The sequence below is a fragment of the Arvicola amphibius genome, chromosome 1 (genome assembly GCF_903992535.2).
Source record: "Arvicola amphibius chromosome 1, mArvAmp1.2, whole genome shotgun sequence".
Classification (NCBI taxonomy): Eukaryota; Metazoa; Chordata; class Mammalia; order Rodentia; family Cricetidae; genus Arvicola; species Arvicola amphibius.
This window is the reverse complement of record NC_052047.1, coordinates 94135815-94203073: the sequence shown is the minus strand read 5'-3', so window position 1 is coordinate 94203073 and position 67259 is coordinate 94135815. Positions and strand designations below refer to the sequence as shown.

Sequence of the window (67259 nt, the reverse complement as noted above, 5' to 3'; positions counted from 1 at the left end):
CACTACGGCATGGAGGACGTGAAGAAGCGCGTCCTGGTAAGTCCCACAGCATTCGCACCACCACTGCTGAGGACAAGCTGCCTCTTTTTGTCTTTAAGTCCTTCCATCGGAAACCAACCAGCTACCCACTAGGGCTCAGGATGTCCCTAGTGGATGGACAGAAGAAGCCTGGTGTACTAGGTGTGCAGTACCTAGGGGGCTCTTGTGACAGACTGTGGAGAAGGGATCCTCATGTGTGTGCAGTCACAGCTCCCCTTAGCCCAGCCTGATACCTCATAGGCATTGGGCCCTGACTCTGGAGGCCTGCACCCTGTGCACTGAGTCTCCTTGACCTCCGCAGGAGTTCATCGCTGTGAGCCAACTCCGAGGCTCCACTCAGGGCAAGATCCTATGCTTCCACGGGCCGCCAGGTGTGGGCAAGACCAGCATCGCACGTTCCATCGCCCGTGCCCTAGGCCGTGAATACTTCCGTTTCAGTGTTGGTGGTATGACAGATGTGGCTGAAATCAAGGGGCACAGGTAGGTAGGCTGGGCCTGGCACCTACCTGACTGGACAAGCAGTGTGACCCAGGCCGCAGCCTGCTCCTGCTCACTGTGGGAAGATGGAGGTTTGCACTGGGTAGGGCAGAGTATTCCAGGCTAGGGTGAACAGAGGTACGCAGAGGCAGGAGGTAGCTAGTTGTTGGCCGGTCTCAACTTTGTTTTTTGAGGTGGTGTTATTATGTAGCCTTTTCTGTGTCGGAGTTGGAACTCCCTATGTAGACCAGATTGCCCTTGAATTCACAGATCCTCCTACCTCCTTCTCCTGAGTCTAGGATTAAAGATGTATGCCACCACACCTGAAACTTTTTTTTAAAGGGCACCTAACTCTGCATTGAGTGTGGAAGCCCTGAGGTGGGGAGCAGTCAGCTGCAGGAGCACAGGCGGCACAGGAGCCTGGCAGCCTTTGAGTTAAGTGCTGAGACCAAGCTGACACAAGTGGCTGGTGGCAGAGCCAGGTGGCCTTTCATAGGCCTATGGTTGCTCCAGGTCCCTAGCATAGGGCAGATCAGTGTGGCTGGAAGAAGCCGAGAGGAAGCGGGCTTGGCGGGCAGAGGCGGGCAGGCAGTGCAGAAGCTAGCTTGGATAGAACATGGCACGCACCCCCTCTGCCAGCCTGGATGTGTGCAGCCTTTCCTTGGGAAACTAAAGGATCTTGTCACAATAGTAAAGCACCCCTTTCTGCCCAAAACTCCCGGCCCTTCAGGTCCTGCACAGTCCCAGTCATGGGTCCCCTCGCTGCTCCAACTTACCAGGCTCTGTCCCTCACAGCCTGCTCTAGCTTGTTTGCTCAGTGCCACTGTCATCTTTCATGCCCTGCAGTGGCACTCTGCCATCCCTGCTCCCGAGCTCGCTCAGGCCCTTGTTTATCCTGTCCTGCCTGCCTTGCTGAGCCTTGGGCCTGAGTGTGGCTTTCACGCTGCACCAGCTGTCCCCGTCAAGATTCAGCCTGGACGGCCATCCCCCACCTAATTCAGCTACTAAGGAAATGAATGGACTGAGCATGTTGCCAGATACTGGCTGGAGGAAGAGAATTGGGGTGAACTGTGTGAGACCAAGAGCTGCCTCCAAGTGGGCCATGTGGTGGTGGCTTGCTGACCCACACCGAGTGTGGCCTCCCCACAGGCGCACCTACGTTGGGGCCATGCCTGGGAAAATCATCCAGTGTTTGAAGAAGACCAAGACAGAGAACCCGCTGGTGCTGATTGATGAGGTGGGGCAGACTCTGGGGACAGAAGGATCAGGCCATGCGAAGCCCAGCACGTGATGGGGGAGCTGGGCATGGTCCCATGGTCCTGCCTTCCTCATGCAGGTGGACAAGATTGGCCGAGGCTACCAAGGGGACCCATCATCAGCACTGCTGGAGTTGCTGGACCCTGAGCAGAATGCCAACTTCCTGGACCACTACCTGGATGTGCCGGTGGACCTGTCCAAGGTGAGTGCTGACTAATGTGCTCTGTGTAGGGGCTGCGGGAGCTGTGTGCACCAGCTTCCAGCACTCCGTGCCCCTTGTCACTAGGTGCTGTTCATCTGCACGGCCAATGTCACTGACACCATCCCAGAGCCACTGAGGGACCGCATGGAGATGATCAATGTGTCAGGCTATGTAGCACAGGAGAAGCTGGCCATCGCCGAGGTAGGCAGAGCCCGTGGGCTGGAGGGGCACAAGATCAGATCAGGTTCTCAGTTCCCAGTGCTTGTCAGGCACCAGGCAGAGGTCTCGGGCCACACTTCCCCTCCATGCCGGGCTGGGACCCCCCCTATGGAGCTGTTCAGCCTGTGGCACCTCACTGCTTCTGAGGTGCAGGGCTGAGTATCTGAAGGCTTGGGTGTGTGGGAGCAGCATGGGACCCTGGAGTGCCTCACCCATATAGTGAATGGGGGCAGTAGGCATTGCTGACAGCTGCTCCCCACAGCGGTACCTGGTGCCACAGGCCCGTGCCTTGTGCGGCCTGGACGAGAACAAGGCCCAGCTGTCTGCTGCGGTGCTCACTCTGCTCATCAAGCAGTACTGCAGGGAGAGTGGTGTTCGCAATCTGCAGAAGCAGGTGGAGAAGGTGAGTCCCTCTAGCCGCATGCCTGCCACAGGCCCCTCAGCACAAGCCTCACCACACCTCCACTCTGTAGGTGCTGCGCAAAGCAGCCTACAAGATAGTCAGTGGGGAGGCAGAGACGGTACAGGTGACGCCAGAGAACCTGCAGGACTTCGTGGGGAAACCCGTGTTCACCGTGGAGCGCATGTACGACGTCACACCTGCTGGTGTGGTCATGGGCTTGGCCTGGACTGCCATGGGTGAGCACCCCACGCCGCGCCATTGCTGCTGCTCGGACTGACCGCACAAGCGTATGCTGCTAGTGCAGAGAAGCAAGTGTTAGCACATAGTCCCCTCTCCTCTCCTAGGAGGCTCCACTTTGTTTGTGGAAACGTCTTTGAGGAGGCCCCTGCTCAGGGGCAGCAGGGAGGACAAGGATGGCAGCCTAGAGGTGACAGGCCAGCTGGGGGATGTGATGAAGGAGAGTGCCCGCATCGCCTACACGTTTGCCCGTGCCTTCCTGATGGAGCAGGACCCGGACAATGAATTCCTGGTCACCTCCCACATCCACCTGCATGTGCCTGAGGTAGGAAGGACCCTGTCTGGTTAGCACCTTACCCCGAAACCCACCAGCTCCTCTCACTGCCTGCCTCTCTGCAGGGTGCTACCCCTAAGGATGGCCCCAGCGCGGGCTGCACCATCGTGACAGCGCTCCTGTCTCTAGCCCTGGGACAGCCTGTGTTGCAGAACCTGGCCATGACGGGGGAGGTCTCCCTCACCGGCAAAGTGCTGCCCGTGGGCGGCATCAAAGAGAAAACAATAGCGGTGAGTGCCCGTGCTGCACCCTCAGTCACCTGGGGAGCTCAGTCAAAGACCCTGCTGACTGACTGTCCCCCGCAGGCCAAGCGCGCAGGTGTGACCTGCATCGTCCTGCCGGCCGAGAACAGAAAGGACTTTTCGGACTTGGCCCCGTTCATCACTGAGGGCCTGGAGGTGCACTTCGTGGAGCACTACCGCGACATCTTCCGCATCGCCTTCCCGCTGTGCGAGCAGCGCCAAGCGCGGGTCGTGGAGCGGTGACCCGGGACTGACTTTGTAATCATGGGGTGGCGGAGCCACGAGTACAGCTGTAGAATCATGAATAAAGAGCCTATTTCCAGAGCCGAGCCAAGTCACTGCGCAGCCGCAAACACACGCATGCACACACATGATCTGCGCCACAGCAATGTTTATTGAGAACGGGGAGGGGATCAGTCCTTCTTGGCCGCCGCCTTCCTCATGGCCGCCAGCACGTTGCTCAGCTCCTCCCGCTTCCTCTTGGCGCGTATGTGCGTGCCCACCTGTGGGGAGTCGCGCGTCAGCTGGGCGGGCACCCGCAGCCAGGGCCGCCCCCGCCCGCCCGCCGGTGCCCCGCGCCGCCTACCCGCTTCTTGATGAACTTGAGCGCGCGCTTGTCCTTGGACACCTTGAGCAGCTCCATGGCGCGCCGCTCGTAGGGCGCGAAGCCGCACACCTCCCGGATCATGTCCCGCACGAACTTGGTGTGCTTTGTGAGGCGCTGCGGGGACCCCGGAACGAGCTCAGCGACGCGGCAGCCACCCCGCGGCCCCGACCCCTCCTCCCCAGCCGCACTCATCCCGAGCCCCGCACTCTCCCCAGCCGCGGCCCCGGAGCCCGCACTCACCCCGCGCCGCCGGCTGTGCCTCGGCTGGCTTACGTTCTTCGTCACCTTGTGGCCCTTGTTGAGGCCCACGGCCATGGGGTAGCGCAGGGCCATGGCTGCGGGACGACACGGCGGCTGAGACCGGCCCCTCGGCCCGCCCACCCCCCGACGCGCCCCGCGCGGCCCGGTAGCCCCGATGGCGGCGGATGCCCACCGACGAGCTCCACATACCTGCTGCTCTCCGATGGCGGCCACGACAGGAAGGACGGCGTCGCGCGGAACCCTGGGATATCTGCCCCTCGATCGCCGCTGCGGCCAGAGAGGCAGATGCGCCGCGGGCGCCCTCTAGTGGCCGGAGGCTCCGCGGCCACTGTGAGCATGTGCAGCCCGCTGGGCGAGCCAGGCTTTAGGCGGTCCTTCCTTTAGGCGGGGAGTTCGAACTCGAAACTTGCCTATTGCTAGCTGTTGAAGCGAGTTACTCTGTGACAGTAAAAAAACAAAACAAAACAAAAAACAAACAAAAACAGCTTAAAGTTCTTATTATTGACTAGAGACATGGCGCAGAGGTTTAAGAGTACTTGATATCCTTCCAAAGGACATGGGTCCAATCCTTTTTTTGTTTATTTTTGTTTTGTTTTTTGAGACAGGGTTTCTCTGTAGCTTTGGATCCTGTCCTGGAACTAGCTCTAGTAGACCAGGCTGGCCTCGAACTCACAGAGATCCGCCTGCCGAGTGCTGGGATTAAAGGCGTGCGACACCACGGCCTGGTCTGGGTCCAATTCTAAGTATCCACAAGGCAAAACCAAACAAACAAAAACTGGGCGGTGTGAGGCAGAGATAAGCGGATCCCTGAGTTTGAGGTCAACCTGGCCTACAGAGTGAGTTCCAGGACAGGCAGGACTGTTTCACAGAGAAACCCTGTCTCGAAAAACAACTTTTTTTTTTTTTTTTTTTTAAATATCCGGCGGTGCAGAAGACAGGGAATCTCTAAATTCAAGGCCAATCTGGTCTAAAAAGCGAGTTCCAGAATAGCCAGGCCTACACAGAAACCCTACCTCGAAGAAACAAACTAAATAAAAATTAAAATATATAATTTTCATATATAGGTGTTTTGCCTGCATGTGTGTCTGTGAACCACGTGGGTGCACATTCATTAGCCATTGGAGAGTCAGCTCCCAGAGCTGCTGTCACTATTAAAAAACATCTATTTAGGGATTGGGAGAAGCCTAATCCACCGGACACTTGCGGAGGTCGGAGGTCAGTTTACGAGGGTCTGCTTGCTCTGGTCTACAAGGGCTCCGGAATCGAACCCAGGTCGTTTTACTAACCCCATAAGCACCCTTCGTGGAAGTTTTGCGCCCCCTGGTGGCCCGGGATTGTAACCGCGGGTAACCAAAGGTCTAGACTCAAAGGCTGTGTTGTGTCCCTCCTCTTTCGCCTTCCTCGCTCCCTTTTCACTTTGATGTAGGGTCTCGCGGAGCCCAGGCTATCCCAAATACCAGGCTTCTGGCTTCCCTGCTAGTGACAGGTATGCACCGCATCCATTTTATGTGGATCAAGTGCTCTGGCAGCTGAAGGGTACCCCCAGCCTCCTCTTTGGGCTCACCCTCCCACACTCCACGCTCTGCCAGCCTGAGGAATTTGAACGACAGAATCCGGGCTGTGTCCAACCCTGCTGGTCCACAGTGGACGGATGAGTGGCTCCTGGCAGGTGTCATAGGTACCAGTGGCCACACTGGGAGTCGAGATAGTGGGCAAACTCTTGAATACAACGACTTGAAGGAATTAACGGCCACCACCTGAACCCTGCTGTGCACAAGGCTGCTCTAACTCTGGAACGTGCAGAGAGCAAAGCTAGTCAGCAGAGCAGACCTCAAGCTGGAGAGGGAGTGGGAGGAGCCGACACGGAGGGGCGGGACCAGGGTGTAGTACAACCTCAAGGTGGAGCCAAGGTAGGAGGGCGTGGTCGTCAGCTGAGGCCTGCCTGGGTACCAGGAGGCCCGGACCCTAGGGTGGGTTTGACCCTAGGGCGGCTCAGGCAGGTCCAACGTGGAGAGGGGCGGGGCCTAGAACACAGGTGCTGGAGCGCGGGGAGAAGCCGACCGGGGTCGTGCCCAAGGTGGGCAGGGGCGGGGCCTAGGGACCAAAATGCAAGCAAGCTTCAAGTTCTGAGAAGGTTGTAGAAGACCTACAAGGTGGTCAGGGCTCCACCCTCCGGGGTCGCCTTCATTCGCAGGTTCACTCCTGTTTCTGACTTCTGTGGATTTCTGAGCAAGTACCACACCATAACACACTGCAAGGTACATTCCTGTGGTCACTTTGCCAGGGAAGAAACAGATCTTCCCAAGATCACAAGGAAGTTGGAGGCCTCTGGGAGAGGCACTTCCCTTCCTTCCTGCATTTAGGATAGAGGGTCCCTGATCAATCTGACCTGGCTCCCTTCTCTGCTTGGAATGCTTTTCTTAATATAATTTAATTCTTTTAATCCTCAGGTCCAAAGGTCAACTTCTAGGCACTACTGTCAACTCACACGCTACCTTGAGATGTTGTTCTAGACTCTTACTACCCACATCCTTTTACCTCTTAGTCAGAAAGGCTGGTTTGCTTTAGTTCTGGGTGAAAGTGTCAGGATAGATTCTCCAAGTCGTGGGGGAACATTGGGCTTTAATCCCAACACTGAGGAGGCCCAGGCAGGTGAATCTCTATGTAATGAATTCCAGGACAGCCAGATACACAGAAAAAAACCAACCAATCAAACAAACAAACAAAAAAAAAAAACCTGTGTTAAAAAAAACTATGAAAATAAATATGAAGAATCTGGGGGTCATGGATGTGTTTAAATGAGAATGGTCCCCATAGTCTCCTATGTTTGAATACCTGGTCCCCAGTTGGTAGAACTGTTTAGGAAGGTGAGGAGGTGTAGCTCTACTGGGGGTGACACTGGGGTGTGCTTTGAGGTTGCAAGAGCTCACACCATTCCCAGCATTCTCTTTCTCTTTGTCTCCTGCTTGTGAACAAGAAAGTAAGCTCTCAGCTGCTGCTCCAGCACCAGTCTGCCTGTTGCTGCTCCACTCCCTGCCATGATGGTTAGGGACTCCCATGCTGAAACTGTGGAAAATAAATGCTTTATAGTTTATAGTGCCTTGCCCGTAGTGTGTTGTCATGGCAACTGAAAAGTAACTATGACAGTGGATCTCCACAGAAAATGACACAGGTCTTTATTTCTTTTTTAAAAATATCTTACTTATTTAACGTACACTGGTGTTTTGGCTGTGTTTATATCTGTGTGAGGGTGGCAGATCCCCTAGAACTGGAGTTACAGACAATTGTGAGTTCCAGGTCCTCTGGAAGAGCAGTCAGTGCTCTTAACCTCTGAGCCATCTCTCCAGCCACAACACAGGTCTTTCTTGGAATTTCTACCGAAGTCCAGAAGCCAAGGAGAAGAAGGTTCCCAAATCCAAAAGACTGAGATTGCACCAGGAGAATCTGTACTGTGTTGCAAAGTCCACACATCTTCCTCATATACCCACCTTCCCGCTTTCAGTGTGAACCTGTGAAAATTCTAGGCTAGAACCATAGCAAGCCAACAAGGTAGGGGCGGGGGAGGGGAGAGATGGACGGTTGGCTGTGCGGATGGCTGGAGAGATGGACGTGATGAGCCTGTGCCTGCAGCAGCACAGTGAATGCAGGATTGTAGCATTCAAACCCTCGAAGAACTTTCTGCTCCATGATTTCGGGTTTCTCAAGTTCCACGCTGGACAAAGGGGCATGAATCCCCTGCTACAGCCTCCAGCAACCACTTATCCACTCAGACCTGTTTCCCCCAAATCGTAGCCGTAAGGGGATCTACAAGATCATCCCCCTGGTTACCCGCTGCTTCTTTGCTCCCCCCCACCTGACCCCGGACCACCCACGGCCAACCCCGTATCACGTGACCACGAACCTCACGGCTTGCGGGTTCAAACAACCCCAGTCAGAGTCCTAACAGCTAGCCGCAGCCTCTGCCACGCCCTCTAGGTGAAAGCCACACCCCGAGACGTGAATGGAACTCGCTTTTCTGGCGCAATCCCGCCCTCCCGTTGCCGTGGCAACCGCCGCCTACGCTGGCTTCCCCTCAGGACGCTCAATCCTTCGCGCAGGCGCGGGGATCTCATCAACGCCTCTGAAGACTCCGTCCATCGTCCCTCCAAACTACATTTCCCGGGAGTCTTCGCTGCCTAGCGCGTGTCTTTTTTTTCCTCCCGACTACATTTCCTTGAAGAAATTGCCACAGCCACGGTCCTCGAGAGACTGAGATTGCCGCTCCCAGAGTCCTTTGCGGCTGACGGCGAGGACTACATTTCCCAGGAGACTCAGCAGCGCCGCTTACCGGAAGCGGCGGGTGAATTGCGTGCCCTTGCACGGAGAGTGAAACGAGACGGACCATGGTAGCTCGAGTGTGGTCGCTAATGAGGTGCGTGGAGAGTCGGGTGGGTCCTGAGCCTTCGGGAAAGTTCTGTGCTGCAAGCATCTGTACCTTGCGGCTTGGTGTCCTGCGACTGCTCACTTCCGGTTGCATCTGGACCCCTTCTCAGCGCCGGTGTAGGGAAACAGGCTCACTGGCAAAGCTAACTGGATCGCCTCTCCTACCTCCCAGCCAGCCCTTGTCACTTACAGCTTCAGTTTTCCCTTATGTACAATGAGGACTCGTGGGAAACCTTGCCCTTCCCCCCTCTCCGGAGCATGAGTGACATGAAGTTTCCTTGGTCTCCCTGGAAGGTTTTATGTCCAGTGTCTCCTGATCTCGGCAGGATTTTGAACGATTCACTGTCTCTTACTTTAATCCTTATTCCCTGGCCTCCCAGGTCGCCGGATGGCGACCCTGCCGCCACAGCTTCTGTCCCTTCCTGTCTCCCCTAGGTTCCTCATCAAGGGAAGCGTGGCGGGGGGAGCAGTCTACCTTGTTTATGACCAGGAGCTGCTGGGGCCCAGCGACAAGAGCGAGGCTGCCCTACGGAAGGCCGAGGAGGTGGTGCCACCAGCAATGTACCAGTTCAGCCAGTATGTGTGCCAGCAGACGGGTCTGGAGATGCCACAGGTACCCTGGCTGGGACTCAGGCCGGTTATGGTTGGCCTTGGTACCTCACCGCTCCTACATGGTTGAGTTTATATTGCTGGGTTTGGGTGACAAGGCTGTGACCCACGCACAAGCCCTGTGCTCCTCTTTCTTCCCAGCTTCCAGCCCCTCCAAAGATTAACTTTCCGAACTTCCGTGACTCCTGGAACTCAGGTAGGCCCGCTGTGCCCTTGTTTGGGGGATCCCTGGACATGCCAGCCTTGCTCCCAACCCTGTTTGCCTTGCTGTTCCTTTCGATTCCTCCCAGTTTATGTTTGTGTACCTGTATGTCGCCTATGGAGTTAAGTAGAAATGACTGAGCGTGGTGGCACATGCCGGTGTCTCTAGCGTTTGGGAGGTGGAGGAAGGAAGATTTTAATTCCAGGCTAACTTGGTCTATCAAGTGAATTCTAGGACAACCACTACTACTACAAAAAAAAAAAAAAAAAAAAAAAAAATCCTGTCTAAAAACAAAAACCATCTGAGAAGCGTGTAGGGAAGGGGTGACCCCACTCCTGCTCCAACTAACACTCTTGGGCTTCCTTGGGGGTTGGCTGTGAAAGTGGTTCTGGCAAGCCGGGGTCTCATTGGCACCCATGCACTGCCCCTGCAGGCATCATTTCCGTCATGGCAGCTTTGTCAGTGGCCCCCACCAAGGCCCGAGAATACTCCAAGGAGGGCTGGGAGTACGTGAAAGAGCACACCAAGTAACAGATGCCACCTGTCCCAGCATTATCGGGGGCAAGACCAGGATGCCACAGACTCAACCATAGTGGGGACCCCACTCTGAGGGCAGCTTCCAGCATTGCTGGTTCAATAAAGGAGTTGGAATAGTCCCCGACCTGTGTTCTGGTAGAATGGAGTGGACTGGAGGAAACTGGATCACCTAGCAGCCTTTGCTTGTGTGAGGAGTCCGGACCAATGGGGATCCTTGTGTTCCAGATGTAATGCTTGGAGCCCAGAAAGGTTTTTTGTTTTCAATTTTAAAAAACTGTGTCTTAGGGTTTCTATTGCTGTGATAAAGTATCACGCCTGAAAGCTGCTCAGGCAGGACAGGGTTTGTTCCAGCAGCTGGTTCCTCAGGCCACACTCCGCTGCTGAGGGAAGTCAGGACAGACCTGGAGACAGGACCGAAGCAGAGGTCATGGAGGTTCACTGTGTGTGTGTGTGTGTGTGTGTGTGTGTGTTTGGGGGAGGGGGAGAGTTGCTCCTTCCTTGTGGTTACTTAGACCACCAGCCCCGGGTGGTGGTGCTGTTTACTGCCCCTCACACATCAGCCATTATTCACGAAGATGCCTCACAGGCCCATCTGATGGAGGCTTTCCTTAGTGTTCCTCTTCCCAGGTGACAATTGACAAAAAGTACTGACTAGCAGTGCTTCCCTGTGTGTGTGCACTGCCCACACTACCCAGGAGGGTCCTATCTGGAGCTGGGTGTATAGGCAGTCAGTCCTGAGTTGCCTGTCACGGGGACTGGATCACTGAACCATCCCGCCAGCCCTCAGAGAGGATGTGAAGTAGGTACTAAGGTTGGGGGAGCCTGGACATGGGGAGGCCCTCAACGGGTTTCATTTACAACAGACCAGTTCTTCTTGACTTTACTATTACCTAGACCGATCATAACCACTCAGGCCTCCCAACCTTGTCCCCCTTTCCCAGGAACCATGTAACAGGCTGCATCAGCTGTCTGAGGCCTTAGTCAGAGAAGGCTGTGATTGGCAGTCAGGCCCAGAATGGGTGGTGCTAAGGTGGGAAGACTAGGCCACCATTGGGTTCTGGGTCACCTCCAAACACAGCTTTTGTTGCAAAGAGCTCTTTATGTGCCCAAGCCCAATAGGACATCCAGCTATTGTCTATTCACAGAACACCCTGGAACCCAGTGGACAGATGGAGGGGATTTTGGCTGGCTGAACACAACAGACTTTTCTAGGTTCTCTGGGCTGCACAGAGCACCTGGCATCGGGCTTACTGCTGTCACCCTGCTGAAGTCCAGAGCTGGTGACACGTCTTACACTCTAAAACAAGGGGCTGCCTGTCTGTAACCCAGGCCTGTGCCCCTCACACCGCCGCTGCCCCCTCCAGCAGCCAGCTTTGTTCTTGTAGAGGTCTGTGCACAGGAAGGATAGCCCTGCGTGTCCTTCATGCTCATCAAGCCTGAGCTCGCAACATGGGACCAAAAAGGCCACATCACAGGCACCACACAGAATGGGACTGACTAGGCACCGTGGACACAGCATTCTCTTGTATAGTACCACTTCTCTCTCTTGATGAAAATGAAAGGCCAGGCTTGAAGTAAAGGACACATGAACAGAAACACCTTTATTACAAAAAACAGCAACAAAAACCAAATGAAAACAAATTCACATTGTTAACAAGCTACAATATGGCAGCAGATTAAAAAAAAAAAATCCTTTATACAATGGTGGAAAAGTCCTGACAGGACACGGAGGTCACAGTTGGGCAGCACAGATGTTCAGTAGCGGCGGGTGAAGCGGGCATCACTGGGTCTGCTGCCCCGGCTCTGTCCTCCAAAGCCTCCCTGCATCCCTCCACGTGGGATCACATGGCCACGTGAGGCTCCACCGGGGGCAAAACTGCCACGCCTAAGGAGAGGCCAGGGACCATTGACTGTCCTGAAGTCCTGACTTAGAAAGCCTTCCCCAACTCACTGCAGTGCAACCCTGTTCCCGCCTGGCAGTAGAGTACTTACCCTGACATGCCTCCACGGTTCATCATGTGACCGGGCCCTGAGTGGCCAGACATGCTCCTCTCACCTCCTATAGGATGAGGCAAAAGTCCATGAGGGCAGCTTGGCAGGTGTGGAGCCAACAGCTGCTTCATCTCAGCTGGCCCTACCCCACCCCAGTCCCTTCTCAGGCAGTGGCCCTGGCTTCCACCTAGTCCTCACCTTGCCACCTCTTGTGCTCACGCTCCATCATGCCTCCGTCAGCTGCGCCCTGCCACGCCCGGTCATCTTCAAGTCTCCGACTGTGCTCTCCCCAGTCACGCCTGCCCCTTGGAAAGAGACCCCTCTGACCTGCACTGCCACACACACCAGGCCCTCAGCAGATGGTGTGGTTGGGAGGTTCAGGCTCCACCAGGTCAGGCTGGCAGTCACTCCCCAGTCCAGGCCTTGGGGGGGTGGGACACAAACCTGGGAGGTGGGGGCAGCCCTCGTCCTTCACTCATTCTCTTGTTGGAGCCGTAGCCCCAGCCATCTCGAGAGTCCCGGCCATGCCGTTCAGGTCCTCCATGGCGCTCAGGGTAATGCTGGACCAGAGAAAAGGGTGAGGTCAGCATTGTCTCTGATCCCTAGATGCGAGGATACAAAGCTCAGGGAGCAGAGTGTGTCTACTATCACAGTGTCCTCCTTCACGAAGGGTTAGGTTCACAAGGCTCTTTACAAAGAGCCCAGCCTATGCATAGCACCCTTGCTTTACAAACGTGCGACACCAAACAGAAGAGTGGCCGCACAAGATACCCACATGAACTCTTGCACAAGGCCTCACTCTGTGGCTGAGACTGTATGTCAGTGTCAGTAGCCCCTATCTTAACTACCTGAGTAGTGAGATTCTGAGTGTGACCAGTATACCCAGCTCAAATACTGGCTTATCAAAACTGTTTTAAGGGCCAAGGCAGAAAAACCTGACAACACCAAGTGAAGCCAAGCACAGTGAGCACCTCCCAAAGCCCCCAGTCTCCTGCCAGAGCACAAACAGTCCTGGTCACTGGCGTTCTTGGCCAGCTCTTGCTCTGTCTTCCTATCTCTAAGTCAGAAGACACTGTCACCTGCCCTTCTTTGTAGAGTGACAACTGCATGTACAAATGAACACTCACACAGGCCACTTCTAGTCACCCGTTCCCACAGAGACAACTAGCTATGTGGAAATAGCGACATCAGGATGGCAGCCTGTGGCAAAGCCAAGCCACAGGGCTGAGGAGTGAGTGTATCCAAGGGCCGCAGACAACCCGACTTGGTGATGGGAAAGCAAGGATGGTAAGCAAGACAGTAGTGAAGGTGGCACTGTGCAGCTAAAGCCTGACACAGTGGAGAGCAGCAAGGGGACAGAAGGATGCAAGGTGCGCTGGGTCAGCCCCCCCCCAGGGAGCAGTGGCTCAGGTATGTAGGAGGGAAGGGCGTGGCTAGCACTGTGGCTCAAGAGTAGCAATGTGTAGCACTAGCAGCGAGTGGGACCGCCCTTTCAAGCTGAAGCAGTGCCCCATGCTCACCTGTCCATCTCGGTCTCCCATCATCGACCTTGAACCTTCTCTCCTAAAAAACATGATTTCAATGAGACCAGATGAGGAGGGGGGTCTGTGCACAGAGCCCACCTAACATGGCCGTGGGCCCACGCTGAGGCTCACCTGTCCACGGAGTGGTTGGGATAGCGGCCCCGGTCTCTGTGGTCGAAGTCATGGAAGCGGTCCTGGCGTCCAAAATCTGAGTGGTAGCGGTCATCCAGTGCGGCCCGTTTGGCTTCTGGCCAGTATGCATCATCACGCCTGTGATGGGGTATGAGGCAGGGACATAAGGCACCTAGAGCCTGCATAGCTCCAAGTCCCAACCATGTCCCTGGCAAGAGCTTTTTCTGTGGAGGCTGTAATAAACCCTTGGACCAAACACCCCCCACCTCTGCCTTAGTGCCACCGTGGGTGCTGGATGTCCTGGCCTTTGGAAGGCCTTAGCACCGGCAGCTTCACAACTTCTACCATAGCTGCCTGCCTTCTACCATAGCTTCACACACCAGTAGGCAACAGGATTGGCCTTAGGTCCGACAGCAAGACCCTGCCCCGCCCCGCGCACCTGGACCTCTGGCTGCTCACCGGCCATCCACATCATAGGGCCTGCGCACGGCTGGCCGGCGCTCCTGCTCATAGCGCAGCTCCTGTTGCCGTCGCAGCTCTTCTCGCTCGCGGTGAATGCGCTCCTGCTCACGCCTCCGCTCCTGTTCCACATGCATGCGCTCCCGCTCCAGCCGCTCCCGCTCCATGCGCTCCCGCTCTAGCCGATGGCGGTGGAAAGCCAGGCGCTCACGGGCGATCTCTAGCCTCTCCCGCTCCTCCCGCTCCCACTGTGCCTGCAGCCGCTGCTCCCGCTCGCTGCGCTCCCGCTCCCTGTAAGAGGAGGGCAGGTCAAGGCAGAGGGCTCAGTATGAGAAGCTAGGGGCATGCTAGGACAGCCAGGTCAAAGACAGCACTGCCACCTCCTGTCTTCCTCTCCTTTTCCCCTTCTCCCAGCAGAGCAGCCAGAGGCTCTGCCCCATTGTGCCCAGAGCTGGCCTGCCCTGGAGCCCACTTTAAACACACACACACACTACCTCAAGCAAGGGCCACTTTAGAAACTGCAACAGTGCTGTGATCAGCTGTCAAATGCCTGTTGTATCTTTTCCAATCCTTTCTGGGCAAGTGAATATTCCCACCGTCCCTGCCCTGCTGGCCACTCTCTGAGGTCTCTGAAGATGGTGAAATACTGCAGCAGTCATCTCAGTGCAGGGCCCTCAAGGGCCCAGCCAGTCAGCCACTCAACACCCACCCAAGGCTGTCCCTTCCAGTCCTGCTCACCTCCGTGACTCGGAGTCTCTGGACTTTCGGGACTCTTTAACCTTGTCAAAGGACACGACAGACCGCTTTTCCCGGCTGGCCGACTTTCGGTCCTGGCTTTTGGAGGCCTGGTTGAGTAACAAAAAGAGAATTAGTGCAGGAGGGACGGAGGCACCTGGCACAGGGACAGTCGCTGACTGAAGGTGCTCACAGGAGAGCTCAACAAAAACACAAGAGGCTCAAATGGAGCTGCCTATATCCCCAAATGGCATAAAGTCACCATCCATCATCCCCCCCGACCCCACGGGTCTCGCCCCGAGAAGGACCAGTGGTCCTTCTTCCTAAGCCTCCAGCATGCTGTGCTGAGTTGTGAGCCCCAGGCTGGCTAAGTCAGAACTGTTGCTCTACATTTTCCAACCACGATGAAAACTCTAACTTTCTGAAGAGAAGTGTCTCACTGTTTAGCTCTGGTTGGTCTGCAGCATGTGGCAGCCTTCCTGATAAATCCCATCTGCCCTTTCCTTCACGGTCAGGGCCATATGTACCATCTCCTCAGGTGTGATAGCGCCCACTGAGACCCACCCACTTCCCCCTGGAGCCCACCCTTCACCTTCCCACTTTCTAGCTGCTACATGTAAGGCTGAAGTAAAAAGCCACCTCAAGACACCAGTGCATGTGGGAATGGCCAGAAATCTCAGGCAACAGGCCTTCTCACTCAGCAGTGAGCCATGCTGGGCTTCGACACCCTCAGAATCCCAGGTTAATACAAACATGCCAAGTCTAGACCCCGCCTTCAGAAGCCTCCCCCCCCCCCCCCCCCCCCCCGGTGACCCAGGCCTGGCGCCACATGATGTGGTCCTCTAGAGGCTTGACATGGATGGAAGGTCTCGGGGATGCCAGACCAATACTAAGGTGGTCAGGCTCTGAGACTTCAGAACCCACCAAGGTCTGCAGTTGTCCCAACAGTGGGCTTCCAGGAGGCAGGGACACGAGGCAGCACATTGCGGCCATCAGAGAGAGCAGCAGCAGGCAGGCTACTCTAGATGCCTCGCCATCTCTCTACGTTCTGAAAGGCGACAAGCTTCCCTCGAATCACTGGAGCATCAAGCCTGCTGTCGGTCTGACACTCACTCTCTCTTTGGACCCGGATGTCTTCACACTGATGACAGGCACACCTTTGGACTTGTCCATCACCACAGTGCGCTCGGTACCACGGCTTCCTGTAAGCAGAGGGAGGGAAGAGCTGAATGCAGACGGTAGCTTTAGGCTAGTGCGTGAAGGGACACGGGCATCATTGCCTACCTGACTTGGTGGTCCGTGAGCGCTCTGAAGGCCCAGGTTTCTGATCGTCCGGGTCCTTGGTCTTCTCTGTGCTCCCATCATCCCCCTTTTTGGCATCGTCTTTTCTGTCGGCTTTCTCCTCCCTCTTCAGGTTTGCTGACCTAGAAGTAAGTAGCCCACAAGCCTCAGAGAAAGCATTCAAGAGGCAATGGCTACCTAGTTCACAGGTGAAGGAGGCCCATGAGTGCATGAGGTTCGAGGCCATCTTTAGCATATGTGAGTGTCTAGTGGGCAGGGAGGGTGAGAGCACAGCTCTGGTGGTCTGCAGGAATACCTGTCACTGGTGCTGGCCTTCTCCTTCTTGCTGTCTCCATCTCTCCTGTCAGGCACTCTCTTGCCAGCTGGCTCACTTTTGGCCTATAGAAGAGACAAAAGCTAGTGCCACTATGCCCTGGCACCAGTGCCAGCCCCAACTGTAGCACATGGCCAGTTACCTTTTCCACTGAGATCATTTTGCCATGCAGCTCAGTCTTATGCAAATGGTTAATGCATTTTGTTGCTTCTTCAGCTGTGGACATAGTGACAAAGCCGTAACAGCGAGCTCCAGGACTGCGGGCATTCGTCACAACCTTGGCACCCACCACCTGAAGAAAGCAAGCCACCTCAGTACTACTGCAGCCATGGACCTGGCAATCACAGAGCAAGGAAGGGGCTCTGACTCCCCTCAGCCCAAGGCCCTACTAGAGGCACTGAGGAGAAATAGTGCAGCCACCCATCAGAGGTTCTCAAGGGGATTGGGAGGATTTAAACTGCACATGGGAGTGACAGTTATACCATGGACTGAGTCTTGGTGGAGTCACAGAGCCATAGACAAACAGTAACCAACACAGATGATGGTAACACTTCTCAGTGAGTTGAGAGGTGGCTCAAGTGAGTCCTCTGAAACCACCTGGTGGTCACAGCACCACACCACTCTCATGGCGTATGTGGAACCCAGCCCTGACAGGGAGCTCCAGTTTGTCCCTGGATTAAGCCAGGACACAGACCTGTGCAGCCAGGTCCTGTTGCAGGATATCTGATAACACTGTAAACCTTAAACTTGTATTATGTACTGGAAAAATCTGTTTCTAATTTTGGTGTGTTTCAGCTCTAGCACACACCTTTAATCCAAGAGCTTTCTGCTTGAATATTGTAAACAAATAAAGTCAACCACAGGTCAAGAGGTGGAGTAAACAACCAGCTGACAAAAAGTGAATATAGGATAATTAAGAAAGGAGGATGGGCAGAGAGACACACAAGTAGAGGGGAGGGACATGAAGAGAGAACCTGATTGAAATGGTAGAAGACAGGAGGCTTCTGGGACAAAGGCAGAGAAGGAAGTCAGCTGGGTGCTATCTCTGTCTCTCTGGGTTAGCAGGCTTTCACCCCAGCATCTGACTCGAAGTTTTTTTTTTTTTTTTTTTTTTTTTTTTTTTTTTTTTTTTTTTTTTTTCGAGACAGGGTTTCACTGTAGTTTTAGAGCCTGTCCTGGAACTAGCACTTGTAGACCAGGCTGGCCTTGAACTCGCAGAGATCCGCCTGCCTCTGCCTCCCAAGTGCTGGGATTAAAGGCGTGCGCCACTACCGCCCGGCCTGACTCCAAGTCTTTGTGGGTAAAATTGAACAACTGAGATTTTACTAAAAACACTTGGCTCCCAACATGGGGCACAAACACAGAGAAATCATGCCACTTGTAGACAAATGATGAGAAGTCATCAGGTTTGGCAAGACACCTGGGAAGAGTTAAATAATATTAAAAGAAAAAAAACTTTCCTAAGTTAAGGATGGGAACTATGGCGTACTCTAAATGGCAGAAAACGGAACAATAAATGATCTAGCTGAGATTGAAATAATACCAATTACAATTATTATTGGTTTGGTAATTCATATTTTATCCTCAATAGCCAGTGGGTTTTTTTTTTTTTGTGCCAAATATGAAAAGTGGATTTAAGGGGCTGGAGAGATGGCTCAGTGGTTAAGAGCATTGCCTGCTCTTCCAAAGGTCCTGAGTTCAGTTCCCGGAAACCACATGGTAGCTCACAGCCATCTGTAATGAGGTCTGGTGCCCTCTTCTGGCCTGCAGACATACACACAGACAGAATATTGTATACATAATAAATAAATTTTAAAAAAAGAAAGAAAAGTGGATTTAAGATACAAGCATTAGAATGAAAATGAGAAAAATTCTAAGACACAGACAGAGGAATTTAGACAAGCATCTACCACACCACTGCATAATGACACTGAAAAGGAGAGACCCAAGGTTATCAGAAACCCAACCATAGTTTAACCAGTCACTACAAAACACTACCAGCAGATGATAGAGATCCCCAAGGCAATGCAGAAGTTGACTCGGGATCCTGTAGAATGTTAGATTTCAAGAGACTTAAGGAAATAGTCATTTCATATGGTAAGCATTCACCCTATGTGAAGCAGGTGTTAAATTCATGGGCAACTCAGAATAGAATTATCCACCAAGACTGGAAAGATTTGACAACAGTAATATTAGAAAGCTGGTCCTCAGATACAATGACTAACACGGTAGAAAGAAGATCATAGGGTCACAGAATAGTGAAATAAGCTTAGAGGTATTAATATTTCTCAAGATCAGCTGCTGGTGAAGATCAACATTCTGAGTTACAAAGACAGCTTGAATTTAATGATCACACCTTGGTACTATGTTCTTTATCAGCTTTGACTGCTTCAAACAGGGCTGGAGAATCAGGAAAGACGTCTAAGTCATTTACCAAAATTATACAAGTCCAAAAAGAAGCCTTCACTGATTTATTTGCAAACACTGACTTCAGTTGTAAACAGAATAGTATTAGATCCAGAAGTCAGACAAATATTAATTGAATCTTTGGCTTTTGAAAATGCTAATTCAAAATACAAAAAGATGATTTTCAAAAAGGTTTTCAAAGGCAACATCAATAGACGTTTATGATGCTACCCTGATGGGGAAGTAACTTTTAAAAGTTTTAAGAAAAATAAAAATGACATGTTTTAATTGTGGTAAGCAAGGTCATTTGAAAAGGATTGTATGCAAGGCATTCCTAGAGACCTGAACAGAAGTCACCAGTCTTCTGGAGTATGCAGATTTGGCAAAGGCCAGCACTGGACTAATGAATGCAAATCAGCTAGGGACAGGACAAGTACAGGTTCCATCATTCCCGTCGGCATTGGAGAAATTCATTCACAAAGCAATTGAGAGACTTATGGAATGCCTGTTGAATTGTTTCTGAAAGCAAAACTGAGATTTTTCTCAATTAGTAGGAATAGACATGGTGGAAACTGTGGTACCTTTTACTAATACTGAACTTGCCTCATTATGGGTAGAAAATGAACAATGGTAAAGAGCTTACAGTAATTTTTGGGAGAGATTTGGCAAGAAATATCCCAAAACCAAGAGTTTTCAGTTTATAAAAAGAGCCAATTGGATTCTCCCTGATACAGTAAAAGGGATACCAATTTCTGGAGCCCCTACTTCCCCCTAGTGATGCAAATAAGCCACGAAAGGTGGGTTTTAAGTCAGGAGAAATAAGTGGCTCAAAGTCTTTATGATTCAGTTCATAAATTAGAGATGTATGCACTCTTATTAGATTTTTCTCAATCTCTTAATATAGTTACTGACTCTCAATACACAGAAGAATGGTTTCACATATTGAAACTGCTGAATTTATTCCAAATAATTCAGAATTAACTTCACTATTTATTCAACTACAACAAGTAATCAGAAATAGAAGCTGTCCTTTATATATAACATACCTATCAGATCCCATATGGCTTAAGGCCCTGTAGTACAAGGTAATGATGAAACTAATCAGCTATTAATAGGAAATGTGGTAGAAGTCTAAGAATTTCATTAAAAACACCATGTTAACAGCAAAGACTTGAAGAAAGATTGCTTTTCTATCACTTGGCAACAAGCCAAGAAAATTATAAGGAAATATCTTACTTGTTCTTTGCATAACCAAACTCGTAGGAAGTAACCCAAACGGTACTCAAAGAAATGAAATTTGATACATGGATGTGTTTCACTGTGCTGAGTTTGGGAAATTAAAATATGTGCACCATAGCTCAGATAAATTTTTAGGATTTCAATGTGCAACTGCTTTAAGTTCTGAAAAGGTTGATTCCATGATTATTTATTTAGTAGAAATTATGATTATTATGGTGATATCTGTACAAATTAAGACTGACCACGTTCCAGAATGTCTCCAATAAAAGGTTTTTTTTTCATATTACAACATAAAGTACATTACAGGCACACTACACAATCTGGAGACCACAGGACAAGTGAAACATCTGAAGAAAAAGGATGGATTATCTTGAGAAAATGACCCCCCAAAAAAGGAATACACTGGTGAAGTAGTTATCACCCACCTCCAGCTGACTGGCCTGAAAACCCTCTTGCCTGACAACCACTCAATGTGTGCCAGGGGTGGGACTCCCAGCCAGGCACTACTCCTTTCTTTCTGCCATAAGGCTGGCCTACCAAGGTGAATTCCCAAATTCTATCTCTGCTGCCCTCTGCAGACCTAAGTGGCAAATAGTCTTTAAGTGGCCCCTCTTCAATCAAAAATTAAAAGTGGCTTTGGATGGAGCTGGAGTATGGCACTCTCCTGTAAAGCAAAGCCATGAACTCTTCTTAAAGAAAATATCCACAATCTCTGTCTCTTATCAGAAAAACCAACTGGTATGGAAAGAAGAAAAACCAAATTTAAGGGATGATTCTGTTGCCACTAATCTCATAATCTTTTGGTTTTTACTCTCTAAAACTTTTCTTAAACCTTTCGGACATCTGCTATAGATGTTTTAAGTTTTGAACCGTGACTGGTGTAGGAGTTCCTTCTGTCTGTGTGTTGCTTTCATTGGTTAATGAATAAAGAAACTGCTTTGGCGTAGCTGATAGGGCAGAACTGAATGCTGGGGGGAAAAAAGGCGGAGTAGAGAGGAACACCATGGGCCCGCCAGAGACAGACATACTGAATCTTCCTCAGTAAGCCACTGTCATGTGGCGATACACAGAATAGAAATGGGTTAAATCAAGATGTGAAAGTTAGCCAATAAGAGGCTAGAACTAATGGGCCAAGCAGTGATTTAAGTTATACAATTTTTGTGTTGTTATTTCGGGGCTAAGCTAGCCAGGCAGCCAGGACAAACAAGCAGGCCCTCCTCCTCCAACATGACCAGTCCTTTGAAGATGATGGTGGCAATGACAAATCCACCTGAATTGTGGTAACATTAATCACTGGGCGAAACTGTCCCACACCCCTTCTGCCACCAGGTCCTGAACAAACAGGTGTCCACCTTTGGGCTGACTGCTGCATTCTAGCTAGGGTTTGCCGCTAAGCGGACATACACCACTCAACTTTGTATTATAAACTGCTAAGGACATTCAGATTGCTGAGCTCATACGAGACCGACATGAACATTTACAGAAATTTCAATTAAAAAATACTTAATTCTAAAACTGCTAAATACAACCAATCTGGACACTGGAAAGTTTGGCAAAAGTAGTTTCATTACTGTAAAATTTTGCTGTTACAGTTTAAAACCTTTCCTTTCGTTTAGATAGAAGGGGAAAAGTCGCAGGATGTTTGGTCACACTGTGAACCCTGAAATCGTGTTAGTTACTGGAAAAACCCGTTTCTAGCTGAGCAGTTCAGTCCTAGCACACATCTTTAATACAAGAGCTCTTTCTACGTGAATATTGTAAACAGGATTAAAGTCAACAACAGAGTAAGCAACCAGTTAACAGGAAGTGAACATAAAATTATTAAGAAAAACCATAAGGAGTAAGAAATAAGGAGTCAAAAGGGTGGAGAAACAGACACACACAGGTGGAAGGGAGGGACATGAAGAGAGGACCTGATTAAGATGGTAGAAGACAAGGGACAAGGGCAGAAGAGGAAGGTCAGCTGGGTGCTTTCTCAGCCTCTCTGAGCTGGCAGGCTCTCACCCCAGCATCTGGCTCCCAAGTCTTTGTGAGTAAAACAGAACGACTGACATTTAGTAAAAGCAAGGTCTTCTCTGCTTGCTCTTGGGCAGCGGTGGCTCACCTTCCCATATCTGCTGAATAGGTTCTTCAGATCAGTGGCTCTAGTTGTAGACGAAAGGCCACTGACCCAGAAATTCCTACCACAGCTGCTGCGACCTGTGCAAAGGGAAGTTCTGGTCAGAACCTCAACATCCAGAGAACTCCAGAGCTGGGCCATCCCCAGAACTTCAGGGATGGGCCCATGGCCCAATGGCATGGCCAGGCCCAGGACACCAGTGTCGGCCTAGTCACAGGCAGCAGTGGCATCTACGTGCTGACACTAAAAAAGGATGCCAGGACATCAAGGACCAGTCAGATGTGAACAGCTGAACTGATCTCAGCCCAAGATGGCTTCTGCTCATAAAGCAGTCACTGCAGCATGGCACTGTCCTTGCTTGCCACCTTTTCTAAGCCCATGTCGTGCCTCCCCTCCCTAGCTAGACCCCGCATGGTCAGAACTGTAGGCTGGTTTATGGCATTTCTCAGCCTGCAAACTTTTATTTGAGACAGGTACCTTAGCTGGCCTGGAACTTGTCAGTCCCCCTCCCCATGCTTCTGCCTACCAAGTGATTGGAGGAAGGGCCTGAGCCACTGAGCCCACTCAGCAAGTGACTTTAAAAAGGGGCTGCAGCACCTGCCAGCTGTAGTGGGAAACAGGCCGCGGTGAAATTGAGGCCTACTGCACTCCAGGAGACTGGTGTACTAGAGGACCTACCCTTCTCCTCACGGGAAAGCCTCTTTGTGTCCGAGTCTTCTTCAACAGAACTAGAGACAAGAGACAGTGTCATTCAAGGGGCTGTAGCAGCAAGAGACAAACCCGCAGCCATAAGAACCCGCCAAAGCTGCATACCTACCCGGCATTTAGCTCTCAAAAAGGACACCCCGACAAACATGTTTTGGAAATCTGACCTAACATAAGATTTCATACCCACAGGAGTTAATTAAGTTTCTGCCGGGCTAAAAATAATTAAGAAGAATTAAAAGCAAACAACCATGGCAGGTTGGGGGGGGGGGGGGGAAGATTATAGAACCAGTGTAAAATAAACAAGAAATGAAACTGCCTGAAGGAGCTAGCGCTGGGCAGCGTGGCTGCCGACTGCAGGCTCTAAACAGCTCATGTGTGTCACTAGTGACAATGAAAGGAGATAGCGTCTGGTCTAGGACTGAGAATCAACAAACCTCATTCTCTGATCAGCGCCCTCACTGGCTGAGGACTCTTTAGGAGCTGCAGGGACGTCATTACAAGCGTCAAAAGCAAACTTCTTCACGTCGTCTTTGCTATCTCGGGGCTCAGGGCTCAAAGCTGCTGTGGGCGCTCTCACCAGCTCCTGGCTGGTGGCATCCGGGAGCAGGGCAGCTGTGCTACTCTGCTCAACTGGCTCCTCTAGCCCTACAGGCTCGTGGTCCATCCCGGGGCCTCCGCCTGTGCTCGCGACTTCACCCGGCGCCTCCGCCGGCTCCCTTTTCACTACTGCTAACGGGGCGTCTGCCTCGCTCCACTGACACCGAGTACTTGGAGACTCAGACTCGCTGTTGCGGACCAAAGCTAAATCTCCCTCCTCCTCTTGTTCTTCTTCCTGCTCTTCTTCCTGCTCTTCCTCTTCCGGGTGTCCGCAGCTCTCAAATAGGTCCTCTTCCTCCGCCAGCTTCCTGTCTGGCCCCACACTACTCGTGGCCTGGGCAAAGGGCTGCTCCAGCTCCGAACCTTCTTCTTTTACTGGCTCAGATTTACAAGTTTCCCCCAAAATGTCGAGTATTTTCTCATTTTCTACGGATTTAACAGGAATAGAATGGCACAAGGTTTAATCACCAGGGAAATAAAGCAATCACAACTGCGGCTCGGGCGCGGCGGCCCCGCTCACACCGACAGAACTGCTGGCTACACAGAGATTGGAAAACCCGCTACACAGCGCCTGCACCCTACCTGCGCCCTCAGCCAAGGCGCCCCCAGCCTGCGCTAAGGGCAGAGGCAAGCATCCCGGAGACTTCACCCCACAACCTTCTGAGTCTTGAGTCTTCGTTCTGTGCACTGTGACAATGTATGAACCAACTCTTCTCAATTCAGCTTGCGTCCAAGTGCGTAACTGAGTGCCTGGCCTTCATGCATCACTAATTGCCTGATGCTTTGCCTTCCTTACAGCAGTTAACGTGCGGAGCGCCGGGTCTTCTGGCGTGTGGAGGTTGGCAGCCCAGAGGGACAGTGTTTGTTTGCGATTCTCTCTCGGAAGTGCACTCCTCTTCGGGGGATCCAGTCATGTCCTATTCATGTGGCATTCCCTATGCTACCTGCACTGCCTGAACGAACACCACATGGTGACATGCTGCCGGTATCACAAGATCTGCTGGCGACAGACACAGAGCTCTGATCACGGGAGCTGTGGGCATTTTCACGCCACTGCTTCTGTTTAAAGGCAGGACCGAAGCCTTCGCCATGTGGACAGGATGTCACACAGGTTGCTGCCACATGCACAGATCTTGTGATACGGCTGGGTTTCCAATCTCTATGGTCCTGGTGTGCTCTGGACTGTAAAGCACTAGAGCAATGCACATTAGAGTGCGGCACTGGTTAGCATGAGCCTCCCCGCTGTGGGCAGAACCCGCTGCTGAGCCCTACATTAGACAGTACCTGGCTCCAGGGATGCTTCTTCCATTTCCTGCAACAGAAAGCACAAGTAAGATGCTGCCTAAAGGCCTAGTCCCACTTCACCACCAACTTTCATGGGGACTAAGGGAGGCTGACCACCAACTGGGACTTCAGGGGACAATATGGACCCAGAGTGGCCCTGCTTGCACAAGACAAGCTCTACCCTAGTCACCTCAGCTTCTGGCTGTCCCAGACACGCTGCTAATCCTGTTGAAGGGCACCCAGCAGCCCTCCTGTCTCTCTACTGTGGTCAGGAACGGTTCTCTTGGAACTGAACTTGAGACCAGGAGCGTGGCTCTCGCCCATCTCCATGTATGTCTAACTGCCTGGCACAAACCTCCTGGCACTCTCATCATCTGCAGGATCCTCAAAAGCTGACTTTCTGAAAATTTAGGGCCAAGGGGAAATAGGCAATGCAGTGGCCCCCGCCCCCAGCACTTTCCATCTCCCTCAGTGATGACCCAACTTGTCCCGGGAATCCTATCCTCCCAGCTGTGCTCTGCCTTGTCCAGTGGTGACTTTTCCAGTCCTCCCAAGTATTGGCCACACAGTGGGTTGGTTCCCTGGCTCCACAGCCACCTTCCCATGCTCTCAGGCCTGCAAGCAAAGCTTCTCTGGGTGATCACTCTGACTTAGGCTTTGCCTGCTGCCCTCTAAGGACCACCCACGGTACAAAGAAAGACTCCTTCTGAACACAAGTCACGGATGTGAGCCCCTGGGCTCTAGGCATGAGCACAGGTGTCACTGCTAGTGTCCTTTAGACAGGCCAGCAGACCTTGGCCTTGAAGGGCATGGCTGAGACAGGCTGCTTGTGTGAGGCAAGGACTGTGAGTGGGTTTGTACCCCAAGCTGGTGCTCTATGTGCTCTTAAAAGGGAGGCTTCCTGAGAGGGCTGGGACAGTTGTCACTCCTTCAGCTCTGTTCCCCAGTGTCCCAGCCCTCAATGGAGACTGCGGGTCCAAGCTGAACACTTCAGGAGGCTGAGGGTTTGGCTGTTTCCCCCACATGACTAGCCTACACTTCAAACTGAGCTCTAGAATTGGACACAGAAGCAGTGTGGCAGAGCGATACCTGAAGGGATGTCCTGTAGTGTCTCATGTTAATAAGATGCCAAGGTAGACAGACATGGGTGTTCCTTTTCATTGCACAGGCTCTAAGTGGTGACTTCTATGAAACAAATGGAACGACTTGCCCAGAAGTCACCTCTGCTCAAGTGGTGCAGGTGGTAGCCAGAAAACCATAGGCCAATGCTCTCTTTCTCACAGCATTTCCTAGGAGGCACAGGACCCACCTCACCCCTTAGCGCTCACCTTGTTCTTCGTTTTTTCTCCTGTTTGAAGTCAGGGTCTTACTATGTAGCCCTGGCTGGCCTGGAACACGTTATATAGACCAGGCTGGTCTCGAACTCACAGAGATCTGCCGCCTCTGCCTCGTGGGTGCTGGGATTAAAGGTGTGCACCACCACACCCAGCTGATTCTAAAGTTTAGTATTTGCATGGACATCACCAAACATCAACCATCACAGTTACCTGGGAAACCTGGGCAGTGTCTGTGAGGAGCTGCCCCACAAGCAGCAGAAGATGGCAGTGTTTCAACCCTCACCCTTGTATCCCCGTCCCTTCCGGGAGACCGTATCCCAATATCCTCTTCTAACAGTGAACTTACAGACCGGGTGGCCCCAGACATAAAGGCACAAAGCTTAGCCCCACAACTATACATCTCCAGTCAAGTAAGGTGCTGGATGGTAGCCACAGCTTCTGAAAACTAAGCAGGCCTTCAAGCTGCCATGTGGCTACAGTTTAGGAAGCCCCCACACTAGCTCGGTACCCCAATCCTCATCTCAGAGTGCCAACGCTAATCCCCACTCTGGAGGAAAATCAAAAGGGGCTATATACATCGGTGTTTGTCCTGCCACACCAGGGTGGGCCAGGGGCTTCACCTTCACTCGGCAGCTACAGAACAACACTGGCCTTAAGCCTCTTCCAGGCAAGGACTCGGGCAAGGCCCTTACCACTTGCAACCAGAGAGTAGCATGTCTCCAACTTTGCTGAGGCCGCAGGCATGTCCTTCAAGGACTCCAGCACTCACTGTCTGGGAAGGTGACCCTAGCTGGTGTGGTTGCCAAGCGATGAGGCATGTCTGAGGTGGTTTCTAGAAGCAGGGGCTATTCTGAGAGTACAATTGAGACGTGCGACAATTTACCTGCAGGACGGTGAAGTCGGACGACGACGTATCCACGTTGTTAATAGCTTCCTTGTCATCTACCTGTGGAAAGGGAGAGCCAAGTTTATGACTGCGTAGGTGAGAAGACACATCTTCTCTGTGCACCACCCAGCATGGCAAGGTGGAAGACAGCGCTTGTCAGGACTCCAGAGGTGAGCAGAAGAGCAGGCCCCTGGCCGATCTTCTGGAAACTGCCTCTAGAACCGGGCTGAAGAACATAGCCTGCCACCCACCCTCTTGTCTGAGTCTAGGTTATGAAGCCCTCGGCAGCAAGTAACCCACCTGTGACATCACAGGAGAGTAAGTGGTGTAGTGATTAGTCGTGGGCTGCATTCCCGCCGCCCTGCTTTCGGCCTCCTGACTAGCTTATGCCCCAAAATAATTACACAGAAACTGTATTCTTTTAAACACTGCCTGGCCCATTATTTTCAGGCTCTTACTCACATCTCGCCATTCTGTAGTGAGGTGCTGCGGGCAGGCCTGCTTTTCATCCTGCCTGGCTCCAGCACGGCTAGCTTAACATGCGAAATAACAACACACAAATTGTATTCTTTTAAATACTGCCTGGCCCATTACTTCCAGCCTCTTACTCACATCTTGACTAACCCATATCTAATAATCTGTGTAACACCACGAAGTGGTGCCTTACCGGGAAGTTTCTAGCTTACGTCCATCTTGGGCTGGAGCTTCATTGCATCTGTCATCTCTCTCTTGGGAGAGGCACAGCGGTCTGCCTAACTTAAGAGAGGCGTGGCATCTGACTGAGCCATCTACCTCACTTCCTTCTTCCTGTTCTGTCTACTCCGCCCACCTAAGGGCTGGCCAATCAAATGGGCCAGGCAGTTTCTTTATTAGCCAATGGGAGTCCTCCATCAAAGTGGCAGCTCACCAACTGAGGCAAGGGACCCCCACCAAGAAGAGGCTCTTCACCCACAGAGAACATTCGCTGAAGACCAAGCCTCACCTCTTTCTTTCCAAGATACAACTATCTCCCACCATGAGAGCCACATATACCAAAAAGCACCCCAGCTACACGTGCACCCAGCCTGCCCCTGCCCCTGCTCTGGATGCATGGCGACCACTCTAGGCCTGGGGCTGGCCAAGCATGCCTGGTTGTGACCCTGACCTCTGGCGCTGCAGAGCAATGGTGAGAGGCAGTGACAGGTACAGTTTGCTTGTAAACTTCTATCACAGATGCAGGTGTGTGGCAAGGATCATGATACCATTTACAAATCAAACCTGAAATTTTGGTGACCAAAGCCCAAAAAGAATTAATAGCCTGTGTAAGGTCGCAGAGACTGGCACTTGGCACACTTCACACAGATGCTCCCAGGTGGCCCTGAGTCCTTCATACTGTAAGTCAGCGTGCTCCCAAGTCTTGGCCTCCTCTGTTGATCTGTGGCAGGCAGGGACCCCACCCCCCCAACCCCAGTGCGCATTTGGACTGTGGCTTTTAGGAACAGATTCTGAGACCCTGTTTGTATCCTAACAGTATAAGATCAAATGCTCCACTCAAAGCCAGTGTGCAGCCTACAAAAGCAAGCTCAGTAGGTTCTCACAGGAGGGGACAGAATGCTCACTGCAGGAGATCTAAGGTCCTGAAAAGGCCAGAGGCCCACTCTCCTGTCTCCAGACAGACATCAACCATGTGCCCATAAATCCTTCAGCACAGACTGCCGAGAGGCCTGGGACCCTGCGCCTGTTGAACTGATACTCATCAAAGCCACATCATTTACCTGGGGATGTCCTAGCAGCTGTACCAACACTCCTTCCTCTAGCACCAGGATGACAGTGTCTATGCCTGAGGATGCAACATGGCACCCAGCACCTAGCATGCTGATCTAAGCCATCACAACCCTGCTATGGTCTGACGTATGTTTCACATGGAGAAGCCTTTATCAGGGTTGAGCACCTTGATTGAGGGCAAGCAGTTCTGAGCCACAAGTAACTGCACCAGCTGGCTGTTCTTTCACACCACAGCTCAGGCTCCCCTACGGGACAGGGATTAGCAGCTGTCCCTATTAGCCTACTCGGCCACCCAGTGCCCCACATGGTGCCATCTGCTTACAGCATGCTCCTGCAGCTGCTCTGGGTGCCTCTTCAAGTCGCCTTCCACCAATTCGGTGCTATCTGCCGAGCCCTCGGGGAGGGTGGCCTCCTCCTCCTCCTCCTCTACACAGTCGGCCACGCTGCCACTGTCAATGTCAGCCTCGTCCAGCACACTGATGTCCATCATGTCCATGTCTTGCAGGTTCTCCAGGCTGGTCTCCACGTCCTCCTGCGACACAGGGAACATTGTCATGACCACACTACCACTATGGCTCTCCCTCTTCGCTGTGGGACAATGGTCTGTACCCTGTCACTTGTATTTTCAATAAACGCTGATTGGCCAGTAGCCAAGCAGGAAGTAAAGGCGGGGCAATGAAAATTCTGGGAAGAGGGAAGTCAGTCTTCATTTGTCACCCAGAGAAAGCCAGACATATAGCAAACATGATGTGACTGCCTTGCCGAAAAAGGTACCAAGCCATGTGGCTAACACAGACAAGAATTATGGGCTAATGTAAGTTTTAAGAGTTAATAAGAAGCCTGAGCTAATAGGCCAATCAAATTTCTAATTAATGTAGGCCTCTGTGTATTTCTTTGGGACTGAATGACTGAAAGACCGGGTGGGACAGAAATCTCTGTCAACACCTCTCCTCATCAATAGAAAAGGTGATACATACCTGCCCATCTCCAGAATTCTCCTCCAGCCCGTTGTCTTCCACACCCTCGTCTTCTGGTTTCCTCCCTGAAGAGACAGCACGTGGATATGAGGGCAATAGTCTGTGCTCTGCAAGCTGGTGCCTGAGCTTCTGCAAGCCCCCAGTTCTTCAGCTCACTGCTCAGGCCTGACCTCTCAGCCTAGCTGGGTCTTGGTGGCGTCTCAGTGCACCGTGGTTGGGATGCTTACCATCAACTTGACAGAATAGAGAATCACCTCAAAGATGGAACCCAGGTGAGCAAAAGATGCACATGCTGGGCCAGCAAGAGGGTTCAGCAGGGAAAAGAAACACATGTTGCCAAGGCTGACCACCCGAGTTCAATTCCTGGAACTCATATGGTAGAAGGAGGGTCTTGATTTCAGCAAGTGTACCTCTGACCACATATGCACACACATTAACAAACAAACAAACCAGCCGGGCGGTGGTGGCGCATGCCTTTAATCCCAGCACTCGGGAGGCAGAGGCAGGCGGATCTCTGTGAGTTCTAGACCAGCCTGGTCTACAAGAGCTAGTTCCAGGACAGGCTCCAAAGCCACAGAGAAACCTTGTCTCGAAAAACAAAAAAAAAACAAAACAAAACAAAAAAAAAACAAACAAACAAACCAAAATGTAATAGGGGTTGGAAAGCTGGCTCAGTGGTTAAGAGCACTCACTGGTTGCTCTTGCACAGGACCCAGGTTCAATTCCCAGGACACACAACCATTAGTTGCAACTCCAGTTTCAGGGTATCAGATGCCATCTTGGGCTGTTCACACCCTGACTTGGGCTACCTCCTCAGCTCTACTACCCCAATGTTCAGGCTGAGGCAAAGAATCGTTAGTTGGAGGCTTGCCTAGGCTACATGCTAAGCCTGTGTTCAAACCCAAACCAACAAAACAGCACCACTTGGGCAATTGCCAGCCAGCTATTGGCCACCCATAGGTGCAGTGAACTAAAATGAACACTGAGGACAGGTCCTGGAACTTACAGAGATCCCCATGCCTCAGCCTTCCAAGTGCTGGAATTAAAGGTGTGCACCACCACCACCTGGTCCACCTGGCCTTCTTTAAAAAGCAAAAAAACTTACCCACTTATTTTCATGTGCATGGGTGTTTTGTTGTGCACCACGTTGTGTGTGGTGCCTGTGGAGGAATCAGAAATGAGTGTGAGCTACCAATTAGGTGCTGGGAATGGAAGCTGGTTTCTCTGCAAGAGCAGCCAGCGCCCTAACTGCTGAGCCATCTCTCCAGCCCTCACCATCTTTAAAAGTATCTACTCTAGCCAGGTGGTGGTGGTGGTGCCCACCTTTAATCACAGCAGTAGGGAAGAAGAGACAGGCAGATCTCTGTGAGTTCAAGGCCAGTTTGGTCTACAGAGAAAATGCCAAGACAGGCTCCAAAGCTACGCAGAGAAACCCTGCCTCAAAACAAAACAAAACAAAACAAAAAAAGGCATCCTTTCTAACCGCTGAGCCATCTCTCCATCCTTTCTCCACAAGCTTGAAAAGCATCTGCTACAGTCTGAATCTATCTGGTCAGGCTAAATTCAAATCTACACAGTCCAGTGGTTTGTGCAAAGTATTCTCACTTCACTTCCAGTGTGGCTCATTCAAATCCCACCTCACACTACAAGGTTCGTTCCCTACCCATCAGTAAAGACTGATGAAGCTTCTAGTGGACAATACCTGAACTGGCTCTTCTCCATTCTCCTTACCTCACCAGCCACGTGCACCAAGATCTTTCAGGGTTTACATTTCACTTAATTGTGAAGAAAATACTTTTTGAAGTTTTGATTTTCAAGTTTACATTTACATGATAAACACCACACCACACATGTATCACGTAGTGGTACTAGGAAATCTGTAGGGGTTTGTTTTCTCCATCAAGTGGGTCCCAGGAATCGAACTCAGGCCGCCAGGTTTGACAGAAATCCCTTTACCCACTGACCCTTCTCACAGATCTCTAAGAACATATCAGCCAGCAAACCAGTTGGAGCCTCACGTCTGCCCAACAACACCCGGCCCTGGATCTTGTGCACCTCTCTTCTTTCATCCATCCTGTGGACAGGCAGCCACATGCACTCACCAGCTGACAGCCTGGGCAAGTGGCATATTGTTATTGTAGCTCTTCCCTCCAAGGAGTGGAGCAACAGCAAACTCCCTGAGTCTCACTTAGGGTTTTTCCTTACTGCTCTGGAACAGTATGGAATGATCTAGCTATGGCACTTGGCCTTATCTCTACTACAGTAAGCTTTTCGGGGCTGCTGGATTCCTTAGCTTCCTTATCAAAATTTGTGCCGGTGGTGGTGCACACTTTTAATCCCAGCACTTGTGAGGCAGAAGCCGGTGGATCTCTGTGAGTTTGAGGCTAGCCTGGTCTACAGAGCAAGTTCCAGGACAGCCAGGACTGTTACACAGAAAAACCTCGTCTTAAAAAAAAGAAACGAGCCAAGAGGTAGTGGCGCATGCCTTTAATCCCAGCACTCAGGAGGCAGAGACAGGCGGATCTCTGGGAGTTCGAGGATAGCCTGGGCTACAAGAGCTAGTTCCAGAACAGGCTTGAATGTGTATATGTGTGGAAGGCAGAGTCTCCTGCTGTATATGGAGCCCAGCTGGACTACTCAGTAAGTTTCAGGCCAGCCAACACTACAACACCCTACCTCAAAACCCTTATCAGCTACTTTTCTGTTGTGACAAAGCATCATGACCAAAAGTAAACCCAATGAGAGTTGACTTTGGCTGCAGAGGTGCCCATCTTAGCAGGAAAGCATGGCAGCAGGACAGGCATAGTAGAGGGGCAAGGACAGGCAGCTGAGCTGGGAGGTGGGGGGTGGTAATGACCACAGATCAACAGACAGACTCAAATTTCAAAGCTGCTGTTGCTGTAGTCACAAACTACCTCCAGCAAGGCCATACCTCCTCAACCTCTTCAAATAGCTGCAGCAACTAGGGACCAAGTTCTCAAATGCCCAAGCCCATGAGGGACATTCTGATTCAATCCACTACAGAATCCAAGCATGATTCTTGAGATTATTTTTCACTGAGCATGAAACTAACCCTAAACACAACCCTCAAAGCAGAGCACAGGGTGAGGCCATGCACAGGACACACTGGCCTCGTGTCCCCAATCATGTTCCCCAAGACAGAAAGAGCCTCTCTAGGCAGTCCTGGAACTTGCCATGTGGACTAGACTGCTCTTGATAAATCCAAGTGCTGGGATTAAAGCCAGCACAACCGCGCTCGTCTCCAATCGGGTTCACACTGACTCTGTAAGATTTTGCAAAACCTACCATGGAGGAGCACCGTGATAACCTGAGACAGACCCTTCTTAAACTTCAAACCAGTGAGCTCATTCGCGAAGCAAGGTCACTTCTCAGCCAAAAATCTTGAACTCAGTTGGAGGTAGGAGAAAACAGACCCCTGTCTTCTGGCCACAAATGCATGTGTAAAACATAAACTCCAAAGCAGCCCTGTCAAGCAGTGCATAGGTCCAGATAAAGCCAGCCCTCCAAGGTGGAGCGGGGGCTGCAGCAGTTTGAGGTTCTAATTCTGTATTAGTGAAGTGCTAGAATGAGCAAAGCCAACAGCTCCTGGGGGAGGTTGGTACCTTGTATTCTGGTGGGTGACAGGGAGGAGCGATCTTTCTAAAACGCTCTGGATTTCCCCCACTCATGCCCTCACACAATGTGCAGAATCAAAGCACACAATTAAATTATCAAGAGCACAAAGAGTCTGTCACCTGGTAACAGGGCTAGGGCCTTTCTAGTTCAGAGTAGAGCACCTGTCAACCACAGCCAGTCCAGTCCCTCTGACAGACAGCCACAGCAGGCAGGCAACACATACAACACAGCACATAAGCCCAGCTGCAGCAGCCTGGGCAAACTGCAGAGCGCCTGCACAGAGATCACCACAAACAACCACCGAAGGTGGCAAGGGTGAAGAACATGGTGCATTTCACCAGATGTCATTTACAGGGCCAAGAAGGGAGAGGCCAGAGGACTAGGACTTCAGGATCAACCCAGACCACACTACCAAACGAAGAACAGCCTGGGCTACAGCAGATTCTATGTCAGCCCCTACTTTGGAATGCCAGCTCTCCTGATTCTGAGTTTCTATTTAAAGAATTTGCAAAAAATACATATTCCTTTGCCAGATGTGGTGGAAAGTTTTGTTCTTAAAAAGATAGTAGCTGGGCAGCTGTGCGTAGCTGCCAGCCCAGTGGGCTAGTGTAGCTGCGCAGAGACTCACAAAACACGTGTGACCAGGGCAGCGGGTGAGCACACGTGAACAGGCAGTGGCGAATGGCGGCGGCAGATGGGGGTGGCGGCAGCTTAACGGCACAGACACAAAAATAGGCATAAAGCTTTATTAAAGGAGGGAGGGAAAGAGGGGGGGGGGGGACAGGCGCGTGTGCACACGCAAAAGGGGACAGTGAGAAGGAGAGGGAAGAGAGAAAATTCAGGATGACTCGGAGAGACCAGAGGTCGCTGGGAGTGGGCGTGGAAAGGGGCGGGGACCAAAAGAATAACAGAAAGCACCTGCCATCCCAGCTAGCTGGAAGGCTGAAGCAGGAAGAGGACCTGAGCCCAGAGGTTCAAGACCAGACTAGAGTCACATCCAGAGGAATGGCAACAGCAAACTTTCAAGAGGTGGATCCCCCTCCCCCCCACCTCAGGGCAATGGAGTGACATTTGGGCACACTGATGCCCAGAGAACAGGTGTGCTCAAACAGAATGAGGCCAAAGGCTGGAAAGACAGCAGGTATGGTTCAAATAAAAACAGCCCCAAGGCGTGCCACATATTTTTAAAGGCTCCTGTATTCCTCAGTTACTGGAACTGTCTGGGAAGGATTTGGCCTTGTTAGTGGAGGTGTGTCACTGAGGGAGGACTTTGAGGACTCAAAAGCCTAGAGTAGGCCCAGTGTAACTGCTGGGGCTTCAGCACCATGCTGTCTGCTTTCCGCTATGACAATCATGGGCTGAGTCTCTGAAACTGTAAGCAAGCCCTCAATTAAATGCTTTACCCTTTAATAGTTGCTGTGGTCATGGGGTCTCCTCTCAAGAACTGAACACTAAAACAGTGAGTAAAGGTAGCTGCCATCAACCCTGACAACCTGAGTTCGAGTCCTAGGACTCACGTGGTTGAAGGAGACAAAGAGGCTCCTGAAAGCTGTCCTCCACCCTCCAGATACAAGCCACAGCGTATGTATAAGCACAGAACATAAAGGATGTATATATATAAAAGAACATGGACGCTGGCAACGTGGCTCGTGGTCAGGAGTAAATACTGCTCCTAGGGGGACAGCTCCTGGCTCAGACCCCAGAGAGAACCTGACTCATCTTCTGGCCTCTGTGAATGCTGAATTCATCTGCATGGCCCATCCCCCCCACACACACAATTAAAAAACAAACATGCAGGGCAGTTGTAGTGCACGCCTTTAATCCCAGCACTTGAGAGGCAGAAGCAGGTAATCTCTTGTGAGTTCCAGGACAGCCAGAGCAACACAGAGAAACCTTGTCTCAAAAAACAAAACAGTTCAGTTAACTCGTCCATAAGATCAAGTAGTTTTTTCTACACTTTTATTTTTACTCATGTGTGTTTGCCACATGTGCCGATGCTCAATGAGCCAGAAGAGGCACTAGGTCCCCTGGATTGACAGGCAACTGTGGGCTACTTGATGTGGGTGCTGGGCAGCAAACTCAGGTCCTCTGCAGGAGCATATGTACACTCTCCAGCCCCAATGTGGTTTTTTTTTTTTTTTTTTTTTTTTTTTTTGAGACAGTGTTGGGACAGTGGCTCAGACTTATGGCAATTAACCTGCCTCTGCCTCCAGTGAACCTCTTGCTTTGGTGTGATGTGTTGGTGTCAAGACTCAAGGCTTTGGAAATGCTAGGCAAGTGCCCATCACTACACCACAGAACCAGCTGCTGGAAAAATGTTCCTGCCATGCTGAGGGAAAAAACAAGCAATAAGGATTTTAAAGAACAAGACCAATCTGTGTACAGTACAGATGTGCGTGTGATGCATATGCCTGAGTGGGCAGGACAGCAGGTGTCTCCCACACAATTGGAAGCTAGGCTGAGGCATAGCAGCAGTAGCCACAGCGGGCTTGTCTGTGGGCCAAGGCTTCTAATTCACCCTCACACTTATACAGCAGGGCTCTCACTCACTGCACCAAGGCTGAGGCCATGACCAGTGCTTTTTCTGTTTGAGACAAAGTCTTATCCTGGAGGTCTGTAGTGTGAAACAATTCTGTATTCTGTCAATCATATTTTAAATAAACGCTGATTGGTCAGTAGCCAGGCAGGAAGTATAGGTGGGACAACCAGACAGGAAGTAGAGGTGGGGCAAGAAGAACAGGAGTATTCTGGGAAGAAGGAAGCTCTTTTTGCAGTCCCGCCCAGACAGCTAAAAAGGGTACAGAGCCATGTGGCTAGCATACTAGAATGGGCTAATATAAGATATAAGAGCTAATACAAAGCCTGAGCTAATGGGCCAATTAATTTATAATTTATGGAGACCTTTGTGTTTTTCTCTGGGACTAAACAGCTAGGGGACCAGGCAGGACAAAAACCCCAACAAGCAGGCCCTTGTGTTACAGGTCTGGCCCTGAAACCAGCTGGACACACCAGGCTGACCTTGAACCACCATGGTGGTTTTTTTGTGTGTATGTGTGTGGTTTTTTTGTTTTTGTTTTTTTACTTTCAGGTTTCAAGGAAAACACATGCATGAAAGTGACCCGACACACAGGAGGTGTATACATCCATACTGTGCCAGCTCCGACTGGGAAGGAATGTCAACTTTGTACTTAAACTCACACATAACTTTGTACTTAAACTCACACATCTGGCAAAACATCAGAACAAATATTTGCTTTTACTAAAAACGCAAAAAAATAGGAGACTCTTGGGTGCACTCCCTAGCAGGGCCATCTTAAGTCATTACCCACAGAAGGCCAAAGCAGAACCTTAGGCTAGAGAGGGCAGCAGAACTCCCTCCAGCACAGGCCCACATGGGCAGCATATCACCACTGTGCCACTCCATCCCACCAACTAAGATCCCCACCTTACAGTGACTAAAACATTGTCCCCAGCAGCCTCAACCCATCTGATCCTGTCAAGTCCCTTAGGTTTCAGAAAAATGATACACAGCAGGATGAGGCAGAGGACTGACTGGGGAGCAGCCCCCACAGGCTGAAGGCAGAGGCGGAGCTGGGCCTAGGAGGGGGCTGCTGGATGGGCACATGCTGAGTAGTGGCCTCCAGCTTTCCCTTTGGGGGTTCTAAACAAGCTGTGTCTGTGGTGGTCTGGTATTACAGGGGCCTTATTTTCCAGCAGGTGAGGCAGTAAGAGGCTCTCTTCATGAAGCTGAAGGACCATACCCAATCCACTCCCATTACACGTTCAGGTCCTGTGTGACAGAGGGGACTGTGGACAAGCAGGCAGGGCTTCCTGTTGATGGAGCGGCAGGGCTGCGTCCCGCCACCCGGCTAGCTTTCCACCCAAAATAATTACATGGAAACTGTATTCTTTTAAACATTGCCTGGCCCATTAGTTTTAGCCTCTTATTGTCTAATTTTCATATCTTGATTTAATCCATATTTAATAATCTGTGTAGCACTACCGACTCTGCTTTCTCTCTCCCACAATTCTGTTCTGTCTACTCCGCCTACCTAATTTTCTGTCCTATTAAAGGGCCAAGGCAGTTTCTTTATTAACCAATTAAAGTAACACATAGACACTCCTCCATCAGCTTTCTGAAGGCTCTGCACCCACAGGGCACCCATAGCACTGACTGTGGCCCAGAGGCTCCATACCTTTGCTGGGCCTCTTAGGCATCTTCTTGTTGCCTTCAGAGGTGACTTCGATGTCATCAGGATTCCCACCTTCTTCTTCAATGGCCTAAAGAGACAGCAGGAGAAAAGCCAACCAATAAAACAGCAGGTGGCAAGGCAACCCCATAGTTCTAGGAGGAGCCAGGAGGCTCACTTGAGTCTGCAGCCTGAACACGGGGCAGTTCCCAGCTCCATACCATCCACAAAGGATACCCTATGCCCAGGCTGGTTCTCAGGGCTTTAGAGCCCAGGTGCTGCAATCTGCCACCCCGCCCCACAGACAGCTAACCTGCTGTACATGGAACAAGGGTCCTGGGACCATTACCTGGTGGCTTTTCTAAAGCAATGCAGCTCTGCTTTGTTTCTCTCATTTTTCTTTCTCCTGTGTAGGTACTTGTGCCCTCTTCACCCTGGCCCCTCAACACGGGCTCTCTCCCTGAATGTGGAACTGGGTAGCACCAGGCATCAAAGGTGTACATGGCTGCCAGCTTTCTATGGGGTGCTGGAGATCTGAACACCTGTGCTCTGAGTACTGTTCCCAGCAAGCACGCATGGCCCCAGTGGCAGTGGCCAGCACTGCTTCCAGGCTGTCCTGAGGACTCCTCGAGGCATGGAGGCAAGTGCTCAGAGCTGCAGGCTTCTCCTCTTCCTGTATCCCCAGAACAACACTCAGACTTCCTTAGGCCTAATTGCTCCTTCCAGACCCTCAAGGCACACTGACCTACTGGCTGCTCATGGCAGCAGACCTTGCTATCCCCTCCTGTGACATATAGTGGAAACTCTCTAGAAGTCCCATTTCACACCCAAGGATGTCATTTGCTCAGCAGTGGCCCTGCACAGTCAGGGCACCAAGTATGCCAGTGTATCAGTAACAATTGTGCCACTAGGACCACCTGGGGCTCTGAGGCCTCTCTCCCCTGCAGCTCTGTCAACACTGCCCCCAGGGAATGAAACGAAACACCTTCCCACAAGCATGCCCCCTCATCTTAGTGGTGTTGAAAGTCTCTGTCCCCAGAGAGAGAGAGAGAGAGAGAGAGAGAGAGAGAGAGAGAGAGAGAGAGAGAGAGAGAGAGAGAAAGCGCGCGAGCACTAACAGTGTCCTCAAATCTCCATTAGGCCTCGAGCTGAGGCAATTCTTCCCAGACCCTGGGCAGCCTCCTGTGGTGCAGAAGGGCACAGAGGTAAGCAGCAGGAGCAAGGCCCTGGGACAAGAGAAAAGCGCCATCAGCAGCCCCTGCCCTCTCTCTGGGGACAGTCGCTCTCAAACATCCCCAGGGTGAGGGACAAGCTACGGGAAGGTGTCTCATTTCATCCCTTGGGGTGATGTAACATGGCCACCCCTCCCAGGCCACCTCAGCAAATCCCTCCACCAGCTGCTCCTCTGCCCATTAAAAAAAAAAAAAAAAAAAAAAAAAAAAAAACCAGAGAGACAGTTACCAGCTGGATGACAGAGGCAGAGAGACAGAACCACAGACACACAACAGAGTGACTGGACAAGAGGACAGTGTCCAGAAGCCCACCCTCAGCTTGGTGTTGCCAAGGCTGCTGTGTGTCTCCCTGGCAGGCCGGCATCACCCTAACCACCCTTCCCCACACCCTGAATGTCCTGTGATACCATGAGAGAACTTCTTGACTAGTCCAGTAAAGACGCAATGTCCATCCACAGAGAACGAGTGGGTAGGGTTCAGAGGGTGGAGTGCTCACCCTGGTCCTCTCCTACACGGGTGTATGTTACATGCCCACATGTGTACTATGCGTGTTGCCAGGTCAAAGACCAGGGGGTCACCTCAGCTGTCCTGAAGGACTTGGCTACATCAGCCAGTGAGGACCAGAGGTCTGCCTGTCTCTCTGAGCACTGGACTGTAACCAACCTAGCCTATTCTGTGGATGCTGGGGACAGAACGCAGGCCCTCACATCGCTGCCTCCTCCTGTTTTCCCCGCCATCTTCTCTGAACAGCCAAGGATCCAGGAAGGCAGAATAAGTCTCCTGCTCCTGTGTGCAGGGGTGCACAGGCAGGAGGCACTGTCCAAAAGCTAGAGGGACAGCTTCCTAAGGTGACACACACACAAAGTATGCATCTCCAGGGTGGGGCTCAGAGTCCATGTCTACAAATGACAAAAGGTGGCCCAAGGAGACAAGTTTGTTTACCTGCCCCAGCCTGCACACCAAGCCAGTGCTCACGTGACCTTCCGCTCTACTCTAAAAGGTGGCCTGCTAGCCACTCATTATTCTGAAGGGATAGACTCAGAGGGGCTAAAGGTCTTCCTGAACAAAGCCACAAAGGCGGGCAGTAGAGATGCCCCACCACCTGCCTCTGGGGCACAGTCCCGGAGTTCTGTGACTCCAACCTAACCACAGCCAACTGTGTGTGCTAAGGCAGAGATGGCTCTGAGGGCCTTTGTAGTGTTGGGCAAGCATGCTACCACTGAGTTACACAACCAGCCCTCTTTTTAGAGACAAAACAAAACACTATTGTTTTGAGAGAGGGCCTCAAACTTCATCTTCCACCCCTGACAGGTGTGCACTCCCGGCCTCAGGAGGCACTTGGGGTAGAACTCAGAACTTGGCCTATGCAAGACAAGCACTCTACCAACCGAGAGTAGCTCTTGGTCCCTGCTTTCTATCTGGAAACAAGCTTGCTAAATTGCCCAGGTTTGCCTCATCTCCCCCCACCTGCCTTGTAATCCGAGCTGCCCTTGGACACCCTCTCGCTAGCCCTGAACTCGGCAACTTAGGGTGGTTTTGAACTCCCTCTGCAGCAAGGCTGACTTGCTTATCACTGACAAAACGTTCTTTCTCCTCCCAGCACGTACCAACCTAGTCCTGGCAAAATGTTAAAAATTTTTCTTCTTTTCACCCCCTGGGCTATGCCCTCAGGTTGTCTATATGAACTCTGAGGGTTCCTATTCCCACGGGTCACTGTATGTCTTCCCGGAAAACAAGCAAACACACACTTGTCCGGCCTCGGGGATCGAATAGGGACTTGGGTTCGAATCCTGCCGAGTGACCTTGGCAGAATCCCCTCCATCTCCCTTTGGGGTTGGGGATAAGTAGCGCAGGGAACGCGACGTCACCCGAACCCGGGCCCGTCGCACGGCTGCGGCGTCAGGACTCGAACTCATCCCCGGCCCGGCGTCCGTGGGGCCCGAGCGGAAACGCGCGGCGCGGAGGCCGCGAGCCGCCCGGGACCCGGCGGTGGGCGTCGCCATGGTGACCGCGGGGTCTCCGCGAACCTCACCTTCTTCAGCCGCTCCATCAGCACGCTCTTGTTGCCGCTCGAGTCGAGGTTCCGCTTCCGCAGCTCCGCCCGCAGGTCGATCACCCGCAGGTCGCTGAGCCGCCGCGTCCCGGTCTCTGACGCCGCGGAGCTCGCGGCCGCCGCGCCCGCCGCACCCGCGTCTCCTAAACCCGACAGAGTCTCCGCCATTCCAGGGACCCTGGTTCCGTCGCCCACTTCACACAGAACCGGGTCGGTGGGCTTGCGTGCGTGTGCTTTTTGGAATTATTATTATTATGTTTTTGAATCTCGGCACTCTTACCACAAAATGGCGCCGCCTGAGAGGGAACCGCTCCAGCCTCCCCTGAGGCGCACCGCGTCACTGCGCAGGCGCGCCCGGCGCGAGAAGGACGCGCTCCGACGCCTCTGCACAAGCGCCGTGAGTGCGTCGGTGTAGAAGGCGCAGGCGCGTCCCGCCGGGTCTCCCTCCGCCGCGAGCCGCGACGCATGCGCGCTGGCGGTTGCTGCGCCTGCGCGTTGAGGTGCGGGGCGGCCGGCTGGGTCGGAGCGCGTGCGCGGCAGTGAAGTGAAGCGAGAGGCTATCCAGGCTCGGGACGGCCACGCATGCGCATGCAAAAAAAAAAAAAAAAAAAAAAAAAAAAAAAAAAAAAAAGACCGGCGCTTACGACTTGCTGCGCATGCGCATCCTCAGGAGCGAGGCTCGCGAAAGCTCGGACGTGCGCCGGAAGCGGCACGACAGCGAGGTGCGCGTGCGCGTTCGGCAGAAACGACCAAGGCCGCGCTTGGGACCGGTTGCGCGTGCGCGTCACCGACGCGAGGCCGGCGGAAGCTGGGACGTGGGACCGAGGAGGTGCGTCAGAGCGGTGCGCCTGCGCAGCCGCAAAGGGAGGCGGGAGGAAGCGAGTGCGTTTTCCTCTTAGGCGGCGCCATTTTGTGCTCCCAGCCGCCGCAGCCGCGAGCGGCGTGTGTGTGAGGTTGCGGAGCGGGTGGGGAAGTCGCGGAAGCGAGGATGGCGGACCCCGTGGCCGGGTCGGGCGACCCCGGCTCCGGTCCGGTCGCCTCGGAGACCGGGACGCGGCGGCTCAGCGACCTGCGGGTGATCGACCTGAGGGCGGAGCTGAAGAAGCGGAACCTGGACACGGGAGGCAACAAGAGCGTGCTGATGGAGCGGCTGAAGAAGGTGAGCGGGCTCCGGGCCGGCGCCGGGAGCCGGGCGCACCTCTGCTCCCGCAGGCGCGGGGCCTCCCAGCCCGAGGCACCGGCGAGCCGAGGCTGTGTGACCTTGGCCAGCCGCTGCCCCCTCTGTGCCTTGCATTGGCCCAGGGTTCGCACGGTGGGCCGGGGCCGGTCTCCGCGCGCCCGCGTCCACCTCTCTCTACTCCGGGGAGTGCCAGCCGGCCGGCCTCATGCTGGGCTCTGCCCGGGCCGTGCCCACTCCCACTTCTGCTCCCCTCGCACTTTTCTGGCCTCGAGTCTGCTTGTCATCTTGGGTCAACGTGAGATGTCACCTCCCCGCCTGTCTTGTCCCGTGCACTTCTGCACTGGACACTAAGTAGCCTGTGTGGAGCGGGGTTCTTGAGGTTTAGGGCTGCCGCCGGAAGGCGTCAGGATACTTGGAGGGAAAATTGACCAGCTTGCTTCCTTCCCCAGCCCGTGTTACCTTTTTCCTCGAAGAAGGCACCGACTTTCGCCCCGCCCGTCCCCTTTACTTTGGAGATCTCCTGTAGCCCAGGCTGGCCTCAGACTTGCTGTGTAGCCCAGACTAGCCTGGCGCTCCCGATCCCCCTGCCCCCGCCTCCCAAACGCTGGGATTGCCGATGTGCACCGTCGTGGCGGGCTAATGGTACCTCCTGAACCCCGCTCGACCCTTTGCTCTCCTTGAACCGAGGAGTATGTCCTGCCATCGGCCCTGCGTGCGATGAAAGGGCAGGGGAACGTGAGATAAGTGGTCCTTTTGTGAATGGCCACCAACCCTGATTTGGGGTAATACTTGGATTATTTATTTATTTATTTATTTATTTGCCAGTGCCGGAATTATATTCAGGGCTACATGCCACCAGTTGAGTGCATGCCTACAGCGTGATAACCCTGATTCTGAGGCCCAGGCTTTCATCTTTCTTTTCTCTGGATTTTTGGTCTTAGCATGAAAAGGGAGCCAGCTGTGTTGGGTCAGACCTGAAGCCCAGATCGTGAGCGCACACTCACTGAAAGAACAGCTTGTGCCAGGCATTCTTGATAAATTACATTGTTTCAAAATCCACCCTCTCTTTGTCAGGCAGTTAAGGAAGAAGGACAAGAGCCTGAGGAAATTGGCATCAGCTGGGGAACCACGAGCAAGAGGACCGGAAAGAGATGCTCCAAAGGTACCTTCTGTCTCACCCTGGGAAGAGTGTCAAGCTGGGCTGCTGCCCTTCAGACCCCCCCACCACACACACACACTGACTGACCGACCGACCGCTTGGCCTGGGAAATTGGTCTGGGGTATGAATGTCGACTGAGCTGCCGGCCTTGAGGGTCCCCCCTTCCTCCCTCCCTCCCTCTCTCTCTTTGACACACGCATACACACTCCTCATTCACACTGACTACTCCTTTTTGACAAGTGGCCAGTGTCGAGTACAGGAGGAGTACCAGGGCAAGGGCCAAGAAGTGAACTATATGACACAGACACCTCATAAGGATGACATGGTGCTGACTGGCTTTGCCAAGTATGGGCTCTACCCCAAGCCATGGTCAGCACTAGCTTGTTTTCTTGAAAGATGCCGCAGGGAAGTTCTCATAGCCATCCACAGTCTTTTTTTCATCAAAGGTGCACTGAGTTCAGGCTGTGTAGGATGGTTGCTGAGGGAATACAGAGGAATTCATAGCATTTCTAATGGTTGTGGTCTATGTGTGTGCATGCATGTGTGCAGTGTGCATACTTACACATGCGTGTGGGAGGCTGTGGCTCCCTTGGTGTCACATTATCCACCTTGGCTTTTGTCTGTGTTGAGGTTTATTTTATATGTGCATTGTTTGCCTCGGTATGAGTGCACCCCACATGTGCAGTGCCCACAGATCAGAAGCAGGTCTTGGATCCCTTAGAGCTGGAGTCAGGTGGTTGTAAGTCTGTGTGGTTGCTAGAAGCTGAAGCCTCTCCTGTACTTTCAACCACGGAACTGTGTCCAGTCCATCTTCCTTGGCTTTGAAATTGGGTTTACTACCTTGGTGATTTGGCTGGGCTGCTGTAAGTCCTGGGGATCCTCCTGTCCCCACACACCAGCTCTTCATGTGGTGCTGGGGATTGAATCCAGGCCCTTAAGCTCACATGTCCAGTGCTTCACCAGCTGAGCCATTTGCCCATCTCCCTGAAGTCAGTTTTTACCAGCAGCTTCTAGGACAACTTTTCCTCAACACTCAGGAGGCTGAGGCAAGAAGATGGCCAATTCCAGGGAGGCAGGGCTATGTGGGGTTCTTGTTTAAAAAACAACCAAGGACTGATAAATTAGTTCAGCTACTAGAGGTGTTTGCTGCTACTCCTGAGGCACTGTTTGGTCCTCAAGACCCATGTGATAGGGAGAAATGACTGGCTCCAGAAGTTGAACTCCACCTTCCATATCCCAGCCATGCTCCTCGGTGTGTCATATAACTTTTTTTTTTAAAGCGATCACCTTGAAGGCCTAGTGTGCCCCCCTGGTTGCTTGTGTCACAGACACTTGCTGACTGGTCTCAAGCATATCAGATCAGTGGGCAGCATTGTCAGATAAGCCTGGAGGAGGAGGCGGTGGTCTGCTTGGTTGGAGAGTGCCTCCTCTGGGGGTGCTTGGGAGTGGTTTTTAGTGTGATGTGTTAGCCCTTGGCCTCCAGGCCTTCAAAGGTTTTGTGATGGCAACATGGAAGGAAGTTCCAGGAAAGTCATAGCCATTGCTTCTCAGAGGTTGGAGGTAACTCAAAGGGATTGGGTTGGGCAAGTGTCCACCCAGCATTTGTCCCAGAGCCCCCAAACATAAGTGAAATCGCTGAATGGTTCTGACCCCTGCAATTCATGTTGGACTAATTAGTGAATATGTCCCTTGTGCCAGTGTTCAGCAACCATCACTGTGTCCTGTGTTTGAGCTGTGACATGGAGCTCCTGATATGTCCTATGAAGGTACTGCGTGCCACCACAGGGGGCGTGACTATTCTGTGTACCCTCCCACTTTACAGCTGAACAAGGTGCTCTAGGCATCATGGGGGTTATTTGGTTCTGAGAATTGAAGTGGGACCACCAGGCAAGCCCAGCCCACCCAGCTGTGGAATTGGCCTGGGTTTTTTTTTTTGTTTTGTTTTGTTTTTTTTTTTTTTTTTGTTTGTTTTTCGAGACAGGGTTTCTCTGTGGCTTTGGAGCCTGTCCTGGAACTAGCTCTTGTAGACCAGGCTGGTCTCGAACTCAGAGATCCACCTGCCTCTGCCTCCCGAGTGCTGGGATTAAAGGCGTGCGCCACCACCGCCCGGCTTGGCCTGGTTTTTTTATTGTTCGTCCACACTTGAGTTCTTAAAGTTAGAGGGTTCTTTTGGTGTCTGTGGATTGAAGTGTGCATACATGGTCAGCAGTGGATTGGCCTCAGTTGTGATCCATGTGATTTCCTAGGACAGGTTCTCACTGCCTGGCTGGTTGGCCATCAACCCAGGGATCCTCCATTCTCCACTTGCCAGCGTTCTTCAGATAATGTGCACCTTGATCTGTTTTGTTTTTAGTTAGTGTATGTATGTGCACATGCATGTCCGTGAGGATGTGTACACACAAATAACACAGTGCAAGTACAGAGATCAGAGCGGACTTGCTAGGAGCCATTTCTCTCCTTTGTGTGTCAAACTTGGGCTCTTAGGCTTGGCAGCAGCTAGCTGCTTTGCTCACTGAGCCATTTCACTGCTTTTATTTTTGTTTTGACGTTTTTCTGAGTGGTGGCCCACGTCCGCATCAGAGCACAGCTGTCCAGTGGAAATTGGGCATGTGACTCCAGGGGGGGAGTTGGTAATGGATCCAGACACAGGAAGCAGTGAGACAGAAGTGAAGTGAGGCCTGCTCTCAGAGCCTTCTCACAGGGACAGACTTCTTTCAGCAAGGTTCTGCCTCCTCACACTCTCAACCTCTGGGGGGCAATCCCTTTGCAGTCAAACAGCTGTCATAGGAGTCACCTAAGACTCTCGGAAAATACGTAATTACAGGTATGAAGTAGCAACAAAAATAATTCTTTCCTTTTTTAAGACTTTTATTATATATATATATATATATATATATATATATATATATATGCACACTATATATATATATACAGTGTTCTGCCTCCGTGTATGCCTGCAGGCCAGAAGAGGGCAGCAGATCTCATTATAGATGCTTGTGAACCACTAATGTGGGTGCTGGGAATTGAACTCAGGACCTCTGGAAGAGCAGCCAGTGCTTTTGACCCCTGAGCCATCTCTCTAACCCAGCAAAATAATTCTATGGTTGGGGGGTCACCACAACATAAAGAGCTGTATTAAGGCGTCCCAGCATTAGGAAGGTTGAGAACCACTGCCCTGAAAGGTCCATCCATAATCTCCCAACCAGGACTGTGAACTGGACACAAAGTGTTCTGATACCTTGACGTGTGTCATCCAAATCATACCTGGCAAGTGCTTTTATCCGCTGGCATGGGACTGCTGAGTCAGCTAGACTGTCTGGCCCCAAAGTCTGACCCAACTATTTGTCTGCACCACCCTGGCCTTGGGATGACAATGCAGACATCACCACATCCAGCATTTACAGGAGGGTTGGTGGCTGAATTTGGAGTCCTTGTTGATGTTGAGCAATATTCCCAGGCAGTTGTTTCATTGGATGATGCTTGAGTTTTGTTTATGGTTTGATGACTTTCCCAGTATTTAATCTTTTTGGAAGTTACCTGGTGTGTTGGCAACCAACACAAAAGTCAGAGGGACACAGGTCCCTAGGTCATGAATGCCCATTGTGTTTCCATTATGCAGGGTTATAAAGCATCCTGACTATTTCATGCTATTGCCAGGGGTTTCAGGTGATGGCTAGGTCACATGTGTATGTACACACATATACACACAAGCATGCCAGGGATGCTGCTCCCTCCTCCCAGGTCTCAAACTTTGATTGACCCTCAAAAACAGCCCTTTTTCCTCTTTGGGATGCAGTTAGGACACCCTTACAGAGTTCTTTTTCTTTCATAAAACCATTGATGGAACTCAGCTTACCATAGATAATGCCTTAAAAACAGTTGTGGGGCTGAGATGGCTCCATCTCCTGAGTTGTTGCCACAGAATTAATTATAGGGGTGGGCCTGAGTTCATATCCCCAGCACCCAGGGGAAAACCAAGTCTGGTACGTATTTATAGCCACAGTGCTGGGAGGTGGACACAGGAGGATCCTTTGGGTTTGATGTTAGGCAAGTCAGTAGGCTCCAGGTCAATAAGACCCTATACCAGGAATTAATGTGGATAACAGTTTGCGGGAGACACCCATTGTTGACCTCAGACCACAACGTGCACATGTGCATGTACCATGCAAATCAGCCCTAAGTTGCAGGCAAGCACTTGTAGGGAGCAGAATGTAAGTGGACCTAGTCAGCAGTCCAGCATGTCCAGAGACAGCACCACAGGTATCTCATACCCTTGCCTGGGGCGATAGGAGGCAGGGACAGGCATCTCTGAGTCTGTAGATAGGGAGTTCCAGACTTTTCCTCTGTTTTTTTGAGGTGTTTAGTCTGGGGCGTTTTTGAGATCTCCTAAGGCTTTTTATACAGAGTCTGAGAGCTTTGCTAAGATGATTTAAGTCTTGGCTTGGAAAAACATCCACCTAGACAGGATCTCTGCAATACGGAGGAATTCTGAGGCTGGCTCTGGACTCTAACCCAACTGACACTATTCTATAATTAGGATTCAAGATGGAGGAGGAGGGCGGCGAGGACAACGGCCTGGAAGAAGATTCCAGAGATGGGCAGGTGTGTTGGGCCTGGGGGCGGCACACCTTCCCACATCCCATGGTCTTGGTGACTGACAACCTCACTCCCCTCACAGGAGGACGGGGTTGTGACTCTGCAGAGCTCACAGGACAGGGACACCATGGACACAGGTGTGCCAGATGGGACGGAGGCTGAGGACCTCAATGAGCCCTGCTTGGGGGAGGGCAACACCGACGACTGCATTCTTCCTGCCTTCGTTGACAGTAAAGAGTACGTGGCCGCGCAGCTGGGACAGCTTCCAGCTCAGCTCCTGGAGCATGCTGTAGGTAACTTGCAGCCACGCGTGCGCCAGCGGCCCTGGGGGCTCAGCATCAGGGCTACCCAGGTCCTGGTAGAACCAGACCCGATTAATCCCTCCACAGTCAGGTGCCGGTGGCCATTGCTCTGGGATAGCGCAGGGAGTGCTGTGGACTCACGGAGAGGGATGTGTGGGTGGCATGAAGGTTCCTCAGGTCACAAGAGTTTTAAGTGCTGTGGAAACAAGCTCCACAAAACAGGTTGTTTTCGGTCACCTGGTGGTGTTGCTGTCAGCTCTCAAGGCCATAGTCCAGCACATGTCTGTTCCATGGGCACCTGTTGTCTGTTTTAGGCTGACTTTGCATGGCATTCGCAGCTAGTTGATTCAGTGTGGTCTGGTTTCATTCCTGAGGGACTTGCTAAGACTCGGCTTCAACTGAGGCTGGGATCTCTGAACACCTCCTAGTGGGACTGGATAAACTGGAAGTCCTCCACTCGGCACAGTCTGAGTGCAAGTAAGATTGAGGTAGCAAGGCTGGATGAAGAGGCACCCAGTTTCCACCTGGGATGTGAGTCATGCCCTTAGAAATGGCTGGGGAAGTCAGTCCTCGCTCAGCCAGCACAGGGGCACCTGCTGCATGAGGAGAGCCACTGTCAGCCTCAGCCTGGAATCAGGCAACTGTGCTGTCTCAGCTGAGCAGTGATGGGTGCTGTGGAGGAGCGGACAGAGGTGTTCATTGCTCTGGCCTCCACGAAGTCATGTTCTGATTCGTTTTTCCAGGTGAATGAGGATGTCTTTAAGACTCCAGAAGCTTCAGCGTCAGACCTCAAAGTAACTCTGGTGAGTAGTGCCTCCCTGTGGCTCTGCAATGTAGGAGAAGAGACTGAGTGTGTATCTGAGTCTGTGTGCATGAGTGCATGGGTGTATATATGTGCACACGTATTTGTGCATGAGCGTATGGGTTTGTGTATGTGTATGTATGTGTGTGCATGAGTGCATGGGTATGTGGATGCACATGTATTTGTGCATGAGTGCATGGGTGTGTGTATATGTGTATGTATGTGTCTGTGTGCATGGGGGGGCTTCTGAGTGTGTATGCGTGTGCCTGTGTGTAGAGCACACATACACTGGCTGTTCACCCTGTGGCAGTTGCCGAAGGGACAGTTAGGGTAGCAAATGTCCCTTAGGTCACAGTTCCAGGGATTTAGTCAAAGATCAGGTGACTGTATTGTTACATGTCTGAGAGGAAGAACACCATGGCAGTGAGAAAGTGTGCTAGAGGAGGCTGCACATCTCATGGTGGCCAGAGAACAGAGACAGTGCAGATTCCTTCCCCAACCAGCACTTTCCCCTTGTCTGTTCACAACTACCAAAGGAGGGAGCCATTGACGGGGCCAGAGCCCATGATTCAATCACCTCCAAACCTTACAATGTGGTACAGATGCTAGCCGGACCTGCATTTGGAGGCTGCAGTGTGGTTTGTGGAGATATTGCTAGATGGGACTGGGGGACCAGAGGGCCAGGTGGCTGGGCTCTATAAGTGCCTGGAAGGTTCCCAGAGAAATTCAGGCTTGGAGTTAGTGTGGCTGAGTTCAAGGATAAACTTGGTGTGGTGGTGGCCTTAAGGCAAGAACGGATGCAGCTCCTGGGGTTCAGAGATGCTAGTGTTGGGAACTGTGGGGTCCCAGGAGTGTGCAGGGTGTGGCCACTCTCCTGAATGAGTAGGCAGGCTTCCTTAAATCCCAAGCTCAAGGGTCAGGGAGGCACTACCTTGCTCTTCTGTGTCTTTGCTACTTGAAAAATGGGCGGGATGGGATTCGGTCTTATGCTTAGAGGAACACCTCCTGTACACAGGAGCTTCTTCATCGTACAGCTGTATGAAGGGAAGCATCAGTGGATGAAGCCTTGGTGACAGATCTGTGCATGGGGTCCATGGCCGTGCTATTCAGAGTGACATGTGCCCTTCTGTTCTCTCTCCAACAGGCTGATGAAGGAGCCCCCTTGGAACCAGGTACTGCTGAGACAGGCAAAATTGTGGCTTGGCGCCCTGCTGCTTGCGCTTAAGTCCGTCTGTTCTCAAGCTGTGTTATGGTCTCGTAAATCACCCCAGTGGTGGACGGTCCCAGTCACACAGGATCAGAGATTGGAAACCCACTTTATCACCAGATCTGTGTGCGTGCTGTGGCAGTCCAAGGGCAGCCTTGAGGGCAGATGTGACACTTGCATCAGATCATGCAGAGTGTTTGTAAATGGCCCCTGCCTGAGGCTGTGTGTCTACACACGAGGCAGATCTTGTGATACCATACCCAGTCACAGTCAAGGGTTTGAGGCAGTTGAGGCAGGCCAAGGCTGTGTTAGGGCACTTAATCCTGGAGCCACCAATGCCAGAAGAAAAGTGGGTCTCTGCCAAGATGTTCATCCTGGGCCCCTCTGGACTGCCAAGTTCTCACAGGCGAAGAGCAGCTCCAGTCACCTGGGACTGTGGTGCTGACCTCAATCCTTCAAGCTGGGAGCAGCGAGCTCCTCAGTAAACGGTGACTGCCATGGCTTCAGCACCATGAACATTTGGAAGGAAGTCTGAAGACACAAATGTGATTGAAGCCATGAAGAAAGCTGTGGAAGCTGCGCCGTGGTTATGGGGTGGGTGGGAGGGCGCCCCTGCCCTTAGCGCAGGCTGGGGGCGCCTTGGCTGAGGGCGCAGGTAGGGTGCAGGCGCTGTGTAGCGGGTTTTCCAATCTCTGTGTAGCCAGCAGTTCTGTCGGTGTGAGCGGGGCCGCCGCGCCCGAGCCGCAGTTGTGATTGCTTTATTTCCCTGGTGATTAAACCTTGTGCCATTCTATTCCTGTTAAATCCGTAGAAAATGAGAAAATACTCGACATTTTGGGGGAAACTTGTAAATCTGAGCCAGTAAAAGAAGAAGGTTCGGAGCTGGAGCAGCCCTTTGCCCAGGCCACGAGTAGTGTGGGGCCAGACAGGAAGCTGGCGGAGGAAGAGGACCTATTTGAGAGCTGCGGACACCCGGAAGAGGAAGAGCAGGAAGAAGAGCAAGAAGAGAAGGGAGATTTAGCTTTGGTCCACAACAGCGAGTCTGAGTCTCCAAGTACTCGGTGTCAGTGGAGCGAGGCAGACGCCCCGTTAGCAATAGTGAAAAGGGAGCCGGTGAAGGTGATGAGCCAAGGTGCCAAGCGCAGGTGGAAGTACAAGCAGGCCCGACTGCGCCGGGCGCAGACAAAGCTGTCAGGCGAAGGCCCCGGGATGGACCACGAGCCTGTAGGGCTAGAGGAGCCAGTTGAGCAGAGTAGCACAGCTGCCCTGCTCCCGGATGCCACCAGCCAGGAGCTGGTGAGAGCGCCCACAGCAGCTTTGAGCCCTGAACCCCGAGATAGCAAAGACGACGTGAAGAAGTTTGCTTTTGACGCTTGTAATGACGTCCCTGCAGCTCCTAAAGAGTCCTCAGCCAGTGAGGGCGCTGATCAGAGAATGAGGTTTGTTGATTCTCAGTCCTAGACCAGACGCTATCTCCTTTCATTGTCACTAGTGACACACATGAGCTGTTTAGAGCCTGCAGTCGGCAGCCACGCTGCCCAGCGCTAGCTCCTTCAGGCAGCTCCATGTCTCTGCGTATATTTAAGGGGTGATTGGTTTTCCCTTGCTCAGCCTGTCATGGTTGGGTTCTTAAATTGATGACTGGTATTGTATCGCCAGCTAGACTGAATTGCTCTGTAGGGATCTGACACTGTATTCTTGTGGTCAGTTTAATTTGAGACTAATTCCCTGGTAGGTATGCAGCTTTAGCACATTCATTCTTTGAAAGTAGTTCACTTCGCCTTTTCCTTGTTGCAATAACATTTGTTTTTGTCTCTAGCTCTGTTAAGGAAGAACAGGATATAAAGCCAGTCATTAAAGACGAGAGAGGTAGGTGCTTCCCTTGGTTGTGTTTCCATGTGATGATCCGGGTAGGGGCAGACTGTAGGCTACCACATATACCCGTTGCCCTGTCCATGGCCCTTCCCTGAACCACTGTCAGGGTTCTGAGTGTCTGTGCATCACAAGGTAGCACACCCAGACAGGAACACCTCTGCTGTGTTGGGGACAGGTGCCTGCAAAACCCCCTTGAGCTGTCTTGCAAAGCCATCTCTCTGCCACAGGGTATTACTCTGATTATCTGGAGTGAAGACTCTGGTGGCTTCGTGTAAAGTCTCTGCACTGTGAACCTGATGGTTCTGTCCATCCATGGAACCCCAGCCAGCACTAGGGAAGCAGAGGCACAGTGAGCTCTGAGCTTTGCTGCCCCACCTGTCCAGCCTAGTCTGTGAGCTGCAGGCTCATTGGGCTGTGTCTCAGAATAAGGTAGAAAGTAAGGAAGATCCTGGGTGTTGACCTCTGGCCTCCACATGCATGCATGGTCATGGCACAGGGAATCTTGTAACATCTTCCCTGTGTGGTGGCTGTTGAGCTTGGTGGATGGGTCCTGCCTTAGTGGCACTGATGACCTCCTCTCCCCAGGCCATGCCAGCTGTAGCTCGGGAAGGAACCTGTGGGTCAGCGGGCTGTCCTCCAGCACACGTGCTGCTGACCTCAAGAGCCTCTTCAGCAAGCATGGGAAGGTAGGGCCCCACCCCTGCCCACCAGTGAGTGGATGAGGAAGCTGGCCTCTTAGCTCTTAGTGTTCTTTTCCTCGGATGTTGGTTCCCACGCTTGGCAGGCACTCTGGCACTGTAGATCCACCCCCATGATTTGGACTTGGTGACCTAAAGCTCACTGTAGGTCAGGCCGACTTCAGACCCAGCTTCCCTGCCCTGTTTCTTGTTGCTGGAATTGGACTGTCTCCCTCCTAACACATGGGGAGCAGCTGTGGTGACAGGCCTCTGCTGGGAAAGCGCTCACCTGGCTGGCAAGAGCCCTGGGCTCCATACCCAGCACTCCATAAACTAGACACGATCTCAGCACTCTTGAGGTGGCGGCATGAGGACAGATTCACAGTCATTCAAAGTCATCCTGGACACCCCAGTGAATTAGAGGTCAGCTGGGACATAGAAGGAAAGGAGCACCCAATTGGTTCTGCTCAGAGTACCCAGGGTACAACCCAGAGACAGTTCAGGTGAACTTAGCTCTTTGCAGGGAGTCCTCTGAGTCTAAGGCCCAACACAGCAGGCTTGTGTGTGCTCGTAAGGAAACTGTGTCCTTCAGCCTGGAGCATCTTGGAAACTTGAGCAGGAGAGTAGGTCCAGCTTCTCACTACTAGTGCAGTACATGCTTCAGAGCTTCCCTTGGGGACAGGAGAGACTACCTGCCCTGGGATAGTCTGAGCACTGGGACACAGCTCTCTGGACACGGGTGTGGCCCTGCAGAAGTCTTCATTATCCCTTGCTGCAGGCCTACACAGCTGCTCTGAGCAAACAGTTGTCAGGCCCACTGCAGGTGGTGTCATAAGACAAGCCCTGAGGCTCCCACTGTTTGTGGTTATAGCTGCTGTTTTCCTGCATGCACTGCAGGGTGCAGAGGCCAAGAGTGCCCTAGCTACATACACAGGAGAGCCTGTGAGCCTGGTTATCTGCATAAATCTCAAGGACAGCAGCAGGGGCTGAAAGTTGGAGGGGGTTGTTTTTTTTTCCCCATTCTTTTAACCCCCCACCCCTGCTGAAGGTCAGGTTACTAATACAGTGGTCAAGGGTGGGCCAGGTGCACATCTAGACATGAGCAGCATCTCCATTATGAGAAGAGAGGTATGTAGAGGGACACATGTCCGAGGGTGCTGTGCCCCCAGTCCCTGGCTCTCTGTCCGAAGTCCAAGCCTTTTGGTACAGTTGTCCCTCTGGCTGTTTGACTCCCTGGATGCTGGGGGCGGGGGGCATGCGAGTGATGTTCTGTGTGCTGGAGTGCAGCATGGTGTCGACTCCTGCTGCTTTGCTGTTTTCACATTACCAGTTATGTTTGACATGAAAAGCAGAGTTCAGCAGCCTTCAGGCCTCCCTCCTGCAACACAGGTGACAGTTGAGGGCTCAGTGTCTGAAGAGGGCAACCTTGCTCTTCCGTGAACAGACACCCTGTCCAACTGGGCTTGATTTATTTGTCTTTGTTCAACTACCCACTAAATTTTTCTCCCAGCATTTTCAGAAGAACATGTTGGGTTTTTCTGGGCTCTGCTTTTTTAGCTCCCAGCTCTCCTACCTCCCCAGGCCTGGATGGAGTCCCTGCTTTTGTGGCGTTCTAGTAGATTTTCTTGCACTTTGTTCTGTGGCCTCTGCTGTATGATGCCAATCTTTCACCTCCAGAAACTGGGTTCTGGTGATTTGCAGGTTCTTATACTTTGCTAATATGCTGAGCAACTTGTTGCCTCAGCAGATTCTGGCATGCAAATTGTCCCATATCACCTGTGACTGGTCATAGTGCACCCCTATCAGCTGCTGTGTCACCTGCTGGCTGTCCTATATGGGCAGTGAGTGACCTGCCTTCCACAGGGCCTTCTCCCTATCTGAGAGGGGCCCTGAATGTATACCTCCCCATGCATGGCTCAAGCCACTCCCATCCAGCTCAGAGCTTCTACAACCCTCAGCTCACCTTTAACCAACCTCAGTTTCTCTCCCTGCCCATGGCCCAGAAACTCCGGGCTTGAAACAAGCAGTCTGAATGGTTTGTGTGTGTCTGGCAAAGCACCAGCCCTTCCCTTTGTTGTTGTGGCTACCACCTCTAGGCACGGGGCCTGGCACAGAAGCCATAGCCTGGCAGGGGTTACCTTTGGCTGTGCGAGATCTGACTAGATTTCATGTCTGTTCATGTGACACTTGACTGGCTCTATGTACTGTTTGTCACCATGAGAGCTGCTGTGCTCTGACCAGTGGAGATTGTCTAGGACTCAGAGGTGACTAGGCAGAACTGAGTGCTGAGGATGGCAGCAGTGGGTGTCTGGTGCTTGATCCTTCATGAGCCCTGTGTCTTGTGACGGGGCCATGTGTGTCCTTACACTAGTGTATTCTTTCCCTCGGAGGTTGTTGGGGCCAAGGTGGTCACCAACGCCCGGAGTCCTGGGGCTCGGTGCTATGGATTTGTGACCATGTCCACATCAGATGAGGCCACCAAATGCATCAGCCACCTGCACAGAACCGAACTGCATGGAAGGATGATCTCCGTGGAGAAGGTGAGGTGCCTGCTGTCGCCACCACAACAATGACAGGGCTGTGCTCCCCCCAAGTCACCACCGCCCCGTTACATTCTAGGCCAAAAACGAGCCCTCCGGGAAGAAGTCGGCAGACAGGAGATCTTGTGACCTGAAGGAGAAGGTGCCAGGGCCGGACAGGCCTCACCCTGTGGAGATCAAGACGGAGAAGTACAGTGACGTGGCGGCCCTGTCCCGTGGGGTCCCAGTACCCTTCCAAACCCCACTTCTCAGCTGGTAGCCACAGAACAGGCAATGCAATCCTTAGTCAGAGCCCAGAGCCAAGTCACTGAGTAGCTTCCCAGCAGGCTCCATACCAGCCGTGGCAGGGGGTGCTAGTGTGGCCACCTGGCCAGCCTTGACCTGGAAGGGTTTCCTGCACCAACTCATCCAGATGTGCACTGCATTTGCCAGCTCACGGCCTTCCTGCCACAGTGCTGACCTTGAGCGGGCCACGTGTCCAACCCTGACAAGTGTTGCACAGCACCGTGTTCACGCAGATATTAAAAATGTCCCTGGCATGCCGCACATCCCCACGGCATCCTTAGCACTTGGAGCCAGGGTCTCAGGAGTGCTCTTGCCAAGGGACATGACTTATGTTTTGAGCAGAAATAGACAGGAAACCTGGCAAGTCCCTGACAGCTTGTGTCCTTGCCAGCATTGAGGGAATTTTCACAGGAGAGCTCCATGGTGGGGAAGGTAGCTATTAAGTACCACATGGGTGTTGTTAGGGTGCAAGTGAGACTGGGCTTTGCAGCTGCACATAGGCTCCCTAGATTAGTGGGGAGCAAGCTGGCCTTAGAGTGGTTGCTGTTCCTCAAATCCCACAGTGAGGATGACAGCAGTGAACCAGAATGCTGAGCGTTAGGGCGTTACTGGGACCATGCATCAGACCCTGCCACCTGGCCCTTTGTGGAAGGTGCAGGCTCTGGGGAAGCACCCAGCAGCATAAGTGGGGCTAGGACTATACCTTTGTGGCTAGACATGGCAGATGGCACACCTATGGCCTGCTAATAGGGAGGAACACTCAGAGGCTTATTCTGTGGTGCCCTCTTGGGACATGGTAGCAGAAACAGTTGGTTGTCTGCAGATTAAAGATTAAAACTATTGGAGCTGGAGAGATGGCTCCGTGGTTAAGAGCATTGCCTGCTCTTCCAAAGGTCCTGAATTCAATTCCCGGCCATGTAATGAGGTCTGGTGCCCTCTTCTGGCCTTCAGGCATACACACAGACAGAATATTATATACATAATAAATAAATTTTTTAAAAAAAGATTAAAACTGTTACCAAAAATTGTGGGGAGTTCCAGCAGAGCCATTATAATGCCTGGGAAATTAGGGTCCCCTCTTGGGGCACTGAGTCTCACTAATAAATGAATTTGAAAACAGACATAAATGCAGGCTGATTCATGAGAGTCTAAAGAGAGAATCCAGGCAAAAAGTGTAAGAACAAGTCAGGTCTCTGGCCAGCACCTGAAAGGCAGGTGGGAATCAGCAATAATAAGTGGGGCTAGGACTATACCTTTGTGGCAACAAAGCCATAGAACAACAGGCCATAGAAGGTGGACCCCCTCCTGCAGCTCTGGGAAGGAAAGGGGGCTGTGGCTGGGTAAACACTGTGCCTGGTGTGTAAGAGTCTAAAAACTGGGGGGGGGGGGGTGTCAGGCCGAGCTTGCTCCCTGGGCTGATACCATGGGGATTCTGCCTTGCTTGTCAGTCAACATAGGGGTCAGGTAATTGGTGTTGATTTATTTAGAGATTGCATCTCACCTTGTGGCCTAAGCTGCATCTGCTGTAGTCTCCCAGAAGCTGGAGAGACGGGTTTACCCACTACCCTTGATTTAAATATTCTGTGGAAGTATTTTTAGGGTGGGCAAGGTGGCCCAGCTGGTAAGGTGTTTGCCAAGACTGATGGCCTGGGTTTGATTCCAGAGTCTACTTGGTGGGAGAGCCCGTTCCTACAAGTTGTCCTCTGCCCTCTTAGTGCATGCTTATGAGTACACCCACACACAGAAACAGTAAATATTAGACTGGGCGTTTGCTCCCGCCCTGACTTCCATCCCTAGCACCAATGGAGAACCAGGTGTCATGGCACATGCCTTCCACCCCAGCATCAAGAGACAGGAACGTCAGCAGTGTTGGGTTAGCTGAAGGTGCTGGGTCCAGGAGTACTCTAGACCGATCTTCCAGCTTTTAGGCCGCTCAAGAGAAGCGGGTGGTGCAGGCCTCATATCTTCTTCACTGGTGGGTGGGGCTGGTAATTCCCATGTAGGTCACCTGTCGTCTACAGCTTACTGTTTTCAACAGAACTGTGATCAAGAAGGAAGAGAAGCAGGAAAGAAAGGAGGAAAAAAGGCCAGAAGACATTAAAAAAGAGAAGGATCAAGATGAGCTCACACCAGGAGCTGCTAGTCGGTCTCGAGTCGCCAAGTCAGGTGGGCTGTGTCTTGGACACTGGTGGAAGGGGTGGAGACATGGCAGGGGAGGGGGAGGACCCAGGCAGGAGGGCAACCAAGGTTTGCCCCACTCGCTGGGTTTTTCTTTGTCTTATATAGCAATAATCATAGACCATGTGATAGAACAGAAGTTTCTATTCTGCAAATCAGGCATAGGGACATGGACCTATATCACCCTGCTCAAAACTGTGGCAGGGAGATTGTGGTCAAGGCTAGCTATGACAGCCTAACAAACCCCTGTCACAAAATCACAGCATCAGGTGTGCACCAGACCAGATGGGTGGAGTCTGGGGGGTAGGCACTGCCACACAAGAGGAAGAAAGGGGGCTTGCTCCACAGTAGAGGGTTAGGCCTAGTCAGGCCTGAGGCCTAGGGCTATATGTGCAGTCCAGTTCCTCCAGGTCCCTGTCCTGTCAAGGGCATGGTAGATGCCCTAGAGCACAGACTGCACTCAGAGAGCCAAGGCAGGAGGGCACCTTGATAAACCCATCTCAGGTCAAAGCAGACAGCTTCTGCTGGGACCCTTTATAAATGTGCCTGTGCCTTGTGTGTGCTCACGTCCACAGTGACCTCAGCAGGTTGCTCCCCTGGTGGTGCTCACTCAAGTGATAACACAGAGCCCTCTACTGCTGCTGAGCATGTGTTGCAGCTGGCATTCACTAGCTAGCACTGTGCCGTTTCCCTGGCCCCATGCATGATATTCCATGCTGTTTCCTCCCATTTGATATTGGTCAACTGCACTACCTGTTGTCAAGTTTGTCTGAGATCCTGTTTCATCTTCTGTTGAGCCCAGTGGCTCCCTCCCCTAAAACAGCTTGAGATGCTCCTCAACAAAAACTAAGATTTTAAAACTAAAAATGCCAGTCATCTTTAATCCCAACACTTAGGAAACAGAGGGAGACAGAGACTGATATATCTGAGTTTGAGCTCTGCCTAGTCTACATAGTGAGTTTCAAGATAGCCAGGACTACACAGAGAAAGCATTCTGTCTTGAAAACAGCAAAATGAAAGGAAATTACAGCTTCTCCATGTGTTCAGCCTCCCCAGAGGCACCATTTTCCTGATGGTTGCACCTTGAGCCTGCAGTACAGAGATGCCCAGTCTGCCTCACCACACAGTGAGGAAACTTGCCCACTGCTGGGTGATACTCCCACCAGGGCCACACTCTCCACACACTCGTGGGGGTCTGCAAGGCTGAGTATAGTGTGTCCATGTGCTCATGGCTGCCTGTGCTTTCATGCAGGAAGCAGAGGCACGGAACGTACAGTTGTGATGGACAAGTCCAAGGGCGAACCCGTCATCAGCGTGAAGGCCACAAGCAGGTCAAAGGACAGAGTAAGCATTGAGTGACAGGTCTGGGCCCTGGCTGTCATCCCTGTCCAGCTTTACCCACCTTCAGAACAGGAACCAAGGCATGGGCAGCCTTGGCAGAGATGGGCCCATCTGGCATAGTCTAGTGTAATGATGACATGTTCATTTCTGCTGTTGGCCTTGTGCCAAGTGAACCCAAAGGAAAGTAGGGCCTTGTCTTTGGCGGCACCAGGGAGGTGTATAGGCCTGTCTGAGACTCTTCACTCTGGAACCATCTATCCAAAAAAACCAGGCTAGCACACTGTGTGGTCCATCAGGCACAGGGCTGGGGTGCATCCAATGATGAGTGCAGGCTCACATGGCAGTGCCTGCTGTTTCCACTCCTGCAGGGGACGTAAATGAGCATTTGATTGGAAGCGCCTATAGCTCTCAGGGCTACCCTCTGACCCCCAAGTACAATCCTAAAACCAGCAACTGCCCTCGCAAAGACCATGGAGTGGGGCGACAATCAGTGTAACTGTGCAGGACACAGCTTCACACTGTAGAATTGTGAGGGCAGGAGCCCCTCGTAGCTAATGGCTAGCTTTATGCCAGAACCCCACTTCTGTCATTTTCCTTGTTGTTTACATGCATGTAGAGCAGCTCAGGGATCCCCATGAGCTACCAGCCTGGTCCTCTGAATTCAGAGCTTTCTGGTTGTTCCAAATAGGAAATTCTGGTGCTGCCCTCAGGATTTGTGGGGCTTTGGCCAACCCTGCCTTCCACAAACATCCTGGCCGTAAGAGCCAGACAGTGGTGGTGCAAGTCTTTAACCCTAGCAATTAGGAGTCAAACAAGGCACTGTTTATGAGTTTCGGGACAGTCAGGGTTACACAGAAAAACCCTGTCTCAAAAAGAAAAATCATAGGGCCAGAAGAGCCGGTATGAGCTCTCTGTGTCTTAGGCCAGCCTTGAACTTGCCCTCCCACGTTACAGGCTACAGGTGGATGGTCCCACAGCAGTTTGGTTTAGCGTAGGATGAATTCAGATGTCCTGTCACTGCTGTATGCAGTGAAACTAGGCAAGATGACATGTGCCAGGCCAGCCAACAAGGCTCATGACAGGGACCCTTACCCTCTGCACACCGCTCAGTTCTGACTAAGTCACTCTGGTCAGCAGAGCTCCAAAAGTCAGGACCGCAAGTCAGAGGGCCGGGAGAAGAGAGACATCCTGTCTTTTGACAAAATCAAGGAGCAGAGGGAGCGTGAACGCCAGAGACAGCGGGAGCGCGAGATCCGGGAGACAGAGCGTCGACGGTGAGTGGCAGCACTGGCTTAGCCTGCCTTAGTTCTTGTCTAAGGTTGGAAATGGTTCCTGGCACCATCAGAGGGTGTAAGGAGTAGTGTCCCTCAGAGCCAGGTGTGTTCCTGGCAAAGCAGACCAAGGCCTGGCTGACAGAGGACCTTTGGCCTCTGCGGAGCCCTGATGGGGAGGGCTTGGCTGAGGCTGCAGCCTGCTGTCTGGGCTGATGGCCACCTGCCTGCAGGGAGCGGGAGCAGCGGGAGCGCGAACAGCGACTGGACGCCTTCCAGGAGCGGCGCGAGAAGGCACGCATACAGCGGGAACGGCTGCAGCTCCAGTGCCAGCGGCAGAGACTAGAACGGGAGCGGCTAGAGCGGGAGCGGCTGGAACGCGAGCGTATGCGTGTGGAGCGCGAAAGGCGCAAGGAGCAGCAGCGCATTATGCGTGAGCGTGAGGAGCTGCGGCGGCAGCAAGAGCAGCTGCGGGCTGAGCAGGAGCGGCGGGCGCTGCGCAGACCCTATGATCTGGAAGCCCGGTAAGTATCATGCCATGCCGGGTGCTGCCTCCTCTATGGAAAGCCATGTGGTGCTGTTCCTTGGCCAGCTCTCTGTGCTGTGGCCACTCTGCTTGCATCCTGTATTCATGGGCAGTGAGAGGCCATGGAGAGAGCAAGATGCTGCCGACTCTGAGCCAGTAGACAGCATGCTGAGGGAGCCTGGAGGAGGCTCAGGCACCTGTGATTCCCATCGCTTTCACACAGTCCCAGGGGATAGGTTGACAGGGGAAGAGGCATGGGGACCCAGTGTGGTCCAACACTGCTAATACCTGTGGTGCTGGTGATAGCCAGCTCCCAGCAGCCTGCCTCCATCCTGAGGTGACAGCACCATTGAGTACTGGGATGCTGCTGCTGTCACCTTGAATGAAGTATTTTTGCAAAACCCAAACCAGGAGAGAGGACAGCTACTGGCCTGAAGGGAAGCGTGCAGCCATGGAGGACAGGTACCGAGACTTCCCACGGCCGGATCACCACTTCCACGACTTTGACCACCGGGAACGTGGCCACTACCAGGAGCATGTCATAGACAGGTCAGCTCCTCCCCTGCAGCTGCTCCCCAGGGTCATCAGGTGTGGCAGGTGGGTCCTAGTGCTCTCTGAAAAGCTCATTGCTTCCTGGGACCTCCACAGGACAACTGCAGGTATCACCAGGGAACACCAGACACCCTGTACCCACATGGTGGCTCCGCTGTCTTGACTTACAAGACCCCTCGTGCCTCCCAGAGGAGGCTAGTGCCTCCTGGGCCTGTGCTCACACTGTACTCCTGCTTTCCTGGGGTCTTGTCATGGCTGTTACTCCGGCTCCCCAGGCTGTCTGTATTCCAGATCAACTCGCCCCTGTCCATTGTAGACGCAAAATCGCTCTCCTGGGTCTCGGGCTTTATGGAGACTGTTGCTGCCTGTTCTGCCCTGGCTCCCACCTCCAGTCCCATCCTTGCCATTGTATTCCTAGAACAGAGATGCTGATGGGGAAGGGAAATACAGAACTTGTCCCCAAGGGAGACTTCTGCCTCCACCCCACTCCCATGCGCTCTCATATCATTGCCCTGTTCCCTTTGCAGGAGAGATGGATCCAGACCAGGAATGGAGGAACGTGATGGGCAGGTGAGTGGCAGTGGTCACCTATGGCCCCTGCTGGGGAAGGAACAGCAGCTCAATTGCCCCTTAGTTAGGAACTTGGTGTCTTTGCCCTAGGGACCTTCATTGCCCCTCCAGTTGAGCTGTGTGCTGGGTGTCATGAGAATCCACCATGGCCTGAGTCTCCAAAGAAGATAGGGTCCTGTGGGATGGGCTTAGGTCAAGACAGGGCTTTGGAAAAGCTTCTCCCTAGGTGTCCCTTGTTCCTTGGTCAACAAGAGAGCTCCAGTGGGGTGTGCACAGGCTGAGCTGCCTCATAGGTACTTTGCCACCCAGCTTTATTGGACATCTAGGGGATGTGGGCTCAGTAGAGAGGGGACAGAGGCTTGGTAGAGTATTGGAGCCGGGCCCTGTGTGTGCATGGGCCCCAGGAAACAGCCCCGTCTCTCCCGTGCCCTCCTGCAGCACTACCTAGATGACCACCACAGCCACGGAGCCACCGTTGAGCACCACGGCTGGGACTCCCGGGACAGCTGGCATGGCTACGGCTCTGACAGTGTGAATGAAGGCCAAGGCCTGCCCCCTACCCCCAGGTAAGTGCCCTCTGCAGGAAGAGCCTGGGGTGGCTTCTGGGTGCTCACGGAGAGGACAGGTGGTTTGAGGTGGAGCACAGGCTGGCTTCTACGCTGTCTGCTGACAGTTTCTCACTGGAGCCTGCATGTAGTAGAGTGTTTTCATACTGAAAAACGTATGCCACAGCAGCCTGCATGTCACCCACCTGGACCATGCACCACGAATCCACCTTTCTGGCTGTGTTCCCCATCCCAGATGCTTCCCATCCTACAGACATAATCACACACTTGTGCCCCTTTGTGTCTGGGTCTCACTGAATACTGTCCTTGAGACCCCTCTATGCTGTGGACATACTCTAGACACTGCCATTTTCTCCCCATTGGGCTGTTAAAGCAAGGTGTGCCGTGCCCTGTCAGCTGTGGGTCATGCTGCCAGCATTTGCTGCCCATGTGTTTTGTCTCAGCACAAACACTGTGACTGCTTGTGGCCTTACAGTGTGGGTGCCTTGGTGACTCTTCTTTCCCTTGTGGTGCCTGGCACCTTAATTGCCCACCTCTGGCCACAGTCCCATCTTTGAAGATGCCCTGGAGTTGGGCTCTTTATAGTGTGATGGGAAGTGAGTGGAGACAGCCATGTTCTGTTTGTCAAAGAGTCGGCAGAGAATGGGCAGAGCACAACTCACGGTTGGAGGAGCAGCAGATTCCTGCCTGGCACAGTGCTGTGGACACAAACACGACAGGCCATGAGCACATACGGTGGCGAGGTACCAAGGGGGCTGTTGGGGCGGATGAGCACCAGGTCAATACAGGCAGAGTCCACAGAGCCATCTGTCCTACAGGTGCTGAGCGGGGCCTTGCAGGACCTGGGCATGCGTATGTGGCAGCAGGCCGGGGTGGCATGGCTGGGTAAGAAGGCTGCAATGCCTGCCACTGTCTTCTCCTTTCTCCCTCCCTCTGCCCGATTACACACTGGCTTGTCTGGTGTTCGGAGTGAACTGTATAGGGTCCTGTTCTCTGCAGGGTGGCACCTGTAGTACCAGGCTTGACCCTTGCAAACCATCTACCTTTGTTCTAGGCAAAGCAGCTTTGCACATGGTGGACATTCCCAGGGCCATGTGATACCTGCTGGTGGACTAGAAGGTGGTGGCGTGACCAGCCAGGACCAGGGTGGCAGAGTCCTCCACCCCCACCTTCACCCGCACTTCACCCGCCGCTACTGAGCTGCTGTGGACCAAACCCTGCTGCTCCATGGAGGCAGAGGCTGTAGCTCAAGCCACTTTGCACTTAATGGCACCACCAGCAGTCGCAGGTTCTGCCACGTGTCTATGTGAACTCACTCTCCTGGTGTTTTTAATAAACGTGTCCTATTCTGCCATTTGTAAGACAAGGTATCTGTTGTCAGGCATTCCGTACCCCTCGAATGACCTGTTCCATCCCGCCCAGCTCCTGTGGCTGCAGCTGTGTCCCCGCTCAGGGCCTAGGCTCGGGCGTGGCGAAATTGAAATCTCAGCCAGACCTGTGAGGTTGGGGTGACAGGTTCTCCTGGGAGTGTTCTGTGTCAGCCACTGCTGGAGAGGTGTCCATAGTAGCTGGCCTGTAGTGCCTGACAGCTCCAGGGCCTGCAGAGACCACCACAAACATTTTTTGAAGAATAGGGATATGGTGAGGAAGGGCTGTGGTGTTGAGGGACAACTGTAGAGCCACCAGCCACCTTTCCTCATCTAGACCTGGTACAGAAACCTGAGATGGCTTTTCCTGGAGGCCTTGAAAAGCCACAGCCTGATGGTGCCCAGTCAGGCAGTGTCAGCCAGGCTTTAGCTGCAGAACAACCCAGCTCAACATCCATCCCCATCCCTCTGATCACAGGCTCAGGTGTGAGCATCCAAACCCCTGTGACCATGGCACGAGGGTGAGAGGTCCCTGCATGGTGACTGAGGGTCAGATTGGGTTTTCCTGAGCAGTTGCCAGCACCACAAACTGACTGAATTCACTGGGTTCTTTGAGCCACAGTGAGTTGTCCAACCTGCCTTGGGCTGTCTCTGAGGATCCTTGTGCCCAACCACCACCAGTGCTGGGTGGTACCAAGCCTTCCTCTGTGTTTCCCAGCCTGCCAGAGCACATCTTGCCACACCTCAGGCCAGCAAGGTCTGTCCCCAAGGCTGTATTTGGTCCCCTGGGATGTCAGGGCTGGCCTTGCCACAGCTTTATTAAAGAGTGAGGAGGCAGGCCCTTGTTGCACTGGGGCCTGCTAGCACGTCAGCAATTCCACCTCTGTTGGCAGGGTTAGCGGTCCACATGGCATCCCAGTACCAGCATTGAGGCTGAGGCAAGACCTGTTTAGGCCAGCTTGGCCTCAGCCAGTCAGGACATCCCAGACCTCAAGGAAACTAAGGACAAGCCAGACACCTTTGCACACTGCAGGACCCACTCCTGGACAGCCTTGCAATCCTCGGGCACAGAAAGAAAGTGGCTTCTGGGGTGCTCGAAGCTGGGAGAGGATGTGTGGAATGTGGACGTTGCTTTGTTGCACTGAGACTGATAGGATCCTCAGCAGGTGGATGGTGGACACGACCATCCAAACTTGAGAATGAGCTTCCTGCCTCCAAGCTTTGTCCTGGAAAAATTAAGGTGGTAAACTTCATGCTTGGAGTAGTGTTGAAGGAGCCCACCCTCCACGTAGGACTGCTGGCCTCAGACTTGCAACCCTGCCCTCCTACAGTATGCCGCCATCCTGCCTACTGGAGGACTGTTACACTGCCCAAAGGCCTATGGTGCCTCGCATACAGCAAGTGCTTAATAAATGCTGAGAAGCATAAGTGCTGGGCTGACCTGTGCCTGCCTCCTGTAAGCCCTACCCATCCCTGCCCCATCCTGTCACCTGCCCCTCAGGTGCAGAGTTACAGTGGGGTATCATGAAGCAGAGGGGATATTTTGCCAGTGTACTTTGTACAGTCTACTTTTAAGACATCTGGTCACTGGGTGTCATGGCATACATGCAAGTTCAAGGCCAGCCTGGATTACATTACCAAGTTCTAGGACAAAAGAAAAAAACACCTCACTGTGGCTAGTGACAGGTGTGTCGCAGCCCTTACGGACACCAGAATTAGTTAACACTGAAGTCACTCAGGCTGGTTACCCCCAGGCAGCAAATTGCATAACCCAGTCCCTGTCCCTTCAGACTGACCGGGTCCCCTGGCCACATACTAATGTCACCTGGTTCGGAACAAGTATTCAGGGACCTGCCCTCTTGAGCTTGCTGCACAGAGTATCCATAGTTCCTTATGGAATTGACCTGTATCTCTTGATCCTGGTCTTGGCTCCTTCATGCCTACACCTTTCCAGGCATCTATTACTCTACCCCTGACCACGACCCCAGCCCCTCACTGGGGGATTCTAGGCAGGGCTCCACACCTAATCATGGCTCCTGCCTTGGGTTATTATTTTTGGGGAGTTGGAGGGGGCTCGACACAGGGTTTCTCTGTGTAGTCCTGACTCCTAGAACTCTCTGTATACCAGGCTGGTCTCAAACTCAAAAGATCCACCTGCCTCTGCCTCCTGAGTGCTGGGATTAAAGATGCGTGCCCCCACTGCCTGGCTGAAATGTTTTTCATACAATATATTTTGATCATGTCTTTCCCTGCCACCTGTTGAACTTTGTTCTTTTTTGTTTTTCAGTAACACAGGCACAGAGAAAAACCACAAAGTCAAAAAACAAACCACGCAAGTAAATAACCAATAAGCCAAAAAAAAAAACAATTCCCGAGGAAAGCAAAATAGACTGTTGAGTTCGTTTTGTTTTGGCCAACTACTGGGCTTGGGGCCTGCCCTGGTGTGGTTAATAAACCAGCACACTTCATTGAAGAAAGCTGCTTTTCCTTCTCCCACGGGTATCAGTTGGAGACAGCTTCTTGGGTAGAGTGGGAGCTCCAGTCTTTCCCCTGAGTGTGAGTTCATATGTGTGTCAGTCCTGTTGTGTCTGGAAGGAGACCTCCCATTTATGGCTGCGCTCCTGACCTTGTCCAGCTGTGGGTCTCTGTCCGCTGTGGGAGGGAGCTTCCCTGATGGTCACCATCATCCTGGTAACGAAGGCAGGACCGTGGATTCCAGAACACCCTATCCAACAAACTGGCTCCTAACTCCTGGCTCAAGCAGGTGTTAATTGGGCTGTGAGTTCCAGCTGTCATCTATAATGTCATTTTAGCAAGGCCCTTGTCTCCAGCCCCCAGCATGCCAAGGCCACCAAAGGTGTCTCATGCCTTCTAGACCCTTCCCACCCTCCCCATGGAGACTGAGAAACCACCAGGAGCCAGTGAAATGGCACTCCCAGGAGGCACTGGTCATTCTGCAGACGTGACCAAGTATTTAGAGTGGCTTTCAGTGTCGTCTCTAGTTCCTGGTTCCTGGGGTCACTAGAGTGACCCTGAGCTGGGGTTCCCACATGTTCCTGTCTACTCTCACGGTCTGTCATTCACTTCCAAATGCTTCCCGTGACACACCTGCCGCTTGGCTTCCTAGAGGTGACCAGCAGGAACAGTCTTCCCAAAGCGGGAACAGCATATGCAGGCTGGAGGTGAGAGACTGAAGGATGTTTTCTCTGTGCTGCTACCTTGCCAGGGTCAGGGAGTAAACAGTGAGGAGGAAAGGCGAGGTCCCTGGGCAGCCTCAGATCTCAGGATCTACTCCCTAAGACTTGGGCTCCAGAGAGAAAGGTGTGACAGCAA

The 67259-nt window shown here is 52.4% G+C and overlaps 5 protein-coding genes across 10 annotated transcripts in view; 3 read left to right on the top strand and 2 right to left on the bottom strand.

Annotated features, from left to right (window-relative positions):
* Lonp1 (lon peptidase 1, mitochondrial) overlaps window positions 1-3734 on the top strand; it is an 11712-nt gene extending 7978 nt beyond the window's left edge. Inside the window, exons 9-18 of the mRNA XM_038311626.1 lie at window positions 1-36; window positions 341-519; window positions 1666-1753; window positions 1853-1975; window positions 2060-2176; window positions 2457-2597; window positions 2668-2833; window positions 2942-3159; window positions 3234-3398; window positions 3474-3734. The exon at window positions 1-36 is cut by the window's left edge and continues 103 nt beyond it. Of these exons, the coding sequence (XP_038167554.1) occupies window positions 1-36; window positions 341-519; window positions 1666-1753; window positions 1853-1975; window positions 2060-2176; window positions 2457-2597; window positions 2668-2833; window positions 2942-3159; window positions 3234-3398; window positions 3474-3653 (1413 nt within the window). The 3' untranslated portion in view covers window positions 3654-3734. The remainder of the gene's footprint in view (window positions 37-340; window positions 520-1665; window positions 1754-1852; window positions 1976-2059; window positions 2177-2456; window positions 2598-2667; window positions 2834-2941; window positions 3160-3233; window positions 3399-3473) is intronic.
* Window positions 3735-3784: 50 nt separating this feature from the next.
* Rpl36 (ribosomal protein L36) lies at window positions 3785-4533 on the bottom strand. Its single transcript, XM_038314709.2, has 4 exons — window positions 4468-4533; window positions 4258-4352; window positions 3997-4131; window positions 3785-3913 (listed from the first exon to the last, which is right to left on the bottom strand). Exons 2-4 carry the CDS (start codon window positions 4348-4350, stop codon window positions 3824-3826), a joined length of 318 nt encoding a protein of 105 aa, XP_038170637.1. The 5' UTR covers window positions 4351-4352; window positions 4468-4533; the 3' UTR covers window positions 3785-3823.
* A 4003-nt stretch (window positions 4534-8536) lies between these two features.
* On the top strand, window positions 8537-10167 carry Micos13 (mitochondrial contact site and cristae organizing system subunit 13). The gene is made up of 4 exons (XM_038321070.2): window positions 8537-8689; window positions 9136-9313; window positions 9451-9505; window positions 9945-10167. Exons 1-4 carry the CDS (start codon window positions 8661-8663, stop codon window positions 10040-10042), a joined length of 360 nt encoding a protein of 119 aa, XP_038176998.1. The 5' UTR covers window positions 8537-8660; the 3' UTR covers window positions 10043-10167.
* A 1456-nt stretch (window positions 10168-11623) lies between these two features.
* Safb (scaffold attachment factor B) lies at window positions 11624-41341 on the bottom strand. 2 transcript variants are annotated; one of them, XM_038321068.2, is made up of 21 exons: window positions 40912-41341; window positions 37654-37738; window positions 29822-29886; window positions 29167-29376; window positions 27078-27140; window positions 24858-24885; window positions 23411-23999; window positions 22947-22996; window positions 22254-22348; window positions 16647-16796; window positions 16487-16569; window positions 16174-16313; window positions 16003-16091; window positions 14893-14999; window positions 14155-14445; window positions 13696-13833; window positions 13561-13603; window positions 12485-12600; window positions 12239-12345; window positions 12041-12107; window positions 11624-11933 (listed from the first exon to the last, which is right to left on the bottom strand). In XM_038321068.2, exons 1-21 carry the CDS (start codon window positions 41098-41100, stop codon window positions 11804-11806), a joined length of 2835 nt encoding a protein of 944 aa, XP_038176996.1. In that variant the 5' UTR covers window positions 41101-41341; the 3' UTR covers window positions 11624-11803. The 2 variants fall into 2 exon arrangements, with proteins under 2 accessions (XP_038176996.1, XP_038176997.1); XM_038321069.2 differs by having other exon boundaries at window positions 12239-12339; window positions 40912-41340.
* A 407-nt stretch (window positions 41342-41748) lies between these two features.
* On the top strand, window positions 41749-63913 carry Safb2 (scaffold attachment factor B2). 5 transcript variants are annotated; one of them, XM_038324598.2, is made up of 22 exons: window positions 42031-42091; window positions 43187-43274; window positions 47809-47873; window positions 47950-48004; window positions 48099-48156; window positions 48913-48972; window positions 50116-50143; window positions 50990-51617; window positions 51998-52047; window positions 52639-52739; window positions 55121-55270; window positions 55350-55459; window positions 57594-57721; window positions 58986-59077; window positions 60212-60348; window positions 60579-60869; window positions 61283-61420; window positions 61951-61993; window positions 62432-62559; window positions 63190-63302; window positions 63378-63444; window positions 63614-63913. In XM_038324598.2, exons 2-22 carry the CDS (start codon window positions 43264-43266, stop codon window positions 63756-63758), a joined length of 2598 nt encoding a protein of 865 aa, XP_038180526.1. In that variant the 5' UTR covers window positions 42031-42091; window positions 43187-43263; the 3' UTR covers window positions 63759-63913. The 5 variants fall into 5 exon arrangements, with proteins under 5 accessions (XP_038180508.1, XP_038180516.1, XP_038180501.1 ...); XM_038324607.2 differs by having other exon boundaries at window positions 42054-42091; window positions 43191-43274; XM_038324588.2 differs by lacking the exon at window positions 47809-47873 and having other exon boundaries at window positions 41750-42091.
* The last annotated feature ends 3346 nt before the right edge of the window (window positions 63914-67259 follow it).

Excerpts from the sequence above, each read along its gene's own strand:
- Rpl36 (XM_038314709.2), bottom strand. The coding sequence starts at position 4,350 with ATGGCCCTGCGCTACCCCATGGCCGTGGGCCTCAACAAGGGCCACAAG. Across the intron at positions 4,132-4,257 it reads GGCACAGCCGGCGGCGCGGG|CGCCTCACAAAGCACACCAA; the intron begins GTGAGTGCGGGC and ends GGGTCCCCGCAG. Across the intron at positions 3,914-3,996 it reads TCAAGTTCATCAAGAAGCGG|GTGGGCACGCACATACGCGC; the intron begins GTAGGCGGCGCG and ends GACTCCCCACAG.
- Micos13 (XM_038321070.2), top strand. The coding sequence starts at position 8,661 with ATGGTAGCTCGAGTGTGGTCGCTAATGAG. Across the intron at positions 8,690-9,135 it reads CGAGTGTGGTCGCTAATGAG|GTTCCTCATCAAGGGAAGCG; the intron begins GTGCGTGGAGAG and ends TGTCTCCCCTAG. Across the intron at positions 9,314-9,450 it reads CGGGTCTGGAGATGCCACAG|CTTCCAGCCCCTCCAAAGAT; the intron begins GTACCCTGGCTG and ends CTTTCTTCCCAG.
- Safb (XM_038321068.2), bottom strand. The coding sequence starts at position 41,100 with ATGGCGGAGACTCTGTCGGGTTTAGGAGACGCGGGTGCGGCGGGCGCG. Across the intron at positions 24,886-27,077 it reads CCGACTTCACCGTCCTGCAG|GAAATGGAAGAAGCATCCCT; the intron begins GTAAATTGTCGC and ends TTTCTGTTGCAG. Across the intron at positions 13,834-14,154 it reads CCCTATGATGTGGATGGCCG|GCGTGATGATGCATACTGGC; the intron begins GTGAGCAGCCAG and ends ACCCCATCACAG.
- Safb2 (XM_038324573.2), top strand. The coding sequence starts at position 41,921 with ATGGCGGACCCCGTGGCCGGGTCGGGCGACCCCGGCTCCGGTCCGGTC. Across the intron at positions 48,157-48,912 it reads CTCAGCTCCTGGAGCATGCT|GTGAATGAGGATGTCTTTAA; the intron begins GTAGGTAACTTG and ends TCGTTTTTCCAG. Across the intron at positions 60,349-60,578 it reads CGGGAGACAGAGCGTCGACG|GGAGCGGGAGCAGCGGGAGC; the intron begins GTGAGTGGCAGC and ends ACCTGCCTGCAG.